The sequence below is a fragment of the Salmo trutta genome, chromosome 13, assembly GCF_901001165.1.
Source record: "Salmo trutta chromosome 13, fSalTru1.1, whole genome shotgun sequence".
NCBI lineage: Eukaryota > Metazoa > Chordata > Actinopteri > Salmoniformes > Salmonidae > Salmo > Salmo trutta.
The window spans coordinates 50,044,260-50,108,033 of record NC_042969.1 but is presented as its reverse complement, the minus strand read 5'-3'; the positions used below and the strand labels follow the sequence as shown (position 1 = coordinate 50,108,033).

Here is a 63,774-nt window from a genome sequence, read left to right as displayed (position 1 = left end):
TAGACAGGTGTGTGCCTTTCCAAATCATGTCCAACAATTTAATTTAACACCGGTGGACTCCAATCAAGTTGTAGAAACATCTCAAGGATGATCAATAGAAACAAGTCTTATAGCAAAGGTTCTGAATACTTACATAAATAAGGTATTTCTGTATTTATTTTGAATACATTTGGAAAAGGTTCTAAAAACTTGTTTTCGCTTTGTCATTATGGGGTATTGTGTGTGGATTGATGAGTTTTTTTATCAATACATTTCAGAATAAGGCTATCACGTAACAAAATGTGGAAAAAGCACTGTATGCCATTTAGCAGACATGTTAATCCAAATCGACTTACATTATAGGTGGTCCCAGGCATTGAAACCACTGTCTTGGCATTGCAAGCACCATGCTTTACCAACTGGGGTACAGAGGATCAGAAGGATGGAATGATGGTTTGCTCTAGTTTTGGAACAGCAGCCTGGTCTGTTGTACAGAGAGGAAGCCCATCACTCTGGTTATCTGTGATTCACCAGAGGTTTGACAGTGATGAATCTTTATCTGAAGCAGAGCATTAATGAACAGCAGTCCTGGCCCTCACTGAGGTTGTAATTAAAAGTGTTCATTGATTAACCAGATGGAAATAGAATGGATGAACAGAACATGGAATGATGAACTGAGATGAACCAGACTGATACGTACAGTTGAAGTCAGAAGTTTACATACACCTTAGCCAAGTACATTTAAACTCAGTTTTTCACAATTCCTGACATTTAATCCTAGTAAAAATTCCCTGTCTTAGGCCAGTTAGGATCACCAGTTTATTTTAAGAATGTGAAATGTCAGAATATTAGAGAGAATGATTTACTTCAGCTTTTATTTCTTTCATCACATTCCCAATGGATCAGAAGTTTACATACACTCAATTAGTATTCGGTAGCATTGCCTTTAAATTTAACTTGGGTCAAACGTTTCAGGTAGCCTTCCACAAGCTTCCCACAATAAGTTGGGTGAATTTTGGCCTATTCCTCCTGACAGAGCTGGTGTAACTGAGTCAGGTTTGTAGGCCTCCTTGCTCGCACACCCTTTTTCAGTTCTGCCCACACATTTTCTATAGGATTGAGGTCAGGGCTTTGTGATGGCCACTCCAATACATTGACTTTGTTGTCCTTAAGGCATTTTGCCACAACTTTGGAAGGATGCTTGGGGTCATTGTCCATTTGGAAGACCCATTTGCGACCAAGTTTTAACTTCCTGACTGATGTCTTGAGATGTTGCGTCAATATAGCCACATAATTTTCCATCCTCATGATGCCATCTATTTTCTGAAGTGCACCAGCCCCACCTGCAGCAAAGCACCCCAACAACATGATGCTGCCACCCCCGTGATTAACGGTTGGGATGGTGGTCTTCGGCTTGCAAGCCTCCCCCTTTTTCCTTCAAACATAACGATGGTCATTATGGCCAAACAGTTATATTTTTCTTTCATCAGACCAGAGGACATTTCTCCAAAAAGTACAATATTTGTCCCCATGTGCAGTTGCAACCGTAGTCTGGCTTTTTTTATGGCGGTTTTGGAGCAGTGGCTTCTTCCTTGCTGAGCGGCCTTTCAGGTTATGCCGATATAGGACTCGTTTTACTGTGGATATAGATACTTTTGAACCTGTTTCCTCCAGCATCTTCACAAGGTCCTTTGCTGTTGTTCTGGGATTGATTTGCACCTTTTGCACCAAAGTACGTCCATCTCTAGAAGACAGAATGCATCTCCTTCCTGAGCGGTATGACGGCTGCGTGGTCCCATGGTGTATATACTTGCGTACTATTGTTTGTACAGATGAACGTGGTACTTTCAGGCACTGAGTTTGAAGGTAGGCCTTGACATACATCCACAGGTACATCTCCACTTGACTCTAATGATGTCAATTAGCCTATCAGAAGCTTCTAAAGCCATGACATAATTTTCTGGATTTTTCCAAGCTGTTTAAAGGCACAGTTAACTTAGTGTATGAAAACTTCTGACCCACTGGAATTGTGATACAGTGAATTATAAGTGAAATAATATGTCTGTAACAATTGTTGGAAAAATGACTTGTGTCATGCACAAAGTAGATGTCCTAACCGACTTGCCAAAACTGTTTGTTAACAAGAAATTTGTGGAGTGGTTGAAAAACAAGTTTTAATGACTCCAACCTAAGTGTATGTAAACCTCTGACTTCAACTGTAGCAGTATACATACACTTCGACATTAGTATTTTCTTGTTCTTTCATTGTCTTTCGGTCTTTCTGCATTAGAACTCACAATATTTTTCACATTCTAATTACAGTGGCCAACCTAATCTGTCAGTAACCCTGACCCTCACCTGACACCTTCAGTCTACGTCTTTCCCTTTCCTCCTGATAAATTATACTGTGAAACAGTGATCATACATTGACCTCTGACCTCCTCAGCTTGGTGGTGTGTTGAGAGATACAACGACTAAGGGCTTGATTCAATCCGTAGCACTGAAATTTAAAGACAATGTTTCCGCATTCGCGGAGACTGCATTCATTGTAAACGCTGCATATTTCGGGTCAATTGGAAATTACCTTTCAATTTCAAGCATGCTATAGCACTGATCTTAAGCAATATGGATTGAATTGCGCCCTATTGCGTCATTGTGTGACATCGCAAAGTCTTTGAGAAGGGTCTTAAGTACAATGTTAGATTCTATGGAGAATTCTCGTCTGAAATCACTCCATTGTCTTAGTGACTAACAGGGAATTTATGTTGAAAGAACATTAACCAAAGTGTGATTTTCAAACAGCAGTTTTCTAAGTGTTATTACATGGGGAGCCCCTTGTCTATGTCTTTTATTGATCTGAAGGCCATGGTCCTCCGAGTATGAATCACTTCATCTGATTTCAAAACTATCCTCATTTTCAGATTGAACTTTCTGTGTTCTAATAACGCCAGAGTGATTGTTATACTTTATCATGGTGCCTATTTCCAGATTGATTTCCAAAACGACTGGACATTTTTTTTACAGGAATGAGAATCACACTAGTTTTCTACTTTTACACATACAGTGGCAAGAAAAAGTATGTGAACCCTTTGGAATTACCTGTAGTTCTGTTTTGACATAAAACTGTATCTGATCTTCATCTAAGTCACAACAGTAGACAAAGATGGTGTGCCTAAACTAATAACACACAAATAGAGCTGCCTTGCCTCATAAAAAACACTCATAAAAGTGTTTATAAGAAGTTTATAAGAAGCATTGCCTGAGAAGAACCATGCCCCAAACAAAAGAGATCTCAGAAGACCCAAGATTAGGAATTGTTGTCCCGCATAAAGCTGGAAAGGGTTACAAAAGTATCTCTAAAAGTCAGTCCACTGTAAGACCAATTGTCTATGAATGGAGAAATTTCAGCACTGTTGCTACTCTCCCTAGGAGTGGCCGTCCTGCAAAGATGACTGCAAGAACACAGCGCAGAATGCTCAATGAGGTTAAGAAGAATCCTAGTGTCAGCTAAAGACTTACAGAAATCTGTGGAAGATGCTAACATCTCTGTTGACGAGTCTACAATACGTAAAACACTAAACAATAACGGTGTTCATGGAAGGACACCATGGAAGAAGCCACTGCTGTCCCCCCCAAAAATTGCTGCACGTCTGAAGTTCACAAAAGAGCACCTGGATGTTCCACAGCGCTACTGGCAAAATATTCTGTGGACAGATTAAACTAAAGTTGTGTTGTTTGGAAGGAACACACAACACTATGTGTGGAGAAAAAAAGGCACAGCACACCAACATCAAAACCTCAGTCCCAACTGTAAACTATGGTGGAGGGAACATCATGGTTTGGGGCTGCTTTGCTGCCTCAGGGCCTGGACAGCATGCTATCATCTACGGAAAAATGAATTCCCAAGTTTATCAAGACATTTTGCAGGAGAATCTGTCCTCCAATTGAAGCTCAACAGAAGTTAGGTGATGCAACAGGACAACAACCCAAAAGACAGAAGTAAATCGACAACAGAATGGCTTGAACAGGGCTTGAACAGAAGAAAATATGCCTTCTGGAGTGGCCCAGTCAGTCCTGACCTCAACCCGATTGAGATGCTGTGGCATGACCACAAGAGAGCGGTTCACACCAGACATCCCAAGAATATTGTGGAACTGAAACCTGTTTTGAGAATATTATGAAACTGAAACCTGTTCCAAAATTCCTCCTGGCCGTTGTGCAGGTCTGATCCGCAACTACAGAAAACGTTTGATTGAGGTTATTGCTGCCAAAGGAGGGTCAACCTGTTCCCAACCTGCACTGTGAATGTTTACATGGTGTGTTCAATAAAGACATGAAAAATCATAATTGTTTGTGTGTTATTAGTTTAAGCAGACTGTGTTTGTCTACTGGTGTGACTTAGATGAAGATCAGCTAACATTTTATGACCAATCCAGGTAATTCTAAAGGGTTCACATACTTTTTCTTCCCACTGTAGATATCATACCTCATTGCTGAATGGACACTTTTGATTGAGAACACAAAGAAAAATCAAAGACTGATATCCTGACTTGAGGACAATACAGTCTTGCTCTCTGTGCAGCATACAACTTGTTACCTAGTTTACCAAAGGTGATGTGTTTAACAGAGATGGTGTTCCATTTCAGGACATTGCAGTTCCGGCAATGACTCCCCATGGCGTAATTATAATGACCATCAGCGATAATAAGTCAACCTCCAGTGAAAGGTAGGAATCTGTTTTCTGTAACTTGGAACAGAGGACATCACTCCTTTCGGTGCATAGAGGCTAGACACATAACTTTTTGCTTAAAGGGCAAGTGACTGTGCAGATGGATTGTGCCTTCATCTGACTACAGCTATCCCACTTTCCCAGAAGTGCATGTCTGTCCAGTTAGGGCTGTTCTTTACTGCAGGACAGAATCAAACACCTTATTATAAAAGGTCATGACTTTCATGCCTTCTTTTAACCTTTAGATTTGTAATGGAAAACTCAGTGAGGGAGACAAAGTCACTGTTACAGCCCTAAGGGTCAATGGCCAATGACCCAAGAAGCTCTCTGGAATACCTGGGGAAAATCATATCAGAATTTAGTCTCTTTGGCTGCCATTATGAAAGGAATTCCCCTGACAGGCTGCCAGAATGGGGTTTTGGGATGAACGCCGAAAATAAGATGCGAGGTTAACACAGGCTTAGAAGATACATTTTGTTCTATGTGAGGTAATATCAGTCAGTTAACATGACCTTTATGAATTATGAAGCCTTTATGTGCTTTAGGTGTTTGTTTTGATTACATAAATGCTTTAAAATTCACAAAAAGTGATGTTAGCTGATGAACAAAATGTAGAAGACCTCCTAAGCCTGTGTTTACCACAGACCTTATTTTCTGCATTTATCCAATAACCCTCCAAAAAAAACATGAATTTCCCTATAGGCTTTGACCAATGAGTTCAATGTAATTTCATTGAAATTATGTAGAAACAACGTTGATTCAACCAGTTTGTGCCCAGTGCTTCCAGATTATAATAATAATAATAACAACATATGTATATTGTATAGGGTTTTTCATTACAAAGAAGAATCTCTTCCACAGCTTCATACTGTATGTCTGGTTGTAAAGCCAGTTCGGAAAGGCAGTCAGTAGCTTTGCGGAGGAAGCAGTGGAATACCGCAGGAAGGAGCAAAGCTTTTTTAGCCATGGGGCAAAGAGACAAATGTGCAGTTTTATAGCTTAATCTCATGCTATTCTACACATTTTGCAACAAGGCTGAAACCATGAATCATTTTTAAAGCTGCTATTCTACACATTTTGCCATGAGGCTGAGAGAAAATCATGCAGTTATACAAACTAAATTCCAGGGGGCCTGTCATGCCAAATAGTGTCCATTTGCCAAAATGTGTCCTGCCTTGTGGGGGCTGCTGGGTGTGTGGTACAGCAGTGGGAGGGAGCACTGTGATACAGTCAGGCAGGGAGAAAAGTCAGTCAGATACTGGTAGACAGGCCCGGAGGTCTTCATCAGACACGCCATCTTCTTCTCCTCCTCCTCCTCTGTAGGCAGACTGGATCTGGGTGATGCTTCGGCCGGCTGTAAAAGTGCCACAGCTCAACAGTAGTCCGAAACAGTCCTCTACGAGGCGAGCCTCTTCCATTCCCTCACACTGCAGTCCACAACCTTCCAGGAACCGGAACAGATGGAACAAAAAGCTGGTGGTGTGATGCCTCATTCAAATGCCATTAGCCAGCTAGCTAGCAAATGAACTGACCTACCATCATCAGACCTGCAACTCTGTGAGTCGCGACCAGATATTTTAGTTCAAACCCATCCCGACCAACCACCCTACTTTCGTTTTTGCCTTAAGTAACCTTCTGTCTAATGTAACAATACCAAACATAACATACATTCATGTAGATGATTAATAACAATAGGGTACACTACAGCACAGACAACATTTGAACACAATCCTGGCAAGGCTGAATCTGCGGGAATATTTAATCAATACGTATACTGCCATTAATCTATTTAATAAATACAACTGCAGCTAATTATCTTTTGTAGCAATATTTGGTTTGATTTGATTGAATTCCAACGATTTTGTTCTAGGGGCATGAGAACATTTTGTATCCTGCAGATTAGATCTGTCCCTACCCACCAGGTTAAAGTGTGAGGGCTCTGTGTGAGAGAGTGACTAGACACCTACCTTAGATGTTTCCTCCATTATTTCCATGTTTGTCTGTCTGTACATAATGTTTGCTTGTGCCTTAGTGTGAATCACGGGTAATGTATGAGTGACTAGGGATAAACTGACATTTTCACAGCTGGTGTGTGTGTATGAGTTTGTGTGCCCCTTTATTCAAAGTAGACTCCTGATGCCGTAGATGCTTCTTAATGCAGAATTGAACACTGCATCTCTGCAACGTTTATCTGCAGAGCTCTACAGAATCAGTTTGAACACACATATCACCCACAGAGTTTTGCAACCAATTCAGATTCTAATATGCTCACTCACACTTTGTTTTGTAGAGCACTGCAACGCAGGTGTAACCAGTTACCAATTACCAGTGTAACCAGTAACCAGTTCTGCTACATTTGATAAGTGGTACAATAGTAGTACACCAAAGGCCCGCACTTACAGAACACTCAACGTTGAGAACTTTTGATTTCCTGAAAAAACTATTTATTCCCCCCCAGTGGTGACCAGGTGTCTGTAAAAACAATGATGTTGGGTGGCAAACAATAACTGAGTTATGAAATGTGAGATAATTAGAGAGGGTACATTGGTTGTTTTAGATTTCCCCACTAAGATGAATATCAGGGGATAATTATATTATCTTACCATTGAGACAGAGACAGACCAACAAAGCACCTAAATCAACATTACGGCTTATGCTGGACCAATACCTTTTAGTCCTTGAAGGACTGGTCTGCTGAAAAGATCACAAGCATTAGAACAGTTTCAGAATGATATTCACCATATAATGACTAACGTGAATATTGTTTCTGTGTTGTGGCATATTATCCTTTATACAAACAATGAGTTTATAAAAACACCAGTCTCAACTTATTGTTATGTTAAAAGTTCAATCAAAAACGTTTCACACTATGAGGTCGAAATAACACTGTGAAATTGTGAAAATTATGATAATTCCATTTTAGTGTAAGAATCTTTTTAGGATGACATCACAATCTGATCTGATTATTCTGACCAATGACGAGTCATCTTTTATTTACATATGCGGGTAGGCTCTACTCTAGTAAATCCTATCCACCACTCAGGGCTGTGTATGTAAATATATTTACATATGTATCAACACGGCCACACAGTCAGTCTGAGCATTTCAATCGTGAAATAAATGAAAACAAATATACAGTACCAGTCAAAAGTTTGGACACACCTACTCATTCATGGGTTTTTCTTTATTTTTACTATTTTTCTATGTTGTAGAATAATAGTGAAGACATCAAAACTATTAAATAACACATATGGATTCATGTAGTAACCATAAAAGTGTTAAGCAAATAAAAATATATTTTAGATTCTTCAAAGTAGCCACCCTTTTACTTGATGACAGCTTTGCACACTCTTGGCATTCTCTCAATCAGCTTCACCTGGAATGCTTTTCCAACAGCCTTGAAGGATTTCCCACATATGCTGAGCACTTGTTGGCTGTTTTTCCTTCACTCCGCGGTCCAACTCATCCCAAACCATCTCAATTGGGTTGATGTCGGGTGATTGTGGAGGCCAGGTCATCTGATGCATCACTCCATCACTCTCCTTAATGGTCAAATAGCACTTACACAGCCTGGAGGTGTGTTGGGTCAATGTCCTGCTGAAAAACAATGATAATCCCACTAAGCTTAAACCAGATGGGATGGCGTATCACTGCAGATGCTGTGGTAGCCATGCTGGTTATGTGGGACTTGAATTCTAAATAAATCACCGACAGTGTCACCAGCAAAGCACCCCCACACCATCACACCTCCTCCTCCATGCCACACAGTGGTGACATGCCTCACACATGCAGAGTTAATCCGTTCACCTACTCCCCGTCTCACAAAGACATGGCGATTGGAACCAAAAATCTGAAATTTGGACTCATCAGACAAAAGGACATATTTCCACCAGTCTAATGTCCATTGCTTGTGTTTCTTGGCTCAAGCAAGTCTCTTCTTCTTATTGGTGTCCTTTAGTAGTGGTTTCTTTGCAGCAATTCGACCATGATGGCCTGATTCACGCAGTTTCCTCTGAACAGCTGATGTTGAGATGTGTCTGTTACTTGAATTCTGTGAAGCATTCCTTTGGGCTGCAGCAGAGGTAACTCTGGGTCTTCCTTTCCTCTGGCGGTCCTCATGAGAGCCAGTTTCATCATAGCACTTGATGGTATTTTGCGACTGCACTTGAAGAAACTTTAAAATGTCTTGAAACTTTCTGGATTGACTGACCTTCATGTCTTAAAATAATGATGGACTGTCCTTTCTCTTTGCTTATTTGAGCTGTTCTTGCCATGATATGGACTTGGTCTTTTACCAAATAGGGCTATCTTCTGATTGGCTCAAACACATTAAGAAGGAAAGAAATTCCACAAATTAACATTTAACAAGGCACACCTGCTGGTTGAGAGAATGCCGAGAGCATGCAAAGCTGTCATCAAGGCAAAGGGTGGATACTTCGAAGAATCCTAAATGTAAAATATTTAACTTTTTTAACACTTTTTTGGTTACTACATGATTCCATATGTGTTATTTCATAGTTTTGATGTCTTCACTATTACTCCACAATGTAGATAGTAAAAATAAAGAAAATCCCTTGAATGAGTAGGTGTCCAAATTTTTAACTGGTACTTATTTTCATGCAATAAATATACAGTGATGATTACAAATATTTTTTTCAACTGCGTTTATTTTCAGCAAACTTAACAAGTATAAATATTTGTATGAACACAAGATTTAACAACAGACATAAACTGAACAAGTTCCACAGACATGGGACTAACAGAAATGGAATAATGTGTCCCTGAACGGGGGGGGGGGGGGGGGTCAAAATCAAAAGTAACAGTCAGTATCTGATGTGGCCACTATCTAAATTAAGTACTGCAGTGCATCTCCTCCTCATGGACTGCACCAGATTTGCCAGTTCTTGCTGTGAGATGTTACCCCACTCTTCCACCAAGGCACCTGCAAGTTCCGGGACACTTCTGGGGGGAACGGTCCTAGCCCTCGTCCTCCGATCCAACATGTCCCAGACGTGCTCAATGGGACTGAGATCTGGGCTCTTCGCTGGCCATGGCAGAACACTGACATTCCTGTTTTCCAGGAAATCACGCACAGAACGAGCAGTATGGATGGTGGCATTGTATGCTGGAGGGTCATGTCAGGATGAGCCTGCAGGAGGGTACCACATGAGGGAAGAGGATGTCTTCCCTGTAACGCACAGCGTTGAGATTGCCTGCCATGACAACAAGCTCAGTCCGATGATGCTGTGACACACTGCCCCAGACCATGAAGGACCCTCCACCTCCAAATCGATTCCGCTCCAGAGTATAGGCCTCGGTGTAACACTCATTCCTTCGACAATAAACGCGAATCCGACCATCACCCCTGGTGAGACAAAACCGCGACCTGTTAGTGAAGAGCACTTTTTGCCAGTCCTGTCTGGTCCAGCGACTGTGGGTTTGTGCCCATAGGGGACGTTGTTGCCGGTGATGTCTTGTGAGGACCTGCCTTACAACAGGCCTACAAGCCCTCAGTCCAGCCTCTCTCAGCCTATTGCGGACAGTGTGAGCACTGATTGAGGGATTGTGCGTTCCTGGTGTAACTCGGGCAGTTGTTGTTGCCATCCTGTACCTGTCCCGCAGGTGTGATGTTCGGATGTACCGGTCCTGTGCAGGTGTTGTTACACGTGGTCTGCCACTGCGAGGACGATCAGCTGTCCGTCCTGTCTCTCTGTAGCGCTGTCTTAGGTGTCTCACAGTACGGACATTGCAATTCATTGCCCTGGCCACATCTGCAGTCCTCATGCCTCCTTGCAGCATGCCTAAGGCACGGTCACGCAGATGAGCAGGAACATCTTTCTTTTGGTGTTTTTCAGAGTCAGTAGAAAGGCCTCTTTTAGTGTCTTAAGTTTTCATTACTGTGACCTTAATTGCCTACCGTCTGTAAGCTGTTAGTGTCTTAACGACCATTCCACAGGTGCATGTTTATTAATTGTTTATGGTTCATTGAACAAGCATGGGAAACAGTGTTTAAACCCTTTACAATGAAGATCTGTGAAGTTATTTGGATTTTTACGAATTATCTTTGAAAGACAGGTTCCTGAATAAGGTACGTTTCTTTTTTTGCTGAGTTTATCAGCTGACAAATACTTCTTAGCAGATTCCAAGACAACGATACAGCATCATCTAGTGAGGATATGTGAAACTACACCCAGAGCATCACATTTGGCCATTTTGGCCTCCACACATCTATGAAAAGGTGAGGACAATACATAGTTAGACATAGGACTCTATATGGATAAATTCTGCTTTGGCATGGACATTGCCATTGAGGGCTTTCACCATTTTAAAGTAGTCAACTGGGTGGGACTTCCTATGGGTTAAGGAAGAGATCACATGGTTCTATCTGGGTCATCAGGAGGGACCAGCCAATCAATTATACTTGTGCACAAACACTAGGTGTCAGTAAAAAGTAAAAAAATATGTTTTGTTTATTACATCTTGTTGGCTCGGTTGTTCGATCCAGCGACTTGTTGGTTATTTGGTTCCTTCCGATCTGCTGTAGTTGTAAGCATATCATATAACAGAGGCTATTCTCTTCTACTACCAGTAGGGGAGGCACTAATACAACAGACCAATACCTTGTACTCTGTAATTTCACTGAACAAGCTTTAAGAACAAGTTTGCTCCTAAATATCAGCAAAGATATTGTATTACTAGTGCAGTAATGTAATATCTCTATATAAATTGTAGATAACTGCTCTTACACAGGCGCCTTGCCCAGTCATGATCATGTGTTATATACAACTGCCATAGACTATATTTAGACAATCAATCATAGGCAGTTGAAGTACAGTTAAGGGGGTTATAGCTTTCCAGCTAAGTGGAGGTCCTCAGATTCCTAATTAATGTACCTGAGCTACTTACTGTACTATAATATAAGATAATATTAGCCAACACCCAATCACATCCAACAGGCTGCAGATATGATTTGATTTAATTGGCTGTCACTGCCCATCACCGCAGAAGCATGTGTGGGTCGGATTTGGGAGGCATTTGGAGTTACAGGGGTGAGATGTCATGAACCTGACTGACCCGGATTACCAGAGGCTCCTGTGGCAATCCCATGAGCCACCAAATATAGCCTGGTGCAGCCAGGGATAGCTCCTCTTACGGAGGCCCGGGTGACTTCCTCTGACCCAATCTCAAAGGGTGTCTTGTAAAGGATATTATGAAGACAGCAGAGAGACTGGCAGCCAGGGATACACACACTAACTGAACTGAGTTGAAGTTCCATCCACACTCCAAAAACTACATGCTAAAGTTAGCTTTTTTTAACACAAAAAAAGTGACAAATAAAATGTGCATATGAAGTATTACGCAGGACAAGGAGACACTCAGTGAAGTTCAGTAAATGTATTTATTCATGGCAAACATTAATATTTCACATCTTTAAATGTGTACACTACCTCCAGAAGTTTAACAGTCCTTAACCATGTGTCTTTTCCAACCTGTAGATCAAAGTCAACCAACCGGTAAAAGCTAGCCAGATAATTTTAGTCCACAAGTTGTCTTTCACGCAACGATTCAGTACCTCTGCTAGCATTCCTTTCACTCAACCCCAAATAATAAAAAATGCAACCCCTAATTTATACCCGTCAAACTGATTTCTTTTTTCAACTCACTGACAAAAATAAATATATTAGTGAATATATACTCTGTTCAGCAGAACAGCAAGCGGAGCACGGATAAAAGATATGAACACTTGACGACAACAGGAGGATCTAACAAATCCACAGGAGCACGAGACAAATTAGTTGTTCTAGCAGCAGCAACATTGTCTTTTTTACAGAACATGTTCAAATATACGGTTTACACCAAAGTGCAAATAGGTATGTACTGTATATAGCTTATACTGTATATTCATAATATGTTCTAATTTACTAAGTGTTCTTGCAAGGTTGAGGCTTTAGAGTATTATGGCACATTTCAAAACAATTCACAGGTCATACTATATCAACAATAGGTCATGCAAAGTTTACGATACACTAATATATATTTGGGGGACCAAAATGTTTAATTTATACATTAATGTTTGATAACATACATTTAAAAAGCATGACATTCATATTTGTATCAGGATATATGAAAGATAAAATATCTTCACCGCAATGCTCTCAAAGTGTGCTACCATAATCAACATTCTGAAACTGTACATCTAAGTACTCCTATGCCATAGGTCAGTAGTGCTGGGAAATTAAAAGCCTTGTTTGAGAACGAAAGACAACAGCCTGCCGAAACAATGGAAAATACAATTAAAACCAACCAACCATCACCCACAACCCCTTAGGGATGGGTGAATTCTCTCCTCAACCTAGCACCAAAGCAACCTTTTCCACTGTAATTCTTGCACCAACTTAGCATTTTTACATATATGTGTATATTACACACCGAGAGAACAAAACATTAGGGACACCTGCTCTTTCCATGATATAGACTGACCAGGTGAAAGCTATGATCCCTTATTGATGTAACTTGTTAAAGGGGAAGACACAGGTTAAAAAAAGATTTTTAAGCCTTGAGACATGGATTGTGTATGTGTGCCATTCAGAGGGTGAATGGGCAAAACAAAAGATGTAAGTGCCTTTGAAGGGGGTATGGTAGTAGGTGCCAGGCGCACCAGTTTGAGTGTGTCAAGAACTGCAATACTGCTGAGATTTTCACGCTCAACAGTTTCCTGTGTGCATCAACAATGGTCCACCACCCAAAGGACATCCAGCCAACTTGACAACTGTGGGAAGCATTGGAGTCAACATGGGCCAGCATCCCTATGGAACGCTTTCGACACCTTGTAGAGTCCATGCCCGACAAATTGAAGCTGTTCTGAGGGCAAAGGGAGGGTGCAACTCAATATTAGGAAGGTGTTCCTAATGTTCTGGACACTCAGTGTATAGCTATATATATTTTTATGTATATACCTAGTGTATAGCTATATATTTATGTATATAAGTCCAGTTTGTATACAATCCACAATCTCCGATGGGATCAAACCCACCTTGTTGTGACATGAAACCATCTCAGAAGGAGTGCATGCAAGAAGGCTGTTACCCAATTCAATGTTAGAAATCAGCACTGCGATTTGTGTGAGTGTACCGTTAGCCTTAAATTGTTTTCAGGGTAGAAAAAGACTCTCAAAATAGTAAGCTTCTCTCAATGAGGAAAAGACAGCCATCTCTGGCATGGATTCCTATCCCTCGTCCATGCTGCTCTTTCCTCAATTTTTTTTCAGCATCTGGGAGCCTCCCAAGGATCTTACTCTGGAGTAAGGGCCTCATGCCTCGTTAAAGCTTGGTCCATTAACTTCTGTTAGGGATTCATCTGCAGTTGCTCTTAAAACAGATACCCTAGAAGTACTTGGATTTTTTTTTTTTATTAAATAATTTTGTACATTGAATCATTTTTTGAGTTTCACATTTTGGCTTGATTATTGTTTTGTTTTCTTAAAGACAGAGTGATCTTAGGAGGACAAGCAATGTAAGAGAGAAATGTGTGAGAGCACAGTCTACTTCACTTGGCTGTCATCATCTGCACAAACTCTGCAAGGCAGAACAAAACAGGGAGAGAAAAAATTTGAAGAAATCCACAAGAATAAAGGGCATTCTGTTAACAATGATTATGGCACATTAATAAGATTATTGGAACAAAGTAACATGAGGAATCAAGGTCTTCAATACTATTTTAAATTCAATGAGCAGTGATTCATTAGGCATGTTTTGTATAACTCCTTTCATTGCCTTTACTTTTAGCATCAAAGCAAAGAGAAATAAGGCACAACTGACAGGGGCAACAGTGGAAAGACACTAACTTCAGTGAACTCACAGTAGATCTGAGAGGAGGAGCAGGAAGAGGGAGAGAAAGGAGGAAAAAGGAGGACGAGGAAGTGGAGGAGGGAAGAACGCCCGGTTTTAAGAGAATCTTTAGCCCTTACTTAGCCCTCTGGTTTTTGCAGATCGGAAGGTACCAGAAGTCTTGGAAATACGGTGACAGTTAAAGCCACCTTGGCTTGCAATGGGCTAAGGGGAGCTTCCACCTATCCGTTTCCTTTATATCTGCAAACACACGAATGGGAGAGGGGAAGGACATTGAGCTCACCTTCATAGTTGACCTGTCCGTCTCCGTCAATGTCGGCCTCGCGGATCATCTCGTCCACCTCCTCGTCTGTGAGCTTCTCCCCGAGGTTGGTCATGACATGACGCAACTCTGCCGCACTGATGTAGCCGTTCCCATCCTACAGGGAGAACAGGCTCATTCAATAGGCAAAGAGAGAAGGTTCTACATACAGTACTTTGACCTGATCTCATTCTGACAGGTTTCAACAAGACTTTTCTAACGGAACGATCAGTGACATCTCCCTCTTCTGAATAGAGCCCGGGTTTATCTGGTCTGCTGGCACATGAACATGTTCCCTGGCTGCCCCATCTTTGTGACTGCTAGAGATATGCATGGCTCTGGTCCGTCTGCTCACCCAGCCCCAGCCTGGCGTGATCTCTGGATCAAGCTCTGCCAAGACTCAAGAGCCGCAAAGGGAGAGATAATAAACAGAGCATGGGGATGCTGACACAGACTGGTGCCCTAGCAAACTGGCATTGTAGCAGTAACCAAGGTCCTTCAGGACTGTTGCACAAATGTCCACCAAAGACAAGGCCTGACAATCACACCACTCACATCCGATCCATCAATGAGGGTGCAAACAAACATCCGCAATACACACTAAATTTAAGTCTACACACACACTCCCAAAATCACATGGCTGTTGAAAAGGGGTTGCACGAAGCAATAAGCAATATAAGCCCAGACAATGAGCGCTCTCCATTAGCTTGTGACTCAGATTTCTGCACTGCAATAAGCCCCCATCCTGCACGCGGGTAACGTTATACTCCGCTCCCAAAAGACAAAGCCCTCCTCTCAGCAACACAGTTAAGAAGACAAACACTGGATTACAGAACATCAGGATGGCAGAGGCGCCGTAGTCCATCCCACTTTCAACGTCACATTCTCAGAACATGAAGTGTTCGTTTTTGTTCAATCACTTTGGTGCAATTTTCACAAGTATGTGATACATTTTCACAATTCTAAGCACAAAAATCTAAACAGATAATCAAAAATGGCTCAAAACACTAAGCCCATTTCCAATTGACTGAGTACAACAATCAAAGCGGACGGTGTGGCGCATGCGTACCTTGTCAAACACTCTGAAGGCTTCTCTGATCTCCTCCTCGCTGTCTGTGTCCTTCATCTTCCTCGCCATCATTGTCAGGAACTCTGGGAAGTCGATTGTCCCGTTACCTAAGGATGAACAAGACAGTCTTTATTTTACGTTTGTACACACACACACACACTATTTCATAATGCCGTGTTGAAATTTTGTCGGTACATTCTGGAATGAGCCCAAAGAGAGATATCTGTGCATCTGTGAGTACACGGGCAGCACCAGTGAGGCAATCTCCATTTCTAAGTAGTCAATTTTCTTCTTCCATTAAGTCTATGAGTTGGCAAACAAACAAAGGTTGCAAACTACTGCCTAGGTGTGTTGTTTGAACAGATATAAAGCCAAGGTTGCCGATTTACTGCCACCTACAGTTATGGAATGTTTGCTCATGAGTATAATTCATTGGCTGATACCTCCTGATGGAATCATGTGATCCTTCCATAACCCATATGGAATTCCCACCCAGCTGACTACTTTAAAAATGGTGGAAGCCCTTAATGGCAATAGAGAGCAATAATAATGGCGTCTTTTTGTAGGCATTAACTCTGCCAATGGCTCGTTGGTTTACCTTTATTTAATGCTTAGAAGATCTTATATGTTTTGTTCTATGAGAATCATCAGCTAACGTCACCTTTTGTGAATTTGGAAGCATTTATGTAATCAAAAACAAGCACATACAGGCTTCATAATTTTTACAGTCATGTTAACTGACTGATGAAAATGTATAAGATCCCCTAAGCCTGTGTTAACCTCAGACCTTATTATCGGCATTTATCCCAAAACCCCATTCATTTCCACCATAAGAATGGCTGAACGAACCAAAAGGCAAGTAATTTCTAGTTTTAGGACTACAAGCTAGCGAGCTCTATGTCCATGCCAAAAACGGGTTTTATTGATCTAGAGTCCTCCAACTCTATGGGTGAGCCTCTGTTGTGGTTGGAAACGATAGATATTTGAAATGTGATTCACCATGAAACCAGAGCCTTGATGCCATCCAGGTGGGGCAGCAGGTAGCCTAGCGGATAAGGGCCAGTAATTATGCAGTGTGTGTGTGTCACCATTCATCCACTATGTGAAAGGGGTCAGCCTTGTTAGGTTCTGACCATACTTGTGTGTGCGCGTATCAGCACGTCAGTGTGTGTGTGTGTGTGTGTGTGTGTGTGTACACATCTCTCGAATCTTACCATCGGCATCCACCTCGTTGATCATGTCCTGTAGCTCTGCCTCAGTAGGGTTCTGTCCCAGAGAGCGCATGACAGTGCCCAGCTCCTTGGTGGTGATGGTGCCATCGCCGTCCTTGTCGAACAGTGAGAAGGCCTCCTTGAACTCTGATTAAGCAAACAGGGAACAGTGTGGGATTGGTGGAAATGCCTATATTGGCTACGTCAATAGTCTACATGGTCTTCCTATCCTTGTCTCCTTTCCTTCATCTGCACTGATGTGAGAAAACTGGACAGCTAAGGGCAAATTCCCTGGATGCGTTCAACATACTGATTTCACACAATTTTTAGATCTGTGCAGATGACAAAAAAAGCTCTTACAACTACTAAGAATGGTTGGTACAAGATTAGCAGCAGCTGTACAAACTAACAGGCAGAGTAGCCTAAATGTTGTCCACTACCATGAGGATCCATGACTATCTAAGCACCCACACTATCTGCCAAACGACAGCAACTCAATTCACTTTTACTAACTGGGATTGGATTGAAGAGCTTTGAATGGACAGAACCTCACTGTTCAGGGTTAGGGATAGTACTCACCAGCAATCTGCTCCTCAGTCAGTTGGTCAGCCTGTGAAGATGAGAGGAAGCAAGAGTGAGAGTTGTCCACGGCCGCAAACATATTATAGCCTGAGGTAAATTAAGTCACAATCACTTAATGGCTGCTCTTTTACGCCTATGTGTAACCATACCTGCCCCACTGGATTCGCATGAGACCAGATGAGATGACAGTGATACTTTTACCCCTATAACCTCAGTGCTCACAGGAGTAGCATAACGTTGTGCCTACACACGTTTACATGCACACCGTTATATTATTATTATTATTATTATTATTATTATTATTATTATTATTATTATTATTAGGGATACTCAAGTATTCTGTTTTTGAGTTGACGCATACAGTACCATTTAAAAGTCTGGACACACCGACTCAATCAAGGGTTTTTCTTTATTTTTTCACTAGAATAATAGTGAAAACATCAAAACTATGAAATAATACATATGGAATCATGTAGTAACCCCCCAAAAAAGGGTGGCATTCTCTCAACCAGCTGCGCCTGGAATGCTTTTCCAACAGTCTTGAAGGAGTTCCCACATATGCTGAGGACTTGTTGGCTGATTTTCCTTCACTTCGTGGTCCAACTCATCCCAAACCATCTCAATTGGGTTGATGTCGGGTGATTGTGGAGGCCAGGTCATCTGATGCAGCACTCCATCACTCTCCTTCTTGGTCAAATAGCCCTTACACAGCCTGGAGGTGTGTTGAGTCATTGTCCTGTTGAAAAACAAATGCTAGTGGGAGTAAGCGCAAACCAGATGGGATGGCGTATCGCTGCAGATGCTGTGGTAGCCATGTTGGTTAAGTGTGCCTTGAATTCTAAATAAATCCCAACAGTGTCAGCAGCAAAGCACACCATCACACCTCCATGCTTCACGGTGGGCACCACACACGCGGAGATCATCCGTTTACCTACTCTGCATCTCAAAAGGACTCAAATTTGGATAGATTCCCACCGGTCTAAATGTCCATTGCTCATGTTTCTTAGCCCAAGCAAGTCTCTTCTTATTGGTGTCCTTTAGTAGTGGTTTCTTTGCAGCAATTCGACCAGGCCTAAATACCAGTCTCCTGTTGAGATGTGTCCGTTACTTGAACTCGGTGAAGCATTTATTTGGTCTGCAATTTCTGAGGCTGGTAACTGTAATGAACTTATCCTCTGCAGCAGAGGTAACTCTGGGTATTCCTTTCCTGTGGCGGTCCTCATGGGAGCCAGTTTCATCATAGCGCTTGGTTTTTGTGACTGCTCTTGAAAAAAAAATTTCAAAGAGCGTGAAATTTTCCAGATTGACTGACCTTCATGTCTTAAAGTAATGATGTACTGTCGTTTCTCTTTGCTTATTTGAGCTATTCTTGCCATAATATGGACTTGTTTTTTTTACCAAATAGGGCTATATACTGTATACCAGTAGGTAGCCCTATACTTGGGTCACAACAACTGATTGGCTCAAACACAATAAGGAAAGGAATTCCACAAATGAACTTTTAACAAGGCACACCTGTTAATTGAAATGCATTCCAGGTGACTACCTCATGAAGCTGGTTGAGAGAATGCAAAGTGTGTGCAAAGCTGTCAAAGGCGAAGGGTGGCTACTTTGAAGAATCTTAAATATATGTTGATTTGTTTAACACTTTTTGGGTTACTACCTGATTCCATGTGTTATTTCATAGTTTTGATGTCTTTAGTATTTTTTTACATTGTAGAATAACAGTTAAAAGAAAAACCTCTGGAATGAGTAGGTGTGTCCAAACTTTTGGCTGGTACTGTATGAACATATCCGGTTTACAATAACCGGAAAAAGCTTGTATCCTGGTTGAGAAATATGCTGATGTTAAGACAGGATACTGTGGCATGTAAAACATCTTATCCCGTTTACTGTTGTTTTTCGCGGTTTGCGCAGGCTGTTCCAAATATCATGGGTGTTGAGTGATGTTTTCATCTGACTGTCAAACAAATCACTTCAAAAAAGTAGGCTCCCCACACAGTTAGATCCACCGTAATTCATTTAGCTGATATTCCGTACTTTCAACCCTAAGTTTCGGCTTATAATTTGACATTTGGCAGGCCATTTGTTTGTCAACTGTAGTTAAGCTGTGACAGAAGAGAAAGTGCATGTATCTAGACTAAATACAGTAGTGCTCACCAGAATGTCTTACATAGAATGAATGCATTAGTAATCTAGTTAACACCAATAAAGTTGTCTGTTTTGTTTAGGCACCGGGGGACGGACGGAGGGGGGGGACGCAATAACCCCAAAACAGTGGAAAATTGGTCCTGTGCGAAATGTAATCAGTTTGAGCGATTCTAAGGAAATTAAAAGTTGAGAAAAAAATGAATGTCTTCAGTTGCATACTTTGTGGTTGAAAAACTGTGTGCTTGCATAACAGCGTCAAAGATAACATGTCTCAAGAGATGCTGAAAGAACGAAATCCAATTTCTCCAGTCCTGTTCCCGAGTCAAAATGAACATTTACTGTATACATTTTACTGCAAGAAATGGATAATTCTGCAAGAAATTGATAATTCTGCAGGAGTTAAGTTAAGGACTGGCCCCTTTTTTTCAATTTTCACCTAAAATGACATACCCAAATCTAACTGCCTGTAACTCAGGCCCTGAAACAAGGATATGCATATTAAAATGGTACCATTTGAAAGGAAACACTTTGAAGTTTGTGGAAATGCGAAAGGAATGTAGGAGAATAACACAATAGATCTGGTAAAAGATAATACAAAGAAAGAATATATAGTATAGTATGGATATACAGTCGTGGCCAAAACTTTTGAGAATAATGTGTCAATTTCCACAGACTGCTTCTTCAGTGTCTTTAGATATTTTTGTCAGATGTTACTCTGGAATACTGAAGTATAATTACAAGCATTTCATAAGTGCCAAAGGCTTTTATTGACAATTACATGAAGTTGATGCAGAGAGTCAATATTTGCAGTGTTGACCTCTGGCATGCTGTCAATTAACTTCTGGGCCACATCCTGACTGATGGCAGCCCATTCTTGCATAATCAATGCTTGGAGTTTGTCAGAATGTGTGGGTTTTTGTTAGTACACCCGCCTCTTGGAGGATTGACCACAAGTTCTCAATGGGATTAAGGTCTGGGGAGTTTCCTGGCCATGGACCCAAAATATCAATGTTTTGTTCCCCGAGCCACTTAGTTATCACTTTTGCCTTATGGCAAGGTGCTCCATCATGCTGGAAAAGGCATTCTTCATCACCAAACTGTTCCTGGATGGTTGGGAGAAGTTGCTCTCGGAGGATGTGTTGGTACCATTCTTTATTCATGGCTGTGTTCTTAGGCAAACTTGTGAGTGAGCCCCCTCCCTTGGCTGAGAAGCAACCCCACACATGAATGGTCTCAGGATGCTTTACTGTTGGCATGACACAGGACTGATGGTAGCGCTCACCTTATCTTCTCCGGACAAGCTTTTTTTCCCAGATGCCCCAAGCAATTGGAAAGGGGATTCATCAGAGAAAATGACTTCACCCCAGTCCTCGGCAGTCCAATCCCTGTACCTTTTGCAGAATATCAGTCTGTCCCTGATGTTTTTCCTGGAGAGAAGTGGCTTCTTTGCTGCCCTTCTTGACACCAGGCCATCCTCCAAAAGTCTTCGCCTCACTGTGCGTGCAGATGCACTCACACCTGCCTGCTGCCATTTCTGAGCAAGCTCAGTACTGGTGGTGCCCCGATCCCGCAGCTGAATGAACTTTAGGAGACGGTCCTGGTGCTTGCTGGACTTTCTTGGGTGCCCTGAAGGCTTCTTCACAACAATTTAACCTATTAGGGATAGGGGGCAGTATTTACACGGCCGGATAAAAAACGTACCCGATTTAATCTGGTTATTACTACTGCCCAGAAACTAGAATATGCATATAATTATTGGCTTTGGATAGAAAACACCCTAAAGTTTCTAAAACTGTTTGAATGGTGTCTGTGAGTATAACAGAACTCATATGGCAGGCAAAAACCTGAGAAGATTCCTTACAGGAAGTCGCCTGTCTGACAATTTCTTGGGCTTCTTCACTCTCTTTATTGAAAACTGAGGATCTCTGCTGTAACGTGACACTTCCTACGGCTCCCATAGGCTCTAAGAAGGCGGCAAAAAGCTGAATGATGTCTTTGGAGCCCCTGGCTGAAAAACACTAGCGCATTTGGATAATGGTCGATCAGAGAACAATGAGACTGAGGCGCGTGCACAAGGCGACACCATGTTTTTATTTTTTCGTCTTTGAACGAAAACAGGGTTTCCCGGTCGGAATATTATCGCTTTTTTACAAGAAAAATGGCATAAAAATGTATTTTAACCAGCGGTTGACATGCTTCGAAGTACGGTAATGGAATATTTAGAAATTTGTCACGAAAGGCGTCGGGCGCGTCACCCTTCTTTACCCTTCGGATAGTGTCTTGAACACACAAACAAAACAGAGGATATTTGAACATAACTATGGATTATTTTTAACCAAACCAACATTTGTTATTGAAGTAGAAGTCCTGGGAGTGCATTCTGACGAAGAACAGCAAAGGTAATCACATTTTTCTAATAGTAAATCGGAGTTTGGTGAGGGCCAAACTTGGTGGGTGTCAAATTAGCTAGCCGTGATGGCTGGGCTATCTACTCAGAATATTGCAAAATGTGCTTTTGCCGAAAAGCTATTTTAAAATCGGATATAGCGATTGCATAAAAGGAGTTCTGTATCTATAATTCTTAAAATAATTGTTTTTTTGTGAACGTTTATCGTGAGTAATTTAGTAAATTCACCGGAGGTTTGCGGTGGGTATGCTAGTTCTGAACGTCACATGCTAATGTAAAAAGCTGGTTTTTGATATAAATATGAACTTGATTGAACAAAACATGCATGTGTTGTATAACATAATGTCCTAGGAGTGTCATCTGATGAAGATCATCAAAAGGTTAGTGCTGCATTTAGCTGTGGTTTGGGTTTATGTGACATTAAATGCTAGCTTGAAAAATGGGTGTCTGATTATTTCTGGCTGGGTACTCTGCTGACATAATCTAATGTTTTGCTTTCGTTGTAAAGCCTTTTTGAAATCGGACAGTATGGTTAGGTTAACGAGTCTCGTCTTTAAAATGGTGTAAAATAGTCATGTTTGAGAAATTGAAGTAATAGCATTTCTAAGGTATTTGAATAACGCGCCACGGGATTCCACTGGTTGTTGAGTCGGTGGGACGATTTCGTCCCACATACCCTAGAGAGGTTAACCGCTCTCCTTGAAGTTGTTGATGATCCGATAAATGGTTGATTTAGGTGCAATCTTACTGGCAGCAATATCCTTGCCTGTGAAGCCCTTTTTGTGCAAAGCAATGATGACGGCACGTGTTTCCTTGCAGGTAACCATGGTTGACAGAGGAAGAACAATGATTCCAAGCACCACCCTCCTTTTGAAGCTTCCAGTCTGTTATTCGAACTCAATCAGCATGACAGAGTGATCTCCAGCCTTGTCAACACTCACACCTGTGTTAACGAGAGAATCACTGACATGATGTCAGCTGGTCCTTTTGTGGCAGGGCCGAAATGCAGTGGAAATGTTTTTGGGGGATTCAGTTCATTTGCATGGCAAAAAGGGACTTTTCAATTAATTGCAATTCATCTGATCACTCTCATAACATTCTGGAGTATATGCAAATTGCCATCAAACAAACTGAGGCAGCAGACTTTGTGAAAATGAATGTGTCATTCTCAAAACTTTTGGCCACGACTGTAGTTAGTATGCCAAAAGTTCCCGGATGTTATACTAAATTCGCCAAAATACGAAGTATAGATGAAGTGGACACTATTTCTGTGCTTTTAAAGGACCATAATGCAATTAATCAGAAAATGGGCGTGGCTTCACATTTTCAGATTTAAAGAAAATGTCAGAAAATATTAGGGCTGGGCGATAAATCAATAGAGGTAATTACTTTCCTCAACAATATAAAAACGTTTAGATTCCTTTTCTATAATGTCGATATAGAATAACTAGGTACAGCAGTCCATTTCACCTCTGTGACGCAGCAGGAACGTGCGGAGAAGTGACAATATACACATGGAGAGGTGCTAAAAACCACTTAGCACCTCGAGTGATGGAGTAGCCACTATTAACCACGAAAAATGAGTGATGTAGGTGAAAAAACAGTGGCAGTGATAGCCATGGAGAAGGAGCAGCTTCCAACAAAGAAATTATTGATAAAAAGGGTTAAACTGTTCAGTAATTTGGAAGAGGTTTGGCTTTTTGAAATCCGACAAAGAGCAGAACTATGTTCGGAGCAAATTGTGCTGTAGACAGGTGTCTACGAAGTCTGGTAATACGACAAACCTTTCTCAACATCTGAAGCAAAATCACTCTTTGGAACATGCAGGAAATTTGAGTTTGCGCCACGGTATTGAAAAAAAAACCTCAAGCACCAGCCAATCTAGGGGTGTTTGCCCGAAGCAGTCAACACAGACAGGGCTTATGCCCTACAAGCAAACATCGAAAAGACAAAGACATCCCAAATGCTATTATGCATTGCATTGCTAAGGACATGCTACCAATTAGCACAGTAGAAAAGGAAGGTTTCAAGATGCTTATCAATTTAATTGACCCCAGGTACGTGCTCCCTGGCCGCAAACATGGAACAATTTTCCTTCAAGTATAATTTGTTTGCTCACATAATTTTAAAAAATGTAACCTTTAATTAACTAGGCAAGTAAGTTAAGAACAACTACTTATTTACAATGACAGCCTATCGTGGAACAGTGCCTTGTTCAGGGGTAGAACGACAGATTTTTACTTTGTCAGCTCGGGGATTCGATCTAGCAACCTTTCAGTTACTGGCCCAACGCTCTAACCACGGTTTGTTCAGGCATTCTTGAGTTTGAAGCAGATATGCACCTTTTAAACTAATCAAATAATGTATCGTGATAATTATCGTTATCGAATGGGAAAAAATATATAGATATCGTGATAATTTATTGGCCATATCACCCAGCCCTAGAAAATATGCAGCCGAAATCCGACATTCATTGCTTTAACTAATTATGACAAATGTTATGAAAATGTGGAGCAATGTAATAAAGGAATGACTTTTCAAATTAGTTCCGTTATGTTGGTTGACAATTTGTTAGCTACGCTAGCCTTACGAACTGCATAGCATTACAGCGGTATGTACCGGTATGTTAGCTAGTTACCTAACGTTAGTTGGCTACTAATACATCGAACTTGCCAAGCAGTATATTAACTACCCAACGTTTGACTTGATTATTCACATCATTCTTAGCTAAGTGATATTGTCGTTGTGCGTTTCAATGGACATTGTTAATTCTGGCCATCTACTCCGATTTTAGAGCACTGCTGAATTTACGAACGCTCAACACCCGTTGAATATGGCCAATGTCAAATGTCAGCAAAAATGTATTTAATTTTTTAAAATGTATTATTAATTAAAAAATAATAAAAAACAAAATATATATATATATAGTTGCCAGCAGCACAGTTAGTCACTAACGCTCTGCTAGGGTGAGTAAAATAGTGAGAGTAAGGTGTTCTCTCATTTGTGTATGGAAGTAGATAGCGTTGGTGATTGACTGCCGTTGAATGCTTGGATCAACCCTACCCTTCGGCCAGAGCACCCAGTGTGTGCTCTGAACACTCCAAGAGCGAAACACGAACGGACAATCTGACAACGCTCTGGATTTATGAACACCCAGAGCGCACTCTGGCACTCCAGATTGAATTTACGAACACCCAAAATCGTAAAATGTTTAGCTAACAAACTAGCAAGATGTTGCATAGCAACAGCATCAACTTCCAGTACAGACAAAGCTCTAGCACTCAACTGAAATGATACTGTTTGTTTACGGTATACTAAAATGAACTAATAGTATGTAGTATATGCTCATTAAGCATGTAGTATACAGTATGCTAGGATGGGTATTTGAACACAGCTTTGGTGGTTCCAAACTTCTTTCATGTTTTGGTACCCTTCCCCAGATCTGTGCCTTGACCCAATCCTGTCTCGGAGCTCTACGGACAATTCCTTTGACCCCATGGCTTGGTTTTTGCTCTTACATGCACGGTCTAATGTGGGACCTTATACAGACAGGCGTGTGCCTTTCCAAATCATGTCCAATCAATTGAATTTGCCACAGGTGGACTCCAATGAAGTTGTAGAAACATCTCAAGGATGATCAATAGAAACAGGATGCACCTGAGCTGAATTGAGTCTCACAGCAAAAGGGTCTGAATACTTACACTACCGGTCATAGTTTGGGGTCACTTAAAAATGTCCTTGTTTTCCATGAAAACATACATGAAAGTAGTTGCAAAATGAATATGAAATATAGTCGTTGACAAGGTTAAAAATAATTTGTAATTGAAATTGTAATTGTGTGCTTCAAACTTTGCTTTCGTCAAATAATCCTTCATGTGCAGCAACTACAGCCTTGCAGACCTTTGGCATTCTAGTTGTCAATATGTTGAGGTAATCTGAAGAGATTTCCCCCCGTGCTTCCTGAAGCACCTCCCACAAGTTGGATTGGCTTGATGGGCTCTTCTTACGTACCATACGGTCAAGCTGCTCCCACAACAGCTCAATAGGGTTGAGATCCAGTGACTGTGCTGGCCTCTCCACTATAGACAGAATACCAGCTGACTGCTTCCTCCCTAAATAGTTCTTGCGTAGTTTGGAGCTGTGCTTTGAGTCATTGTCCTGTTGTAGGAGGAAATGAGCTCCAATTAAGCGCCATCCACAGGGTATGGCATGGCGTTGAAAAATGGAGTGATAGGGATCTTGGAGGGCTTTTACCCCATACAAATCTCCCACTTTACCAACACCAAAGCACCCCTAGACAATCACATTGCCTCCACCATGCTTGACAAATGGCATCAAGCACTCCTCCAGCATCTATTCCTTTTTTCTCCATCTCACAAATGTTCTTCTTTGCGATCTAAACACATCAAACTTAGTAAAAAAAGTTATGGACAGACAAATCTATCTTCCTCTGTCCAGTGTCTGTGTTCTTTTACCCATCTTAATCTTTTCTTTTTATTGGCCAGTCTGAGATATGGCTTTTCTTTGCAACTCTGCCTAGAAGGCCAGCATCCCGGAGTCACCTCTGCACTGTTGACATTGAGACTGGTGTTTTGCAGGTACTATTTAATGAAGCTGTCAGTTGAGGACTTGTGAGGCGTCGGTTTCTCAAACTAGACACTCAAATGTACTTGTCCTCTTGCTCAGTTGTGCACCGGGGCCTCCCACTTCTCTTTCTATTCTGGTTAGAGCCAGTTTGCACTGTTCTGTGAAGGGAGTAGTACACAGCGTTGTACGAGATCTTCAGTTTCTTGGCAATTTCTCACATGGAATATCCTTAATTTCTCAGAACAAGAATAGACTGATGAGTTTCAGAAAAAAGGTATTTGTTTCTGGCCATTTTGAGCCTCGAACCCACAAATGCTGATGCTCCAGATACTCAACTAGTCTAAAGGCCAGTTTTATTGCTTCTTTAAATCAGAACAACAGTTTTCAGCTGTTCTAACAAAATTGCAAAGGTGTTTTCTAATGATCAATTAGCCTTTTAAATTGATCAACTTGGATTATCTAACACAACGTGCCATTGGAACACAGGAGTGATGGTTGCTGATAATGGGCCTCTGTACGCCTTTGTAGATACTCCATTAAACAAAAAATAAATCTGTTGTTTCCAGCTACAAGTTATTTACAACATTAATGTCTACACTTTATTTCTGATCAATTTGATGTTATTTTAACGAAACAAAAAAATTGGTTCTCTTTCAAAAACAAGAACATTTCTAAGTGACCCCAAACTTTTGAATGGTAGTATATGTAAATAAGCTAGTTGTTTTTTTATTTTCAATACATTCGCAAAAATGTCTAAAAACCTGTTTTTGCCTTGTCATTATGGGGTATGGTGTGTCGATTGAGGGGAAACAATTAATTCAATCCATTTTAGAATAAGGCTGTAACGTAACAAAATGTAGACAAAGTCAAGGGGTCTGAATACCTTCCAAATGCACCTTCTTATATCAAGTCATGGATACAGGGATACTCGTGAGTGGGATATCAAAAGGTGCATCTAAAACAGCTTATCCCAAATAAGACCTTAAGCAGGATATGAGCTACTATCGGGAATACTGTGCGCATGTAAACGTGGTCACTAATTTCAGGCCAGTTAGCGGTTTCCCGCCAATTAGATCTGTATCTAGTACATGACATTTCAAATCAAATCCAGGTTTATTAGTCTCATACACAGATTTGCAGGTGCATGGAAATGCTTGTGTTTCTAGCTACAACAGTGCAGTAATTCCTAGTAAAAATTAATACACACATAATCCATTAAAATAAAGAAATATCAGAACGAGCGACGTCAGAGACCATCAGTTGAGGACGAGGTCTTATCAGGCCTGTCTGAGTCAGTCAACCAGCACATTTCAGGCTGAGGAAGTGTGATGAGGTTTGGGTATAAATACACCTCAGTGCGCATGCTATAATTAGCGCGGCACGAACAGGGTCGCCAATGTAGCACACTGACTATTACTACCTCTGTTGCTTTTTGTGAGTCTCCGTCATCATACATATATAATTTATTGCTTGAGAGTGAAAGTGTGGGCGACCCCCCCCCACAAAAAAAAACAAGGGAACAGGTTATTGTGCATATAGCCGTCAGAAAGGAGCACAGACATACCAACACATGTTCATAACAATTAAAGGAAAATTCCACCCACAAACAATATTTTTGAATTTATTTCATTAGTACATTGTTCACAAAGTCTCAAAATGTCTTGCTTGTCAGCAATCAAGTTAAGATATGCAACTTTCATCCCGAGTGGCACAGCAGTCTAAGGCACTGCATCGCAGTGCTTGAGGCGTCACTACAGGCCCGGGTTTGATCCCAGGCTGTGTCACAGCTGGCCGTGAGCAGGAGACCCATAAGGTGGCGCACAATCGGCCCAGCGTCGTCCGGGTTAAGGGAGGGTTTGACCAGCCGGGATTTCCTTGTCTCATCGCGCTCTAGTGCCGGGCGCCTGCAAGCTGACTACGGTCGCCAGCAGGACGGTGTTTCCTCCGACACATTGGTGCTTCTGGCCTCCGGGTTAATCGAGCAGTGTGTCAAGAAGCAGTAGGGCTTGGCAGGGACGCGTTTCGGGGGAACACATGGCTCTTGACCGTTGCCTCTCCCGAGTCGGTAGGGGAGTTGCAGCAATAAGATAAGACTAACTGCCAATTGGATATCATGAAAAGGTGTAAAAGTACAAACAAACAAAAAATCATGATTCTGCGTTTTGCACATGTTCATTCCAGTTAAAGAATTTAGCCTAGGACATGTGCTTTGCTCCATCTCAGTGAGTCATCAGGTTGGGAGGAGGAAGGAAAGGGCAGCAAGCTGACTGCAGCGCATTCTATCCACACAGAGGGTGGATGAATCAAGCAGTGGTTGAGGAGCATTTACAAGGCAGTGTCAAACACCAAATGGCTCAGGAAAACAGTGTTGCATTTGAGCAGTATTGACATCCCATGTACCATTATGTACAGTCCTGGTTAAAGGCTGTTCATTCCATATTCACAGTGGTGGTAAAGTGGTGCTGCCTTATTTTTTGGGGCAGATGGCAAGATATTCAGATTTGCAATTGTGTCTTATCCTTTGGTGCAAAACAAACCAGCATGAATAATAGACTTAGCTCCAATGCCTTACTTTCGTCCCACTGAACAGCAATTATGAGGGATAAAGCAGGGCATAGGAGGACATCGCAAGGTCTTTTAGAGTCTTTTTCCCATTTTTGAAGAAGCATGCACTGCGGATCCCGTGTCAGTATACTGCACCAACCATGATGTGGTTCACTGCAGAGGGGAGGAATGCGTGTGTTAGAGGGGCGAGAAAGGAGGGGTGGCAACGAAGATCATTCACGAACAGCAGACTGCGGATCAACGTGGTGGTGCAATACGCAACACCATGACGAAAGACTCAAATAACGCGTCGCTATTGCCATCTCAATTTGCGCAACAAAACGATGCACAACAAGTATTACTGGCTATATCACATTGCCAGCTAGCTGTGTCATTGGAAACATGACAGAACACTGGTTCGCTTGTTGCGCACAAGCCATCAGCTGCCTTGGGACAGTACAATCTTGGCATTGTTCATTGCAAAATGCAAATGAACTGGCTCATGTCTATATAGCTAATGTTTCTAATGAAAACAATTATTTAGATGGCTAGCTAACCAGCCAACTAATACTATCGATTAAGTTAATTCAATTAGCAGTGTGTTTGGGTTTTATTACATCAAACAGCGCTATGCTTCTGCCTTAACCACCACGCCCACTCACCATTAGTACCCCCAACCCCGATAAGCGAAACCAATGACCTTAACTAGCTAACAGTATGTAAAATTAGCCATGGCTAACGTTAATCAGATAGTCATGCCTCATACGTTTTGCCTTGGCAAGGAATACGTGACCACAATCAAGCATGTTCTTGTCTATCATCCTCTGAGTCCTTATGAGCTTGTCCAACTGCAAGTTATTGCATTCCAACGTCGAGCCAACAGCCACGTCAGGTGGTGATATCAACAGTTGAGCAGCCAGCCCGACAAACTTTTTCAGTCACACCTTATTTAGCTAGCTAGTTTACGGATAGCAAGCTAGTTATAACTATAGACTTTGCTCGAACCCAATACGAAGTTATGTTAGCGAGATAGCATACGCTTGGCTTAGTCTGTGGGTTGAATGAGTGTAGCAAGCTAGCTAGCAAAACGGTGGCTATACTCACCATTTTATTATGTTAGGTCTTCGCACTCCGAAAATGTGAATGACTAAATAGTCAATGTCCCCCTCGTGGCTGGCAAACCAACTGTAGCCAACGTATGTATCGTTGTTTAGTGCTGAAAAACAATTCGCTAGAGGTATACAGTCCCTTCTCTGTGAAGTTGCCCGGAAACACTAGGGACCGCGTCACTGCCGATGTGGCCTCATTTGCACTATATCGCTCCGCGAAGTGACATCTTTAACCCCCCCCCCCACCCCTCCAACGAACCGGCCAATCTTAAAACTGCACACCACAAATGCGTCAGAATATAATCACGTATTCAAATTATATTGACCACTGCACTCACTGAAATTGCCTAGCACGTCCCCTGTTACTCATCAAAAAATAAAGTAATTGTACTATTTGCACGAATCGCGCAGAGATACTGCAGGATTATGTGTGATGAGAAGCAGACGCGCCCATTACTTCAAGTCTATCGAAGCGGTGAACAGACAATATTTGAAATGGATATACATTGTCAATTTGATAGCTATTATTTTTGATCAAGTATGACGACAGTTGTGTAATGAGATGAGCTTCAACTTGGCTAATGTAAAGCAGATCCTCATTGGCCCAGAGAAATGGGTAGAAAAGTACCCGGTTTTGTAATTGGCTGGTTGTAAACTGCATTGCGCCAAATTGGATGTATGCATTGCAAGACTAATGACTTTATAATTTTATGTTGTATAAATCGTTCGCTTTGCGCTATTACAGGTTTTGAATATGCTGATTTCAGATATGACTAATTGGTCAAAATGTAAACCGTTGCAGTAGTCTAGTCTAGTAATATAGTCTAGTAGTATGACATCGTGTGTAGGCCTATATGACAAGGACAAAAACCCTCCCACCCTGTAGATATTTATGTTTATCATATTTTTTTTTACATCAATACTAATGGCATTTAAATGGAACCATGGCATGGGTCTATAATAACTGCTCCTGTGTGTACAAAAAGTAGAGATATATCAATAATTCCATATTGTAATATTCAGTCAGACCGAACACTTTTGTTTGTGGATCTGTATCATAGTCATCTACATAACAGACCCTGGACCAGTTATTGAGAGGCAAAGAGGAGGAAATATCAGAGGTAATTTGCTGGAGTGTTGTGTCTTTTCTGCCTTTCAATTATTTGCACACAAAAATGTCAGGATAACAGTTGGAAAAAGTTGGATGAGTAAAAAATGCTGTCCACCAAAATAAAATCCACATGGCTTTATCCATGTGCTCCCTCTTGTGGAGACAAATTGCATCATGAAACCACATTGTAAACTACTGTACTACAACCATCATCACAGGCCAAATGGACTTTATGGGGAGAGTAAAACTAGTTTCACCATACATTGAGTACATTAAGTATACAGTACCCCCCAAAAAATGCAGATGAAACAAAAGTTTCAAAGTAACACAATTATAAAAAATGAAACCTTCAATTATCATTGTTGTATATATATATGCAGGTAAATCCAGGGTCTTTCCAGTCAGGAGCTGTTGTACCAGTCATGGTGGTCCGACATGTATGACTTCCTCTTGGGGAAGGCTGTATCCATGTTGCCCCATTTCTCTGGCTTTGGTGGTGCTCAAGTCCATGTTCCTGTGGCATAGGGTTTCCACTGTGGCACCAGCACACAAGCATTTACCCACCGTGTTTGGCAAGTACATGGGCAACAGTGGGCATCGTAGAAGTCTCCCGTGGCACAGGCAGCTACGTAGACTGATCAGCTGACTTAGGATCCGGTTCAGCCCCTGTTTGATGATGACAGAGAGGGCATTGAAGAGGGAGTAGGTACAGCATACCCCCAGGAGCATGATGAGGCAGGTAGGTTCCACTGGGGGCTCCTCCGTAAGACTCTTCCTGGCTGCTCACCAGGTCCCTAAAGCCCACCGTACTGAAGGCCACGAAGCAGAAGTACAGGGACTTGATGCAGCTCCAGCCCTCCATGGCTGAGTAGAGAGTGGAAGCACCACACGCCAACACCAGGGCAGCAGCAAACAGTATGAGAGTGACAGAATACACAAAGGGCCTCCACCCCTCTTTCCCACCCTCCATGTCTCTTTCCTCTCCTCCCCCCTCGGGTTGGTTGCTGTTGCCCCCTAGCCTGATGTGCGTTCTCCTCCGGTGGCACCATCGCATGAGGAAGCCCAACATAGTGACGACCCTATCCAGGAAGAGTTTGAAGAAGAGGATGGTGGCAGAGCAACCCAGCAGGCCGTAGATTACCAGGAAGACTATCCCATCTGTGGTGGATTGGGTCATCATCCCAAAACCTGTATGAGGGAAACGGCGAGAGCTTAATCTGTGAGAGAAATCTAATTTCAGACATGATCTCTTTTATTATGTCAGGTCATTTGGATAAGATTTTGAAACTTAATCTCCGAAATCACACTATTCCAATCAGCCGTGTAGTGGCAATTGTTAGTGTCAGAGGTCAAAGAATTTCAGGGTTGTGTGTGATTGTATTTCATCATCAAACATAAAAGTTAATGTGTAAAACTATGTTGAACATGGTACTAATGTCTTTGCCTACAAGCATAATCTGTCACACTACGAAATGAGCACATACTGGTCGTAAATATGCAGGCTGTTGAAAAAGGAAATTGATCCACAGTCGATTGTGTCAACCGCTCCCACCGTTTGTGTTTATAAAGTGGACACTGATAAGACAGTGGTAGAATGTGGCTGTAAAATGATGACTGCACCTCTGCAACTTAGGTTGGTAAATAGTCTCTCCCCTTTCATATGTGTTTGTGGTTTCTACTGTATATGAAATGTTACCTATATTATTACCTGTTGGGGTTTTCCCCATTTCTTTCCCGTACTCCTGTTTTCGCTCTAGTCCCTGTTTTCCCGGTTTTGACCATTCTGCCTGCTGTTCTGTACTTTTCTGACTCTGCTCTGGATTACTGAGCTCTGCCTGCCCTTGACCTGTTATTTGCAATAAACTTTTGTCACTTTGAATTGTCTGCATCTGGATCTTATCCTGAGGTCTGATAGAATGATAGTAAAATGTTTTGGAGCACCTTAAAATACATTTTTGGGCAAAAAGGCAAACATGGCTCCATCATTCATCACAATACCCACTGATATTGCCAAGTATTTTAATGATTTTTTTCATGCGCAAGATTAGCAAATTTAGGCAGGACATGGCAACAAACTCTGAACCTACACATGCATGCATAACTGACCAAATTATGGAAGACAAGGATTGTAATTTGTGATTACATAGAGTGAGGTTGGAAGAGGTGATTTTTTTTGTTCTCTTTCAACATTGACAAGCCACCTGGGTCTGTCAACTTGGATGTAAAATTACTGAGGATGATAGTGGACAATATTGGCACTCCTATTTGCCCTATCTTCAATCTAAGCCTAAACGAAAAAGTGTGTGCCCTCAGGCCTGGCGGGAAGCAAAAGTCATTCTGCTACCCAAGAATATCGGAGCACCCTTTATTGGCATAAACAGCCGACCAATCAGCCTGTTACCAACCCTTAGTACATTTTGGGAAAAAATGGTGTTTGACCAGATACAATGCTTTTTCACAGTAAGCAAATTGACAACACATTTTCAGCATGTTTATACAGAAGGGCATTCAACATGTACAGCACTTACAAATGACTGATTGGCTAAGATAAATTGATAATACAAATATTGTGGGAGCTGTTTTGTTAGACTTCAGTGCAGCCTTTGACATCAATTATAATCTGCTGCTGGAAAAAAACTTGCGTTATGGCTTTACATCAACTTCTATATTGTGGATCGAGAGTTACCTGTCTAACAGAACAGAGGGTGTTCTTTAATGGAAGCCTCTCCAACATAATCCAGGTAGAGTCAGGCATTCCACAGGGCAGCTGTCTAGGCACTTCACTAATGACCTGCCACGGGCTCTGAGTAAAGCCTAAAAAGTTTACTGCATCCTTTAACCTTTTCACATAAGTTTCAAATATCTCTTACGGTTGCCCCAGTGTAAGTTTTTGTATGTGCATGATGTCAGAATGCACTCACTTTATTCCAAAATGTGATTGTGTACATAATAGGACAGTTAACCCACGCTGCCATCAAACCAAGGCACGCTGCGAACTAATTATCTATAGGCTGTTTCTACCTGTCAATTTCAAATTATTTTCCAACCATTTTTTTCTAACAGTTTGAATTGAGGTGTGTTCCGTAGCCCATTTCACTGTTGCAGACAATTCACGTATGAGGCATTACTGAGCCGGACAAACTTCTCTCCTCGACGAGAGCCCAAGCACTTCCCAAGCTCAAGTATACAGATCTATCTCCAATCTGTACAGAACTTGCACTAACTTTTTCCCACCTGGCACATTTTATGGCTGGCGCCTGCATTGCCTTCATTGTTGTTTTCCTTATTAATAATAACTTCGGACGTACATATGTTCCCAGTGTCAAATTTTTTTAAATCGGGAGGAGCCGGAAAAAACAGTGAGCATGTGGGGTGGGTGACCTGGGAAGTTCTGAGGTACCGGAATGCAGAGCCCACCTCCATCTACTCTGGCCACGGTGCAGGTGTAGCCATGGGCTCCGGATTCCGTGCCGGTCTTCGTTGGGAAAGCAGTTGGTTGTCCAAATGAATTGCTATGCTGATGAGCTGGTCGAGTGACAGGTTTACATCACGGCAGGCTAACTCCATATGTACCTCCTCCCACGGTGGCCAGAGCCGGCTCTCCGCGATGGTCCAGAACTCCAGAGCAAACTCCGAGGCGGTCCTAGCACCCTGGCGTAGTTGGAGTAGGCACTCACCTCCCCCCTCCCTCCTCGGCCCTCCACAGGATCTTCAAACACTAAGCGGAAGAGGGGGAAGCGCTCGTAGGACTCGACCTTGGGTCTGCCCGTTTCCCAGACCACGGCACCCCAGTCTATGGCCCGTCCGGTCAGTGCCGAGATGACGGTGGCAACCCTGTCTCTCCCAGAGGCAGCCTCGGCGTAGTGAGCACGGTACAGGTCGAATTGCAGAAGGAATCCCTTGCATCTCACTGGCTCGCTGTCAAAATGCTCTGGGAGGGACAGGGGTATCCGCAGACCGGCTCAGATGGGATGGAGGCAGGTAGTGGTGTGGGGGCTGGTGCTGGAACTGGAGATTGGAGGGACTGCACATTCCCCTCCAAACACAGGATGGTTGCCAGCACGCTGTCCATGGTTCTGCCGAGTCTGGAGAGAGAGTCCTCTTGATGCTGGACTGTCTCTACAATGTTCGACAGCTCAGTCCTTCCTGCTGTCTCCATATAGTGGGTCGGTTATTCTGTCACGTTGTCTAATGATTGGAGACAGGCGCAGGAATACATAATAGGGTTTTTTATTTATTCCACCCAAATAAAAGAGCGAGGTGTAAACCTCTAAATAATACACGGGACGAGACCTGTAAAACAAGTGCACAATAACACGTAGAATGGAAGCCGATACAACAGCTCAGGTACTCACAGGACCCACGGACATGGTAACAATAACCGACAAGGACAATGGGGAACAGAGGGCACATATATACACATACTAACCAGAATGAATAGGAACCAGGTGTGTGGTAAATGAATCCAGTTCAGTGACACCTAGAAGGCCGGTGACGTAGACCTTCGGAGCTGGTGAACGGAATGAGCAGCAGTACTGGGGGGATCCGTGACATCAGTAAAATGTACACACTAATGCAGATAACAGATTACGGACAATTACCCCAGCATATAAATCCTCCAGTTCCACAAGATCAACAAAAATGTTTGCTGGTACATACATATCTGCCAGCTGAAACTGATGTATACAATCAAGGCACTCTTTTTATTCAAACTAGTAGCCTCATTGAGCATTAGGCTGATTTTGTGAGAGCACTGTACTATTCTTTTCAAATAGTTTGCTTCATTTTGGATTTAATATGTTGCTGTGTTGGAGCAAGCAACATTGGAATGGAGAATTCTCCCCATGTCAAGTCCATTTAACTCCTGACAGTCAATTTCTTGCTCAAAACCGTGAGTGGGTCTGTGGCGTTTAGCCTCCTTGTAAGCAGTTTGGAAGACTCTGGCTGTAATGTCTGTTTTTATTTTGAGTGTTAACTACAACCTGTGTTAAGGTGTCCTCTTCAGCCTCGTCTACAATGCTTGCTGCCGCTAAATAGGCCTTGGTTTGGGAATGTTCAAAAACTTTTTTTCTGAGGACTCTTTTTTACGTTGGAGGCAGCGGATGTTACTGTAAATTCCATCCACTCTTTTACTCGTTTCATCCCTCCAGTCTTTTCCGGGCTCAAACTCCCAACCTTCTTTCAGGTTATATAGCCCAGCTTTGAATTTTGCTTGACAAGCCAGGTGTTATAAGTTTGCTTGGCTTTGAACTGATCCTCTGTCCAAATTGCACCTGCTCCGGGCACTTTGTCGGTGGATGCACTGCCCTCGCTCCCCGTCCACCTCTCCCGCCGATTCTGACTCGCTAGTAGGCCTACTAACTAGTGGCTAAGCAGCACTGCTAACTAAGGCATCGCCATCAGGAACAGTTTGCTTCTCACTCCTCTCATCTGGCTGTGACAATTCTCTGGCTCATTTAGGGTTCAATTCATCATATTTTTTCAGGGTTTTTGGACTTCAAACTTCAAAGTTGATTGCCTTTTCTTAATCATTTTTGATTTGGCTGTCCCTCAGTTTCAAAGTCAGACGACTAGCCAAGGCTACGTGATGTGATTACGTAGGGATCTCTTCATTAGCACTGCCAAGACCTGTTTCAAGATCAGTTACTTACCTCGCCAGCCTGCCCATGACCTATATGTACAAATAAGAGAGCAGGTCTAAAATCAGTGATGAAGGATTAGGATGATTGCACAGAAGGACGACCACGCTTTTCCATGATGGCTTTTCTGGGAGGAGGGAGAAATAACTCGGAGGCAACTTGATTTAACTCTGATCTCTTTAAAAAAAAAAATTACAGTGCAAACAGTGAACAAACTGTATAAATAATGCTGTGTGAGTTACCGGAGTCGGGCAAATAGGTGCCGGAACAAACAAGGTCAAATCTGAGAGGGCTCAAATTAAGCACAGCAGCGTTCCTATCGTAGTAAGTGCCTTATTTCATTATTATAGTTTCTGTATATCGTGTTGTCATTTCTACTGTAGGACACCGTATGGAGCACAATGTATTTACTGTTTATTCACATTTTCAAGTTCCGGTGACAATTCATGCGTTCTGATTTTTGCATAGATTGTAATGGACACATACACTACATAACCAAAAGTATGTGGACATCTCACATCTCAGTATGTGAACATCTCATTCCAAAATCATGGGTAGTAATAAGGAGTTGGACCCCCCTTTGCTGCTATTAACAGCCTCCGCTCTTCTATGAAGGCTTTCCACTAGATGTTGGAACATTGCTGCGGAGACTGATGTTGGGCGATTAGGCCTGGCTCGCAGCCCGCGTGTTTGTCTATGGAGATTGCATTGCTGTGTGCTCGATTTTATACACCTGTCAGCAAAGGGTATGGCTGAAATAGCCAAATCTATTAATTTGAAGGGGTGTCCACATGCTTTTGTAATTATAGGAAGTGTTTCTCAATTATGTAGGTCACTGGTGAGCTCACCGGTGATGTGATGAACTGTAAATAGTAATTGCTATTAGCTAATTCATTATGGTTTCTCAGCCGAGAGTTATCTAAAAATGAAATATGACCGCTTGTGTTAGGTCACTTTCCTCAGCACTACGACTAATGTAGCCTACATTTCCCAGTTTGGATGGGTATTGTGTTATGCTGCTACTTCTGTTAATGTTTGAAGATTGCATCCAAAAATAAACTGTCACATTGAGGACATAACGCTGTAAAGACTGTTTGAAAAAAACTGTGGCCAGCTCAAACACTGATTTAAGGACACACTAATAACTTAAATGATACAATTAATATTGAATTATACAATTCATGTTCCACATTTGAACTGAAAGTTTTGCAACTGTTTGTACTAATGATTACACCCCAGATCAGCTAAATGGAGGTAAGTGTGTGCACGGCTGTTGTAACTTTAATGGGTTACAGAGTTAATGTTTAAGTTAATTCATTGAGCTGTATCTAAAGATATTTTCTTTACAGTTATTTACATATGTAATTGTATTAGAATTTGTGTGTTGGAGTTTGAGAGAACTACATACATATTTTGTTGTATTGGTTAGTATTGAATTACGCTTTTGACTGCAAGTTCCAGAATGCCTTGCGACAGCAAGTAGAGAGAGATCGCGCCAGATATGTCCAGTGACAAGTGATTATCCTGACTTTTCGCTAGAAACGTACTTTTATTGTTTGTTGAATCTAAAGTTGTTAAATGTAACGTGAACCAACATTATTACTAAAAGAAGCTTTCATTTCAAACCCGACGTCCCGAGTCATTACTTTGAAGATAGTTATTCTATAACGGCGGTATTGAATGTGTGACTGTCGGTCACCTTCATTACTCCAATTTGTCTCTCGACCGGCGGCCCTACATTTTACACTTTTATTTGTAGTTTAGGTTTTCCCAACCTCACGGTGGATATTGGCTGTGGTGACAGTGGCGGAACTAAAGTATTATACATGGGGTGGCCAGGGTGTGGCCAAGGCTACTTCAGGGGGTCCACAGACCATGACAGAAAATTAGTGTAACCCTAACCTGGCATCTAAGGAGCATGAATGAATCCTATGATTGCTGATTAGAGGTAGAAGTGATAATTCACTTAACCCGGAGTTCTTCAATGTGGTTGATTTTGTGGTCCAAAAGGGTTACTTCACTAGAATTCTTTAACATACTATGAATAGTTAGTGTCTCTACATCGGAACTGCAGCTCAATCTCTCTCTCTCACACACACACACACACACACACACACACACACACACACACACACACACACACACACACACACACACACACACATAGTACTGTACTCACTTACTGGAGAGACTTGGGTCACTCTGTTTTCATGAATAAATAATCTGGGTCTATAAGTGTTGAACATCCAAAATATTTTCAGAAAATAAATCTCAAGCACCAAGGAGATAAGATAACATTTGTGTGCTACATAAATTGCATAGTTTATTTACAAAAAAGTAAATTTACAAAAAAAACTGCAATTTGACATACCAGGTATCAAGCAGAAATGCTCATATATATCATGTTAAACCTCTACAGGATCGGTGTCCCATCCACGGGACGGTTGAGCTAACGTAGGCTAATGCAATTAGCATGAGGTTGTAAGTAACAAGAACATTTCCCAGGACAGACATATCTGATATTGGCAGAAAGCTTAAATTCTTGTTAATCTAACTGCACTGTACAATTTGCAGTAGCTATTAAAGTGAAATAATAACATGCCATTGTTTGAGTGCGCAGAGTTTTGAACTTGAAAAGTTATTAATAAACAAATTAGGCACATTTGGGCAGTCTTTGTAAGGTTCTGCTTTTCTTTTGTTAGTCAACCTTGTTCTGTTTCTTTGTGTTCTGGAACTTAGCCCCGTCTTTCATTTTTGTTAATTGATTTCACCCGTGTTCGTTTCTAACCTGGTTTCATCAGTTCCCTATTTAGTTCAGTTCTTTCTGGTTATGTTTTTGACTGCCTACCTGTGTTTGACCATGATTCCTGCCTTCTGCGAAGGCTTAATAAACATCTTCTGCGCTCTGCGCGTGAATCTACACCTTTTTCTCCCTGAGTATTCATTACAGTCTTGATGCGCCAAATTCAACAGGTGTAGACCTTTAGACCTTACTGTGAAATGCTTACTTACAGGGCCTTAGATGTGGGTATGTAATTTTAGGTGAAAAATTAAAAAAGGGGCAGATCCTTAATAGGTTTTAACTAATAGGTTTAAACTAATAGCAAAGAAAAGTTTTGGAATTGACCTAATCAAGACCATTAAATCTGTGTGACATACCCTTTGGATTTATCATTTTAGAATGTCTGTACTAGCTAGTACACAGTGCAGGTTTTAATCATGACCAGAATGCCAAATTATCCTAGATAGATTTAAAACAGCATAATTCTGCGGTTCTGGTGAGAACTGCCTAAATGTTTCACAAACTCATCTATGTTGAGGGAGCGTGCCCTCCTTGACTCAACACTGAGAATTCCAAGGTGACTTAACCTGTTAACAACCATTGTTGTCCTAAGGTGGGTTTTAATCAGTTTTAAAGCTGAGAAGCTTCTCTCGCAAGAAGCAAAGTCAAAATAGCTCAAGGAAGACCTCTTTATAAGGTTCTAGAAACACAACAAAGTCAAGGAGGGGAGACTGTCTGTCCCTTCCACTTTCCTCTCTCCTATCAAGAAGCCGCTTGGTTTGATGAACCTCATGTTTGAGGTCCTCTAAATCTGACTGAAAGGTCTGAGCAAAGGCAAACAGAGGCTCCTCGTTCAAGAATGTTGTACTCTTTGGGTTGAGAGACTGGACCCCTCGCAATTCTTCTTTGAAAAACGCCTCTGCAGCTCAGCTGTGAGACTGTCAAGCACCTGATAAAAGATAGCTCTTTGGAAGCTCTCATCACTTTGGTCACTATTTTTCTGTCCTACAGTGCTCATCAATGAGTCGTGAAATCTTAAGCTTGTTTTAGGCTGTCTTTCACACACAGTTTGTACACTTATTTTGCAGTGCTCGGCAATCTCTTTCCATAGTTCTCCAAAGTAACCCTCACTTCTGTAGTCCTGTAATGTGTCTGTAAGGGCACCTACTAGATACACAGCCCTTGCTAGGTAAAGAGAGCTTGATCGGAGCATGTCAGAAAGACATTTGGCATCACCAAGCACTTTACAAAGGTAACCAAAAGCCCTGTGAAATGTAAATCTGAGAAAGAAGGCCCCTTGCCTCCACTGATCTATCACAACTATTTTCAAGTGTGATATCCTGTAGCACTCTCAACTTCTGGAAGCCTGTCCCTCAGATTACAGCATGCCATGTATCTGCATGCCCACCTTACATCCATACGTCTCTGTAGTTCCCTGGTCTGCTGCTGTGGCTACAGCTCTTTCTGAACTGCAAGCCACTTGAGATGAACGTACGAGCCAGATACAAAGTTAAAGGTTCTGCAGGAGAGCAAAAAAATTAACTGCCTCAGGCATTGATTTTACAGCATCGACAAGAACCAAATTCAAACAATGTGCATTGCAGTGCACATAAAATGCAAATCTTGCACTGTTTTTAATCTGTGCAGACACCAGAATGCTTTCCGCTCATGACGGATGTACCGTCATAGCCTTGCCCCACAAGATTATTTCTGTAGTCCAGACCATGTTTTTCAAGGTAATCAATTATCCTTTTTGTGAGGCCTGCTGCATCTAAGCTTTCAGCTGACTGAAAGTGTAAAAAGCTTTCGTGGATGGCCCCGTTGTAACAGTACCTCACAACTAAATACATTTGTTCTTTTTTCTTTAAATCTTTGGTTCTCTTTTACTTTTCTTATTATTTCACTTTGTACCATCTCCAGAACTTCATTTTTTTATAATCACCTCAAGAACTTCATTCTGGATTTGGTGGCTTGTGTACTTAGCATTGCCACATGCATTCATTTTCTCTATGAGAGGGTCAAAATTAGCCTTGATGACCTCTCTGCGCTATATTTTGAGTGACAGTTAATAGGAGCACATCTGCAATTGTTTTAATTAAAGTACAGTTTTCTCCACTTTCTTTTTTCCGGTACTCATTTATGACATCTAACATTGATGAGTTGCTGTCAATAGCCCTTTTATGCTGATTCCAAGCATACATAGCATTGATATGATACTTTGCCTTCGAACCCAGAATCTTTAAACAGCGCCTTTTTCCAGTTACAAATACCTAACTGTGGTGTGAAGCCAGATTCAGGTGTATTGGATAGAGAAAAATCCCTACATGTGAAACAATAAGTCTAATCTTGACACATAATATTCTGTTGAAAGCCCTTTTCCTAGTACCATGCTGAGTTCTGGGAAATGTTTTCAAACACGGCTGTACAGGACCCTCTTCTCTGGATCTTGAAATGTCTGAAATGCACGTTAAATAAATGTGTCATATCTCTATGGAAATGTATAATTAAGAGATCCACAAAATTAGATACTAACAGCTGCCAACTCAAATGTGTAGTTTAAAGTATAGGCCTGGCCTACCATTGGGTCCTTTTGGAACAGCATATCTGGTGCTTGATGCAGCTCTGGCTCACTGTCTTGCTCAGAGCCAGAGGTCTCTGTGTCATCCCTAGCTACATTTTTACATTAAAATAACACAAGAACCGTTAGTGTATAACCACAATAAAAATGCCACAGCCATCAAAACAAGAATACACATGAATCAACAACCAACATTTTAAAGTGAGGCTTAAATCTGACAAAAATCATCTATTACAAGCCAAAGCTAAATTTAAATTTTCAACTGGGCATCTGACTGCGTGGTAGGAGCTCTGACCTGTTGGTGGTAGACTGGGTCCTTGTGAAGTCTGACCACACTGACTCTGGCTACTCTGACTCTGGGGTCCGGTGGTGTTGCAAGGCCTTGGGTCTGTCTGCAGCTGATCTGCCTGTTTGTGCTTCTTTAAAAATAAGTCTGAAATCTCTCCCTTTCTTTTCATTGACCCTATGCAAAAATAAGAGTCTATGGCTACATCTAAGCATCCAATTACCCACATTTTAGTCCAATCTCAACGACAAATTACCATTATCATAGCTGTACCTTAAAATCAACTACCAGCCTAGTTATATCATGGCTAGCCCTACTCTGCAGTAAGTAACTTAGCTAGCTATAATTTCTTTCACCTTTATGATAGCAAACAGGTTATCTGCAAATTGTGGTCATCTTTTGAGTAACGTTAACAGATTGATAATAACAATAGTTAGATTTTTGTACTTGAACTCAAAATGAACAGAGTTAATGGATTTCCAATTGCTGAACACTGACAGCTGTAGCCTACTAGTCACCCCACATTAGCTAAACATTCGTATACTGTAACTTACAACACTGCACTGTATATGCGTGTACTACTAGCACAGATGTAAACAATGTTAGGCTAAATTGGGATCCTCTCTCTTACCTGATTAACTGTCTGTTAATGGAGCCAAAGGTCTAACGTGAACTTACACAGCGACACAACACAACTTTCATAAAATTTGTTCAGGAAACCTAAACCTTAAAATTTACTTCAAAAAGTATGCTTTTGCCAATCGTGAAAAGAGCTTGTGGAGCTGTGGAAATATTCTCTCTTCTGTATGATGTTCTTATTCTTCTGTATTTTGCAACGTTTTATTCCTTCTTCCTCGATTTTAAAAACACCCCGCGAACGTCAAAATGAATGCTTCTTTCAGCAAGAGGTGAAATGAGATGTCAATCAGCGTCAAACTGCCAGTAGCGAATTACATTTTGGGGTGGCACCTGGGGTGGCCAATCAGATGTCAGGGGTGTCCAGTGCCACCCCGGACACACCTCTGGCTCCGTCCCTGTGTGGTGACCCATCATTCAGGGCAGGTGGGGCAGAGCCTGTTTTGCATGTTACTTTGGCATTAATACATGTCACGTATCACTTAGCAAACAATGTAAAAAAATATATATATCATTGAGTTAATAAAGCCGCATAGAAACATGGTCTCCTTTGTTTTCTTGAGTAAGGCAGCGCCATAATACTGGTGTTTCAGCCTAGCTCAGTGCTTTCTGTGGTGGTGGGACAAGCCAGCAGAAAATACAGAGTGGTACGCCATGTGGTACGCTCAGTGTTCGTACGCAGAGTGGTACGCTCAGTGTTCTGTCACTCATGGGGACACTACGTCACCACCAAGTCTAAGAATAGAGCTACAAAATTCTAGCCCCATGGGTGCTGCCATAGAGTTACATTAGAAGTTCCCATCCAAGAAGGCTCAAGGTCATTGGCCACAGATAAAACAACTTAAAATCACATTATATGTACATTAGCTTTTATTGGACTGATCATGTCAACATCATACTCTGAAAATCTTAGGAAATTCACCGGAAGTGTTCGGTGGGAATGCTAGTTCTGAACGTCACATGCTAATGTAAAAAGCTGGTTTTTGATATAAATATGAACTTGATTGAACAAAACATGCATGTATTGTATAACATAATGTCCTAGGAGTGTCATCTGATGAAGATCATCAAAGGTTAGTGCTGCATTTAGCTGTGGTTTGGGTTTATGTGACATTATATGCTAGCTTGAAAAATGGGTGTCTGATTATTTCTGGCTGGGTACTCTGCTGACATAATCTAATGTTTTGCTTTCGCTGTAAAGCCTTTTTGAAATCGGACAGTGTGGTTAGATAAAGGAGAGTCTTGTCTTTAAATAGCTGTAAAATAGTCATATGTTTGAAAAGTGGAAGTTTTCGGATTTTAGAGGAGTTTGTATTTCGCGCCCCGCCCATCATTGGATATTGGAGCAGACGTTCCGCTAGCGGAACGTGTAGATGTAAGAGGTTTTAAGCCATTTTTCCACAACTTTGGAAGTATGCTTGGGGTCATTGTCCATTTGGAAGACTGATTTGCGACCAAGCTTTAAACTTCCTGACTGATGTCTTGAGATGTTGCTTCAATATATCCACATCATTTTCCATCCTCATGATGCCATCTATTTTGTGAAGTGCACCAGTCCCTCCTGCAGCAAAGCACCACCACAACATGATGCTGCCTCCCCCGTGCTTCACAGTTGGGACGGTGTTCTTCGGCTTGCAAGCCTCCTCTTTTTTCCTCCAAACATAACGATGGTAATTCTGGCCAAACAGTTCTATTTTTGTTTCATCAGACCAGAGGACAATTTCTCCAAATAGTATGATCTTTGTCCCCATGTGCAGTTGCAAACTGTTGTCTGGCTTTTTTATGGCGGTTTAGGAGCAGTGGCTTCTTCCTTGCTGAGCTGCCTTTCAGTTTTTTTATTTATTTCATCAGGTAGGCTAGTTGAGAACAAGTTCTCATTTACAGCTGCGACCTGGCCAAGATATAGGTTATGTCGATATAGGATATGTCGATATAGGACTCGTTTTACTGTGGATATAGATACATTTGTAACTGTTTCCTCCAGCAGCTTCACAAGGTTCTTTGCTGTTGTTCTGGGATTGATTTGCACTTTTCGCACCAAAGTACTTTCATCTCTAGGTGACAGAACGCGTCTCCTTCCTGAGCGGTATGACAGCTGCGTGGTCCCATGGTGTTTATACTTGCGTACTATTGTTTGTACAGATGATAGCAGTAACTTCAGGTGTTTGGAAATTGCTCCCAAGGATGAACCAAGGATGAACCAGATTTCTGGAGGTCTACAATTTTTTCTAAGGTCTTGGCTGATTCATTTTGATTTTCCCATGATATCAAGCCAAGAGGCACTGAGTTTGAAGGTAGGCCTTGAAATACATCCACAGGTACACTTCCAATTGACTCAAATGATGTCAATTAGCCTATCAAAAGCCATGACATCATTTTCTGGAACTTTCCAAGCTGTTTAAAGGCACAGTCAACTTAGTGTGTGTTAACTTCTGACCCACTGGAATTGTGATACAGTGAATTGTAAGTGAAATAATCTGTCTGTAAAAAGATTGGGGAAAAATTACTTGTCATGCACAAAGTAGATGTCCTAAACGACTTGCCAAAACTATAGTTTGTTAACAAGAAATGTGTGGAGTGGTTGAAAAATGAGTTATAATGACTCCAAAACTTCTTACAACTGTAGTTATATTGACTACGTCCATCCTTGCTTGCTCATTAATATCTTAATCGAAATTATCGATTCGTCGTCCCCATATATCATAGTTTGTACATCTCAATTGTCATTAGAAACCACAATTGTTTAATAAGCAAGTCAGCCATATCAGCTATGTTTTTCAAAAGGGCAATAAATGAGGCTGGATGAACTGTCTCGCTGCCAGACAAGGCTCCGCTGATGTGAATGGATTATGAATGACAGTCATCCAATATGTTGTCATAGAAATGTTTTATTTATTTCACCTTTATTTAACCAGGTAGGCAAGTTGAGAACAAGTTCTCATTTACAATTGCGACCTGGCCAAGATAAAGCAAAGCAGTTCGACAACATACAACAACACAGAGTTACACATGGAGTAAACAACATACAGTCAATAATACAGTAGAAAAAAAAAAATAAGACTATATACAATGTGAGCAAATGATGTGAGATAAGGGAGGTAAAAGCAAAAAAATGCCATGGTGGCAAAGTAAATAAAGTATAGCAAGAAAAACACTGGAATGGTAGATTTGTAGTTTGAAGAAAGTTCAAAGTTCAAATATAAATAATATGGTGCAAAGGAGCAAAATAAATAAAATAAATAAATACAGTAGGGGAATAGGTAGTAGTTTGGGCTAAATTATAGGTGGGCTATGTACAGGTGCAGTGATCTGTGAGCTGCTCTGACAGCTGGTGCTTAAAGCTAGTGAGGGAGATAAGTGTTTCCAATTTCAGAGATTTTTGTAGTTCGTTCCAGTCGTTGGCAGCAGAGAACTGGAAGGAGAGACGACCAAAGGAGGAGTTGGCTTTAGGGGTGACCAGAGAGATATATGGCACCGACCACCACTGGATTCAACCACAGAGTCAAATTGAAAGTAAATTCAAGTGTGTCACTCACAACTGCACTATTCTCACAGACTTCCCGCTTGTTTTAATGGCCTCAATATTGAGTAATTGCATCTGTATAAATTCAGACTGGCATGCAACTTCCCGGGAACCGTACTATGGGTCGCCACCCACAGTTTGATTGACAGGTTTAGAGACTAACATTGGAGCATTGTTTGTTAATGTTGTGTTCGACCACGTTTCTACCGACTTTAGATCAACGTGTGAAGCCACTATAAAGAGTCAAAACATGAGTACATTCAAGTGTTTTTCAGAAAGTCCTTCCCGTCTGTGTCAGGTGTGTCCTCAGACATGGTACATTTTTCTGTATTCCCAAAAAACAGACGTCAGTCAATAATTCAAATTTACATGGAACATACATTAGTGACATTCCTCAAATAGCAAACAAGAATCAAGCAGCTTCCTCCTAGTGTCAGACACCGAGGTCAAGCACAAGTTACACAACTACCACCTCCCAAACAGGCATCTGGACTCCTCCTAGAGACCCCAAAGCAGACATACCACCTCTCTTAGATGTCTGGCAGTCTAACTGTCTGAATGCCTCTGACTGGAAATAGGGAAGTGAAGTACAAAATGGGAGGAGACCCTTAGGCCTTTGGCTGCAGCGGTAGACGCCCTGTTGAAACATGTCTGGGAGTCAGTATTTTGTTTAACTTAAGCAGTGGCCGCCCACAGAATTCTCCAACATCTGGCATTCATTTATTGTACACACACACACCCTTTGTATCAGCATCCATCCATGTCTCAGACATAAACATACAAAGATACACACCCAGTCTCATGGTTGGAAAATACTTTCCACAGTTATAGTGTGTACACACACACACACACACACACACACACACACACACACACACACACACACACACGATACATTCTGTTGAAGATGAAGTGATCTAATCGTTAGCGCTTAGGCACTCTGAACTGTGCTTGCAGACAGTGATAACCCCACATCTTTGGGATAAACTGTCTGGCTAGGTTCAACTACCTACAGTTTCCACCCTACAGAGCAACTCACTTGTGTCCGTTGCAGCAGATTTCATCCTTAGGGTTGTATGTCTCCCCTCCACAGCAGTGTTTGCCTGGATCGTTGAGATGAATGCGTGACTCACACACTATGTCACGGGATGGCAGATACAAGTGGCCACCTGGGGAGCACTGGTGCCCAGCCTCCACCAACGTCTGGTTACAGCACAGCACCCGTCGTTCCTCTACAGCATATGGAGTTGTACCGCAGCACTGGGAGAGAGACAAAACACTCAGCAGGGTATCAACACACATACAACATGAATAACAGACACATATACAGACAGCTTCATGCCAACACACTGTAGCATGCACATACTCTCTTTTCTAGCATGTGTACTTTGGGTAACCTTCTTACCAGGGGACCTGTGCACACACTCCGACAGGGCCGTGATAGAAGAGAGACCCAAAGACAGCTCGTTATCCGTCGTCTGACACACAACAGAGCCGCTTTACCGCTTGGGGCTTACGGAACTAACTGTGCATACAAAACTGACATAATACAGCATATAGTTTTTTATTTAACTGGGTAAGTCAGTTAAGAACAAATTCTTATTTACAATGATCCCTACCAGGGAACAGTGGGTTAACTGCCTTATTCAGGGGCAGAACAACAGATTTTTTTTACCTTAGCTCGGGGATTCGAACCAGCAACCTTTTGGTTATTGGCCCAACACTCTAACCACGAGGCTACCTGCCACCCAAAGTAAAGCAAACACCACTATGAAGAGTCATTCATACTGGCAAATCATGGGACATATTTTCTCCCTGATAGACAGGTAGCACTCTAGGACATTGGCAATGAATATAGGACACTCACTTCCCACTGTGGACAATGGGTCTGTGGACAACATGTCATTTCAGCCTTGTCTTATGTCACTTTTAATTATTTTGACCATTTAAAAAATGCACAGATGCATCCCTGTGTACAGCATTGTCTTCATGCCTTGACCAACAACTAATCAACAGACAGATGGATGATTTAGCTGTTTTACTCGACTTTGAGATGAGAATTAAACCTAACGTAGTGGAGGATGTTCAATGAACTAGGCTTCAGCTGTAGGCCTTAGGTCTGTGGGTTAATGGACAGGTTGTCTCCAAGCACACAGCAGATCTTGATGTCTGGATTGTAAACCTGAGACAAAGCTAACACCATGGTAGGGACCTGGACGGAGGGTGGACAGACGGTGATTAGATCAAGATTGGGAAATGATTTGTCTAACCTGGCAGCATATACTGTACATACAGTAAAAGCAGCATCCATACAATAATGTGATGACTGCTGAACAAAACTGGTCGTCTGTTAGAAAATGTACTTTCTTTCAACCAACATATTTTGTACATTACAGCCTTGTAGATAAATGTTCAAAAGAAAAAAACGAACTACTTTTGGAGTTGCCCAATGCCTACATAATTTCCAGCAGCTGTCAAGACGTTGCAAAACCATGTACTGTTAAGTGTATAATAACATCTGCTAACCGATTTGATGCTCAAGGGGGCTACATTAAAGAGGTTCTGGTTGTTGTAGGGCTGTTGCGGTGACTGAGGTATTCGATTACATTACCGCCACACCAGATCCAGTCATGACTACATCCCCTTGACCGTTGAGTCACGGTAATCTCCTATTAATTCTGTACATGAATGGCGCTGATAGTACCCATCTCGCTAACGTCACAGCCCGGCTCTCAGATGGTGTCAAACAATGGAGTCCACACGTTGGCAGTTGAGTAACAAAAATACTAATTAAATAACTAAAAGTATCAAACTACAAAGGAAAACGAACCTATGTAGTGTGAAAGTAGGCATGCGTGGGGTGTAATGGAGAAGGTAAAATGTGTATAAGTGTTGAAGGGTGCACATAATAAAACATTTAAAAAAATTAATCAACCAGATCACAAAACGGTGCTTGATGAGGGAGCGTGAGGACTGGGGACCAGGAACCTTTATCTCCTAGTTGATCCCAAACCCAGGTGCAACTTGTCACCTTAACGACCCAATCAGCTCCACCGGGCCCCAATCTGCAAATAAAAGCACAAACAGAGAGAAACAGGTAGGCATAACACTAACAACTTTTGTTTGATTATGTATTTTGATTTATTCAGGGGTGTCCAATTGAGACCAGTGTCTCATTTGCAATGGTGCCCTGAGGACAAAAAGTCCATCAACACAACAACAACAAAATATAAAAACTACAAGACAGCTATAAATACATTACATCAGGTCAGTACAACAAGTTCAGTCATTTGAAACAATTGCACACTTCAGTAAACAAATTCAGCAACAGTTTTAAACTGCCCTATCGGCACCAGGGAATGCAGGTGTAAATTGCTTTGTATGTATTCCAGAACTGTAGCGGGTTGAAACTAAAAGTGGATTTACCAGACTTTGTGGAGACAAGCAGGACCTCAAGAATTAACCAACCCTGTGAATGGGTTTGGTATCTCATATTTTAAATTTCACCAGGGAAGTGAGGTATGTTGGAAGCTTGTGGAGCAGAGCTTTGTAAACATGAACGGAGTAATGAAGTGATCTAAGGGACTTTAGTCCAGCCGACCTTCTGATGCAGTGATGAGTATTAAAACTGTCACCTGTAATAAAGTGAAGGGAAATATGGTAGACAGCATCCAATGGTATCAGAGAAGTGGCTGCTGCATTCTGGTAACTGGTGTCAAGAACTGGCAGGAAAGTTGACTGCACAATTTGCTTCTTGCTGTTCATGGAGAAGCAACATTATTTCTAAAAAAGAAGACAACTTTAATTCTTAGCTTTTTAACTAACTCATCCTTAAGTTTTTTAAACGTTAGATCTTTATCAATCCAAATGCCCAGATATTTTTGACGGGAACCCGCTCGATGAAAGAACCATCCAATGAGTGAATATGTAGCCCATCAGACATTTTTCTGTGAATTAGAGAACATATGTTTATTTTTTCCCGCATTAAGTACAAGTTATAAATCAACAAGGCTTTCTGTAATACAACAAAATCAGGTTGCAGTTCTAACGTACAGTACCAGTCAAAAGTTTGGACACTGTCATGTGTGCTCCCTCTCCGGCCTCTTAGTCACCAGACTGCTCGTTATGGCGCACACCTTTCACCATCGGTACGCGCGTCATTAGACTCACCTGGACTCCATCACTTCCCTGATTACCTTCCCTATATATGTCACTCCCTTTGGATCCTTCCCCAGGCATCATTGTTTCTGTTGCTTGTCTGTGCGTTGTTCTTGTTTTGGATTATGGTTTCATTTATTTATTTATTAAACGATTCACTCTCTGAACTTGCTTCCTGACTCCCAGCGCACATGTTACAGACACACCTACTCATTCAAGGGTTTTTCTTTATTTTTACTATTTTATACATTGCAGAATAATAGTGAAGACCTCAAAACTATGAAATAACATATGGAATCATGTAGTAATCAAAAAAGTGATAAACAAATTTAAATATATTTTACATTTGAGATTCTTCAAATAGCCAACCTTTGCCTTGACAGCTTTGCACACTTGGCATTATCTCAAACAGCGTCATGAGGTAGTCACCTGGAATGCATTTCAATTAACAGGTGTGCCTTCTTAAAAGTTTATTTGTGGAATTTCTTTCCTTCTTAATGCGTTTAATCCAATCAGTTGTTACAAGGTAGGGTACATAGAAGATAGCCCTGTGCCATCTCGTTTGGAGAGGGAAGCTCCAAACGAGATGGCTCTTTCTCGAGGAGCTGGGCAAGGCATTGGTAAGACCTCAAATCCAGAGGAGGCAACAAATCCAGAGGACCCCAGCTTCTGCAGCCATCATGAGGAGAATTCAGGAGGAGGATGCTGGTGCCCTGTCGGCCCGAACCACAGAACCAACACCTCCAATACTGGAAGTAAGTGTGAGAGACGTTGTTGCATGTGTGTGTGTCTGACTCTCCTACCTTGGCCTGCTGTAACTATAGATGTGAGTGAGTGAGATGTTAGTAAAGTTCCTGAACTAAGTTTTTTTCATCATTCTTGATTGCAGCCTGTAGCAACAATTAGAAGTGTTGCGATGTGTGTGTGGGCCCAAGAAGAACAGGAAGACACAGTACACATACATCAAGTGCAAGAAATACACTTGCAACACACACACAGTAAAACTCACGTGGTGTGTAGACCGGACTTAATTTAATCATTTCCATAAAATCCTGTATGTAAAATTTGTTCTTCCAATTTGTTCAGTTCAAAGCAATAAACATCAATAGTGATGAAAACCTTGTTTCATATATATTTGTTCAAGATAAACATGATTTATTCCACCCACGTCTTGATTATTTTTTTAAATAGCGCTTTTATTGATACATGTAATCTAACAGAGGTAAATGGCAAATATTAACCATGTATGTGGTCTATATTACTTGTAACTGATAGTCAAGTCAACATCGAAGTATTAAGTATTTTTACGTAAATTGTTATGGCTGTATTGTTTTAAAAACCCAACTAAAACATGAACATCACACCAGGGTTACATAGACAATAATAAGGTAGGAAGAATTTGATTCCGATTGTTGTAATCTCACTTTCCCGTCTGAACTGTCTTTGCTTAGTAATTAGTAGTAAAACATTACAGAGCTCTATAAATCACACAGCCAGTATGATTCCCAAGAAGGCTGTATTGTTTACAGTAATGATGACTCAACTCATTTCACCAACTTATCATCAAGATTGCACAGATATCCAGATACACGCAGAAACCTTTTTGAGATTCTAAACCAAAATCCACTGCTTTCCTGGTTGAGATTTGTTTTCAGTAGGCATATCAGGTAGATAACTCAGTAATCACTACCCCACAGAGATCAATGAAAGGAGAAAAAACTTGATCCCATCATTAAAGAAAAGCCTTGTCTGAACCAATGAGTCTCCTTGGTGATGGATAAACTTCAGATCAATTGGCAACTGTATCGGGACTCTAGAGTAACTCCCTGGCTATTTGGGTAACTGAGTTTGTGTGTTGTAGTGTATCAGGACAACTTCAACTATGAATACATGCTCTATTGGTCTTCACTTGATAAGGAAAGGGTTGCATATAGCTCAGGTTAATGTATGTAGCCTTCCTAACAAAATACATTAGGTTTTTATCTTGGTCAACATAAATAATATTCATATTTTAGCTTTAACCTAAACTCATTTGGATGTGTCTGTTAATGATGGGCAAATTAACATTCATGTATATACACTGCTCAAAAAAATAAAGGGAACACTTAAACAACACAATGTAACTCCAAGTCAATCACACTTCTGTGAAATCAAACTGTCCACTTAGGAAGCAACACTGATTGACAATACATTTCACATGCTGTTGTGCTAATGGAATAGACAACAGGTGGAAATTATAGGCAATTAGCAAGACACCCCCAATAAAGGAGTGGTTCTGCAGGTGGTAACCACAGACCACTTCTCAGTTCCTATGCTTCCTGGCTGATGTTTTGGTCACTTTTGAATGCTGGCGGTGCTTTCACTCTAGTGGTAGCATGAGACGGAGTCTACAACCCACACAAGTGGCTCAGGTACTGCAGCTCATCCAGGATGGCACATCAATGCGAGCTGTGGCAAGAAGGTTTGCTGTGTCTGTCAGCGTAGTGTCCAGAGCATGGAGGCGCTACCAGGAGACAGGCCAGTACATCAGGAGACGTGGAGGAGGCCGTAGGAGGGCAACAACCCAGCAGCAGGACCGCTACCTCCGCCTTTGTGCATGGAGGAGCAGGAGAAGCACTGCCAGAGCTCTGCAAAATGACCTCCAGCAGGCCACAAATGTGCATGTGTCTGCTCAAACGGTCAGAAACAGACTCCATGAGGGTGGTATGAGGGCCCGACGTCCACAGGTGGGGGTTGTGCTTACAGCCCAACACCATGCAGGACGTTTGGCATTTGCCAGAGAACACCAAGATTGGCAAATTCGCCACTGGCGCCCTGTGCTCTTCACAGATGAAAGCAGGTTCACACTGAGCACATGTGACAGAGTCTGGAGACGCCGTGGAGAACGTTCTGCTGCCTGCAACATCCTCCAGCATGACCGGTTTGGCGGTGGGTCAGTCATGGTGTGGGGTGGCATTTCTTTGGGGGGCCGCACAGCCCTCCATGTGCTCGCCAGAGGTAGCCTGACTGCCATTAGGTACCGAGATGAGATCCTCAAACCCCTTGTGAGACCATATGCTGGTGCGGTTGGCCCTGGGTTCCTCCTAATGCAAGACAATGCTAGACCTCATGTGGCTGGAGTGTGTCAGCAGTTCCTGCAAGAGGAAGGCATTGATGCTATGGACTGGCCTGCCCGTTCCCCAGACCTGAATCCAATTGAGCACATCTGGGACATCATGTCTCGCTCCATCCACCAACGCCACGTTGCACCACAGATTGTCCAGGAGTTGGCGGATGCTTTAGTCCAGGTCTGGGAGGAGATCCCTCAGGAGACCATCCGCCACCTCATCAGGAGCATGCCCAGGCGTTGTAGGGAGGTCATACAGGCACGTGGAGGCCACACACACTACTGAGCCTCATTTTGACTTGTTTTAAGGACATTTCATCAAAGTTGGATCAGCCTGTAGTGTGGTTTTCCACTTTCATTTTGAGTGTGACTCCAAATCCAGACCTCCATGGGTTGAAAAATTGGATTTCCATTGATTATTTTTGTGTGATTTTGTTGTCAGCACATTCAACTATGTAAAGAAAAAAGTATTTAATAAGATTATTTATTTCATTCAGATCTAGGATGTGTTGTTTAAGTGTTCCCTTTATTTTTTTGAGCAGTATAGTTTACTTAGAAGGGACAAGAATAGGAATGGTGGTGGTGTACCAGTGAACATGCAGAATCCATATACCTTTTAAGAGGAGGGATGACCTTAATGTACAGTTGAAGTCGGAAGTTTACATACACGTTAGCCAAGTACATTAAACTTCACAATTCCTGACATTTAATCCTAGTAACAATTCCCTGTCTTAGGTCAGTTAGGATTACCACTTTATTTTAATGTGAAATGTCAGAATAATAGAAGAGAGAATGATTAATTTCAGCTTTTATTTCTTTCATTACATTCCCAGTGAGTCAGAAGTTTACATGCACTCAATTAGTATTTGGTAGCATTGCCTTTAAATTGCTTAACTTAGGTCAAATGTTTCGGGTAGCCTTCCACAAGCTTTCCACAAGAAGTTGGGTGAATTTTGGCCCATTCCTCCTAACAGAGCTGGTGTAACTGAGTCAGGTTTGTACTGTAGGATCCTTGCTTTTTTTGCCACAACTTTGGAAGTTTGCTTGGGGTCATTGTCCATTTGGAAGAAACAATTTGTGACCAAGCTTTAACTTCCTGACTGATGTCTTGAGATGTTGCTTCAATATATCCACATCATTTTCCATCCTCATCATGCCATCCATTTTATGATGTGCACCAGTCCCTCCTGCAGCAAAGCACCCCCACAACGTGATGCTGCCATCCCCGTGCTTCACGGTTGGTATGGTGTTCTTCGGCTTGCAAGCATCCCCCTTTTTCCTCCAAACATAACGATGGCCATAATGGCCAAACAGTTCTATTTTTGTTTAATCAGACCAGAGGACATTTATCCAAAAAGTACAATCTTTGTCCCCATGTGCAGTTGCAAACCGTAGTCTGGCTTTTTTTATGGTGGTTTTGGAGCAGAGGCTTCTTCCTTGCTGAGCTGCCTTTCAGGTTATGTTGATATAGGACTCGTTTTACTGTGGACATAGATACTTTTGTACCCGTTTCCTCCAGCATCTTCACAAGGTCTTTTGCTGTTGTACTGGGATTGATTTGCACTTTTCGCACCAAAGTACGTTCATCTCTAGGAGACAGAACATGTCTCCTTCCTGAGCAGTTTGACGGCTGCGTGGTCCCATGGTGTTTATACTTGCGTACTATTGTTTGTACAGATGAACGTGGTACCTTCAGGCATTTGGAAATTGCTCTCAAGGATGAACCTGGCTTGTGAAGGTCTACAATTTTTTTTCTAAGGTCTTGGCTGATTTCTTTTGGTTTTCCCATGATGTCAAGCAAAGAGGCACAGAGTTTGAAGGTAGGCCTTGAAATATATCCACAGGTACACCTCCAATTGACTCAAATGATGTCAATTAGCCTATCAGAAGCTTGGAAATCCATGACATCATTTTATGGAATTTTCCAAGCTGTTTAAAGGCACAGTGAACTTAGTTTATGTAAACTTCTGACTAACTGGAATTGTGATACAGTGAATTATAAGATAAATAATATGTCTGTAAACAATTGTTGGAAAAATTACATGTGTCATGCACAAAGTAGATGTCCTAACCGACTTGCCACAACTATAGTTTGTTAACAAGAAATGTGTGGAGTGATTGAAAAACAAGTTTTAATGACTCCAACCTAAATGTATGTAAACTTCTGACTTCAACTGTATGTCAAGGAGAGGCACTATGGGCTCAAGTATATCTGCCTCACCAGGCACCCATATTGGTATGATGTGTGTGTATAGACCTCCTAGCTCTAAGGTGTCCTATCTGGATGACTTATGCACTGGGTTTGACCAGGCCACAGTTAGTAACAGAGATGTATTTATCTTGGGTGATTTTGGAAGGATCATAATAATTTAAATATAACTAAATGAATGAGATATGCCCAGAGCTGTGGTTTGAAACAAGTGGTTAATCAACCTTCTAGATCATCAACTGAGTTGGGTTACCGTTCGGACACATGCATTGATCTGATCTTCTGTAATATTCCATTACAATGCTTAAAGGCCAGAGCAATGCCAGCGGGCTGGACAGACCATAATATTGTGACCATAACCATGAACTCTGAGGTTCCAAAGAAACCCCCAAGGATTGTTGTCAAGATACATTTAATCATGAGCAATTTCAAAATGATTTGGCTGCTGTACCCTGGGAGCTGATTTATCTAGAGGATGATTTAAATCACGCTACATAATATTTTATTGATTTGCTCACTGGAGTAATGGACCATCACTGGAGTAATGGACCCCAGTAAGAAAGGGTACAGTTGGGGCTCGTCCATCTCCATGGATTGATGACGAACATTCATGGAATCTAGTCTACTATGCATTTTCTCAAAGAAATATGGCAAGTCAGCAGGTAAATCTATACTAGAAATTGATTAACAGAATTATAGAACACTACGTGATTAGGCAGTTAAATTAGATTGCAAGAAAATAACTTTATTTTAAAAATTGCTTTAATTGATTGTAAAAAGGATTCAGAAAAGGTATGGAATACAGGGCTTACTTTTCATTATTTTAATTTTTTTCACCTTTATTTAACCAGGTAGGCCAGTTGAGAACAAGTTCTCATTTACAACTGCAACCTGGCCAAGATAAAGCAAAGCAGTGCGACAAAAACAACAACACAAAGTTACACATAAACAAACGTACAGTCAGTAACACAATATAACATCTATGTACAGTGTATGCAAATGTAGAAGAGCAGGGAGGTAAGGCAATAAATAGGCCATAGAGGCGAAATAATTACAATTTAGCATTAACACTGGAGTGATAGATGTGCAGATGATGATGTGCACGTAGAGATACTGGGGTGCAAAAGAGCAAGAAGATAAATAACAATATGGGGATGAGGTAGTTGGGTGTGCTATTTACAGATTGGCTGTGTACAGGTACAGTGATCAGTAAACTGCTCTGACAGCTGATGCTTAAAGTTAGAGGGGGAGATGTAAGTCTCCAGCTTCAGTGATTTTCGCAATTCGTTCCAGTCATTGGCAGCAGAGAACTGGAAGGGAAGGCGGCCAAAGTAAGTGTTGGCTTTGGGGATGACAAGTGAAATATACCTGCTGGAGCGCATGCTATGGGTGGGTGTTGCTATGGTGACCAGTGAGCTGAGATAAGGCGGGGCTTTACCTAGCAAAGACTTATAGATGACCCGGAGCCAGTGGGTTTGGCGACGAATATGTAGCAAGGGCCAGCCAACGAGAGCATACAGGTCGCAGTGGTGGGTAGTACATGGGGTTTTGGTGGCAAAATGGATGGCACTGTGATAGACTACATCCAGTTTGCTGAGTAGGGTGTTGGAGGCTATTTTGTAAATGACATTGCCAAAGTCAAGGATCGGTAGGATAGTCCGTTTTACAAGGGAACGTTTGGCAGCATGAGTGAAGGAGGCTTTGTTGCGAAATAGGAAGCCGATTCTAGATTTAATTTTGGATTAGAGATGCTTAACCTGCGTCTGGAAGGAGAGTTTACAGTCTAACCAGACACCTAGGTATTTGTAGTTGTCCAGATATTCTAAGTCAGAACCATCTAGAGTAGTGATGCTTGTCGGGCGGGCGGGTACGGGCAGCAATCGGTTAAGAGCATGCATTCAGTTTTACTAGCATTTAAAAGCAGTTAGAGGCCACAGAAGTAGAGTTGTTTGGCATTGAAGCTCGTCTGGAGGCATCCCGCTAGCAGGACAACTTCCGGTGAAACTGAAGGGTGCGCAATCCAAATAAATAATCATAAAAATGATGGATATTAAACATTTAGGTACATACAAGTGTCTTATATCGGTTGAAAGCTTAAATTCTTGTTAATGTAACTGCACTGTCTGATTTACAGTGAAAGCATGCCATGTGATTGAGGATGGCAGCCCACATCAAAATATTTTTCCACCGGCACAGGTTTCATAAATTCACAAACAGCGATTAAATATTCATTTACTTTTTGAAAATATTCCTCTGATTTGTCATCCGAAGGGTCCCAGCTATAATATGTAGTTTTGTTAGATAAAATCCTTCTTTATATCCCAAAAAGTCTGTTTATTTGGTGCCATCGATTTGAGTAATCCACTCATTCAACAAGCAGAGAAAGGAATCCGAAAATCTACCTCTAAACTTTGTTTCAACAAGTCAAAATACATTTCTATTTATTCCTCAGATACCCTAAAATGTAATCCAACTATAATATTTCTTATGGAAAAAAAGTACGCTTAATAGGAAACCGATTTAAGCAGGGGCGTTCTGTCTTCATCGCATGCGCATACACGAATTTCCAAGATTGTGTACCTGCACTAAAACTCATATTTCTTATTCGTTTTGGACGTTACAAGCCTGAAACCTTGAACATAGACTGCTGACACCCTGTGGAAGCCATAGGAACTGCATCACGGGAGCTAGAATTTAGTATGCCTCTATACTTTCCATTGAAGAGCATGGACTCTCTCAAAAAAGACATTCCGGTTGGTCTTTCTTTGGAATTTCTCCTACCATATCTATTGTGTTATATTCTCCTGCATTACTTTAACATTTCTACAAACTTCAAAGTGTTTTCTTTCCAATGGTACCAATCATATGCATATCCTGGTTTCAGGGCCTGAGCAACAGGCCGTTTACTTTGGGCAGGTCATTCAGTTGGAAATTGAGAAAAAAGGGGCCTAGCCCTAAGAAGTTTTAACACAGTGTTCAAAGAAGGGCCAGATGTATACAGAATGGTGTCGTCTGCGTAGATGTGGATCAAAGAATCACCCGCAGCAAGAGCGAGAAAACAGTCGGCCCAAGAATTGAACCCTGTGCCACCCCCATAGAGACTGCCAGAGGTCTGGACAACAGGCCCTCCAATTTGAAACACTGAACTCTATCTGATAGGTAGTTGGTGAACCAGATGAGGCAGACATTTGAGAAACCAAGATTATTGAGTCTACCAATAAGAATGCGGTGATTCACAGAGTCAAAAGCCTTGGCCAGGTCAAAAGCCTTGGCCAGTATGGCTGCACAGTACTGTCTTTTATCGACGGTGGTTATGATATCGTTTAGGACCTTGAGCGTGGCTGAGGTGCACCCATGACCAGCTCGGAAACCAGATTGCATAGTGGAGAAGGTATGGTGGGATTCAAAATGGTCGGTGATCTGTTTGTTAACATGGCTTTCAAAGATTTTAGAAAGGCAGGGCAGGATGGATATAGGTCTATAACAGTTTGGGTGTAGAGTCTCCCACGGCAGCATTCCAATATTTGGGGATCTCAGACTATACGAAAGAGAGGTTGAACAGGCTAGTAATAGGGGTTGCAACAATTTCGGTGCAGAGCTGTTGGCCGGGGTAGGGGTAGCCAGGTGGAAAGCATGGCCAGCCGTAGAAAAATACTTATTGAAATGATCGATTATCTTAGATTTATCGGTGGCGACAGTGTCTCCTAGCTTCAGTGCAGTGGTCAGCTGGGAGGAGGTGCTCTTATTCTCCATGGACTTTACAGTGTCCTAAAATGTTGGGGAATTAGTGCTACAGGAAGCAAATATCTGTTTGAAAAAACTAGCCTTAGCTTTCCTAACTGCCTGTGTATATTGGTTCCTGACTTCCCTGAAAAGTTGCATATCGTGGGGGTTATTCGATGCTAATGCAGAACGCCACAGGATGTTTTTGTGCTGGTCAAGGGCAGTCAAGTCTGGGATGAACCAAGGGCTATATCTGTTGTTCTACATTTTATGAAAGGGGCATGCTTATTTAAGATGGTGAGGAAAGGACTTTTAGAGCAACCAGGCATCCTCTACTGATGGGATGAGGTCAATATCCTTCCAGGATACCCGGGCCAGGTCGATTAGAAAGGCCTGCACACTGAAGGATTACTTCAGGGAGCGTTTGACAGTGATGAGTGGTGGTCGTTTGACCGCGGACCCATTACAGACGCAGGCAATGAGGCAGTGGTTGCTGAAATCCTGGTTGGAGACGGCAGAGGTGTATTTAGAGGGCAAGTTGGTCAGGATGATATCTAAGAGGGTTATGGATTTTGGGTTGTACCTGGTAGGTTCCTTGATAATTTGTGTGAGATTGAGGGCATCTGACTTAAATTGTAGGACGGTCGGGGTGTTAAGCATATCCCAGTTTAGGTCACCTAACAGTACAAACTCTGAAGATAGATGGGGGGGAAATCAATTCACATATGGTGTCTATGGCACAGCTGCGGGCTGAGGGGGGTCTATAACAAGAGACAATGGTAACAGACTTGTTTCTGGAAAGAAGTAGAAGCTCGAATTGTTTGGGCACAGACCTGGATAGTATGACAGAACTCTGCAGGCTATCTCTGCAGTAGATTGCAACTCCGCCCCCTTTGGCAGTTCTGTCTTGTCGGAAAATGTTGTAGTTGGGGATGGATATTTCAGGATTTTTGGTGGCCTTTCTAAGCCAGGATTCAGACACGGCTAGGACATCAGGGTTGGCGGTGTGCTAAAGCAGTGAATAAAACAAACTTAGGGAGGAGGCTTCTGATGTTAACATGCATGCAACCAAGGCTTTTACGGTTACAGAAGTCAACAAATGAGAGTGCCTGGGGAATGGGAGTGGTGCTGGGGGCTGCAGGGCCTGGGTTAACCTCTACATCACCAGAGGAACAGAGGAGGAGTAGGATAAGGGTACGGCTAAAGGCTATAAGAACTGGTCGTCTAGTGCATTCAGAACAGAGAGTAAAAGTAGCAGATTTCTGGACGTGGAAGAATAGATTCAAGGCATAATGTACAGACAAGGGTATGGTAGGATGTGAGTACAGTGGAGGTAAACCTAGGCATTGAGTGACGATGAGAGAGGTTTTGTCTCTAGAGGCACCAGTTAAGCCAGGTGAGGTCACCCCATGTGTGGGGGGTGGGACAAAAGGGCTAAGGCATTTTGGGCAGAGCTGGGGGCTCTACAGTGAAATAAGACAATAATCACTAACCCAAACAGCAATAGACAAGGCATATTGACATTAGGGAGAGGCATGTGTTGCCAAGTGATCATAGGGTCCAATGAGTAGCAATAGGTGAGTCAGGGAGCCGATCCAGTAGTTGCTACTACGCTAGGCGAGCTGGAAACACGGCGATTCAGACAGCTAGCAGGCCGAGGCTAGCAGATGGGCCTTCGGCGATGTCGCAACAGAAGAGCCTGTTTAAACCACCTTGGACGATCACGTTGGCAGACCAGTCGGGATGGATCGGCGTGGTTCCGTGTCGGGAGTAAAGGGTCCAGGCCAATTGGCAAAAGAGGTATTGTAGCCCAAGAATTATGTGGTGGACCTCTTCGGCAAGCCGGGAGATGGGCCTAGCTCGAGGCTAGCTCAAGGCTAACTGGTGCTTGCTTCGGGACAGAGACGTTAGCCAGGAGTAGCCACTCGGATTGCAGCTAGCTAGCTGCAATCATCCGGTGTAAAGGTTCAGAGCTTGCGGTAGGAATCCGGAGATGTGGTAGAGAAAAAGCAGTCTGATATGCTCTGGGTTGATATCGTGCAGACTTGCAGGTATTGACCGAGCTGAGGCTGGCAGGTGTCCAGATGGATGGCCACACGTCCGACTGCTACGCCATCTTGGAAGCACAGACAGATGCAAAGAGATTATATTGCACTGTAGCAGAGTGGAGTCAGTGGAACTGCACAAATGAAGAAAAAAAAAGTTCAGGAAAGGGAGTCAGGGATTATACAGACATATTCTAGCAAATGTGCAGAGTTTGATAGGGATGGTCACATACTGTACCAAACATCAGTAGCGGAGTGGTCATGGTGACTCTCAATAAAGTGGTCTCATTCATACATGAAAGACTAAGATGAACTAACATGAAGTGCATCCTGAAAGTATTCAGACCCCTTGACTTTTTCCACATTTTGTTACGTTACAGCCTTATTCTAAAATGTACTACATTTGTTTTTTCCACACAATACAGCATAATGACAACTTGACTGGAGTCCACCTGTGGTAAATTCAATTGATTGGACATGATTTGGAAAGGCACACAGTTGACAGTACATGTCAGAACTAAAGCTAAGCCATGAGGGCTCCTGAGTGGCGCAGTGGTCTAAGGCACTGCATCTCAGTGCTAGAGGTGTCACTACAGACACCCTGGTTCAAATCCAGGCTGTATCCCAACCAGCTATGATTGGGAGTCCCATAGGGCGGTGCACAATTGGCCCAGTGTCGTCTTGGTTTGGCCAGTGTAGGCTATCATTGTTAATAATAATTTGTTCTTAACTGACTTGCCTAGTTAAATAAAATGTTTAAATGAGGTCTAAGGAATTTTCTGTAGAGCTCTGAGACAGGATTGTGTCGAGGCACAGATCTGGGGAAGGGTACCAAAACATTTTCTGCAGCAACAACACAGTGGCTTCCATCGTTCTTAAATGGAAGAAGTTTGGAACCACAGAGACACTTCCTAGAGCTGGCTGTCTGGCCAAATTGAGCAATTGGGGGACAAGGGCCTTGGACAGGGAGGTGACCAAGAACCCAATGGCCACTCTGACAGAGCTCTAGAGTTTCTTTGTGGAGATGGGAGAACCATCCAGAAGAACAACCATCTCTGCAGCACTCCACCAATCAGGCCTTTATGGTAGAGTGGCCAGATGGAAGCTACTCCTCAGTAAAAGGCACATGATAGCCCGCTTGGAGTTTGCCAAAAGGCACCTAAAGGACTCTCAGACCATGAGAAACAAGATTCTCTGGTCTGATGAAACCAAGATTGAACTCTTTGGCCTGAATGCCAAGCGGCATGTCTGAAGGAAACCCGGCACCATCATTAAGGTGAAGAATGTTGGTGGCAGCATCATGCTGTGAGGATGTTATTCAGCGGCAGGGACTGGGAGACTAGTGTGGATCGATGGAATGTTGAACGGAGCAAGGTACAGAGTTCCTTGATGAAAACCTGCTCCCAAGTGCTCAGGACCTCAGACTGGTGCGAAGGTTCGCCTTCCAACAGGACAACAACC

The 63,774-nt window shown here is 42.0% G+C and overlaps 1 protein-coding gene and 1 long non-coding RNA gene across 2 annotated transcripts; both read right to left on the bottom strand.

Moving 5' to 3' along the window:
• Window positions 1-13,965: 13,965 nt before the first annotated feature.
• LOC115205945 (calmodulin) lies at window positions 13,966-30,718 on the bottom strand. Its single transcript, XM_029772395.1, has 6 exons — window positions 30,513-30,718; window positions 17,717-17,747; window positions 17,141-17,284; window positions 15,927-16,033; window positions 14,840-14,975; window positions 13,966-14,283 (listed from the first exon to the last, which is right to left on the bottom strand). Exons 1-6 carry the CDS (start codon window positions 30,513-30,515, stop codon window positions 14,255-14,257), a joined length of 450 nt encoding a protein of 149 aa, XP_029628255.1. The 5' UTR covers window positions 30,516-30,718; the 3' UTR covers window positions 13,966-14,254.
• A 16,674-nt stretch (window positions 30,719-47,392) lies between these two features.
• LOC115205944 (uncharacterized) lies at window positions 47,393-50,453 on the bottom strand. Its single transcript, XR_003880712.1, has 3 exons — window positions 50,008-50,453; window positions 48,112-48,332; window positions 47,393-47,709 (listed from the first exon to the last, which is right to left on the bottom strand). It is a non-coding gene; the product is annotated as an uncharacterized LOC115205944 (long non-coding RNA).
• Window positions 50,454-63,774: the final 13,321 nt, after the last annotated feature.

Excerpts from the sequence above, each read along its gene's own strand:
- LOC115205945 (XM_029772395.1), bottom strand. Across the intron at positions 17,285-17,716 it reads GACTGAGGAGCAGATTGCTG|AGTTCAAGGAGGCCTTCTCA; the intron begins GTGAGTACTATC and ends TTGCTTAATCAG. Across the intron at positions 14,976-15,926 it reads CCTTCAGAGTGTTTGACAAG|GATGGGAACGGCTACATCAG; the intron begins GTACGCATGCGC and ends TTCTCCCTGTAG.